This window comes from Prosopis cineraria, unplaced genomic scaffold (genome assembly GCF_029017545.1).
Source record: "Prosopis cineraria cultivar Desert tree isolate PC_DT_omini unplaced genomic scaffold, ASM2901754v1 PC12, whole genome shotgun sequence".
Taxonomy (NCBI): domain Eukaryota; kingdom Viridiplantae; phylum Streptophyta; class Magnoliopsida; order Fabales; family Fabaceae; genus Prosopis; species Prosopis cineraria.
In genome coordinates, this window is record NW_026555343.1 from 1283982 (window position 1) to 1344929 (window position 60948).

The 60948-nt window shown below is 30.4% G+C and overlaps 2 protein-coding genes and 1 pseudogene across 3 annotated transcripts; 1 reads left to right on the forward strand and 2 right to left on the reverse strand.

Moving 5' to 3' along the window:
* Window positions 1-4745: 4745 nt before the first annotated feature.
* Window positions 4746-6497, reverse strand: LOC129288783 (trihelix transcription factor GT-3b-like). 2 transcript variants are annotated; one of them, XM_054925522.1, is made up of 2 exons: window positions 6034-6497; window positions 4746-5495 (listed from the first exon to the last, which is right to left on the reverse strand). In XM_054925522.1, exons 1-2 carry the CDS (start codon window positions 6370-6372, stop codon window positions 4923-4925), a joined length of 912 nt encoding a protein of 303 aa, XP_054781497.1. In that variant the 5' UTR covers window positions 6373-6497; the 3' UTR covers window positions 4746-4922. The 2 variants fall into 2 exon arrangements, with proteins under 2 accessions (XP_054781497.1, XP_054781499.1); XM_054925524.1 differs by having other exon boundaries at window positions 6041-6359.
* A 35202-nt stretch (window positions 6498-41699) lies between these two features.
* Window positions 41700-48384, forward strand: LOC129288573 (calcium-dependent protein kinase 13-like). Its single transcript, XM_054925215.1, has 7 exons — window positions 41700-42561; window positions 44269-44412; window positions 44721-44873; window positions 45953-46068; window positions 46160-46327; window positions 47207-47437; window positions 47511-48384. Exons 1-7 carry the CDS (start codon window positions 41940-41942, stop codon window positions 47658-47660), a joined length of 1584 nt encoding a protein of 527 aa, XP_054781190.1. The 5' UTR covers window positions 41700-41939; the 3' UTR covers window positions 47661-48384.
* A 5517-nt stretch (window positions 48385-53901) lies between these two features.
* On the reverse strand, window positions 53902-59604 carry LOC129287671 (kinesin-like protein KIN-14C; annotated as a pseudogene).
* Between the last annotated feature and the right edge of the window lie 1344 nt (window positions 59605-60948).

Genomic DNA, 60948 nt, shown 5'->3' on the forward strand with positions numbered 1-60948 from the left:
TATATATATACATATATTAATAACATATTTTCTCTCTTTAATATTTAAAGAAAAACTTATGTTAAAAATTTAATGAAATGATTTATAAATGACATAAAAAAATATTATTTCTCTACCTTATAAATAAAATTACATAGAGTAATTGTTTTTGTTGACCGGGCCTATCCCTGGAACTAAAAAAATCAGACAGCTAAAATAAAAATAGTTTTCATTTTGTTTTACTAAGTAGTACTCAATTATTAATAATGAATTTTGTGATACTCCCTTCATCTCAAATTATAAAATATATTTAAATAAAATTTTATATACTAATAAATTTTATTAAATATGCCTAACAATCTTATATTTTCAAGATAAAAATATAAATTTTTAAAAATAATCATAATTTAATATATTAAAAAGGAAAAGGACGAAAATTAATTATAAAGAAAGAAAAGATAATATTAAAATTGACACATTTAATAAAATTTTAATTTATTTACAATATTTTATATTTTAAGACAAATTTTTTTTTAAAAAATGTCATATAATTTAATATGGGAAGAGCATTACATTGTGCTGGGGAAAATTTGTGGGTAATTGTGGATGAGCATTAACCTACGTTTTGACTTTTCCTAGAACACTGGCGGGTAACAGGACACTTGGGATCGTTTTGGAAATTGGGCCCATTGGTTAACTCATTATAATAAGCGGTTATTTCAGTATGGTAAACAAATCACCGAATTTACAGCGAAGAACGATGTGTGCGTGGGCTGTAAAGCAGTCCTAGATCTGAACATCGTTGAAAGATCATTCGAATTAAAAAAAGGTAAGAATGTTCGTGACACGACAGAGACAGTCGGTGATATAAATTTCATTTATATACTTGCGTACGTTGGTAAAAACTGGACCACCTGAGAAACGCGTTTGTGGAAATTAGTTGTCATGTCTGACCTTCTTTTTTTTTTTAACAAAAAAAAAATCACTTAATTAGAAAACACCTCGTCAAGGACCAAGTTTCCAAATAAATTTATATATATATATATATATATATAATTGAGTTACTATTATAAACATGAACTCCGATTTAAAGAAATAGGACTGATGAAATCCTTCATAGAATCAAAGGCATTATAATATATTTTGGTCATCAGACATGGTCTATTAAAACCTTGTTAATTATTTGTTCTCTCATATGAATAAAACACAGGTGCATTAAAAAAAAAAACACGAGCTGAAATAACATGAATACGTAACTTTTACCCACAAATATGAAAACATATAACAAGTAAATAAATAAATATGTTTATTTTCGGAAGGATAGCTTCATGTGAAGGTGCAGTTGTAAGTACAAACTCCTCTAATTTTATGTATATGGTAGAAATAGAAGTTTTTCTTTAATCTCATTTATAGGTGATCACCTCATTAAATTTTCAATACAAATTTTCTCTTTTTCTCCCTATTAAATATTAAAAGGAGAAAATATATTATTAAAATATGTATATTTAATAAGAACAAAATTAACATTTTATTAAATTTTAAGACATAGTAGTGATTTATAAATAAAATCAAATGAGTAGATTATTTTTGGATGTTAGCCGTGTTTATACAAATGAAGTTGATGAGCGCGCAGAGGGGGAGAGGAAGCAGGATCATGAAGAGATAAACACAGCAAAACGGGACGTCGTTTACAGATTGTCACAATATCACTGTTTTAGGCAATATCATAATGAATAGACAGTTTTGATATGAAATTATGAATTACTTAATTAATTGGACAGCACGTTGTTTCTGGGAAATCCGTGTTCTTCCTTCCACAATAATCTAAATTAACTTGTACTATTTTTACTGTTTCACCGGCAAAAATTAGATCATTAACACCTGATTTAGCATAGTTAGTAGGATTTGTTTTTGTTCTACTTTTGGTTTCAGAGGACCCATTAGCACAGTCCTAAGAAATCAGAATTGGAATTATTCTAAAAGTCTAATTCTAGAGATCTCAAAGTGTATTTTGACACCAGAATCTAATCCTTTTTGTCCATTCTTCTTAATTTCCTTTTGAACCACCAATAGATTAATAGTTTTTTTTTAAGAAGAATCTACACAAAGGAAAAGCATTAAAATTTTGGGAAATCCATTATGTTAATCAGTTACAAACTCTCTTAAAATATATAATTATATTGTGCCTAATTTTTTTTGTGACTATTTGATTGAATCTAATTTGAACATTGTCCCGTCCAGTTTAAAGTACTTCTATAAACATTTATATGGATTTGAACTCAAAAACTCGTAATTAAACGGTCACAATTCATTTTACTAGAACCAACGCCTATTGGTTAATTGTGTCTAAACTTTGCTGTGCAATGATCAGACATGGTAGTCACTACTTTGCCTAATCTTAATTGTGTTCATTCGCCTTAAAATTTATATTAACATGTACATTATTAGTACGATGCCATACATTATAAATTCTCGTTTTCCATAAATATGTACACAATATTTTGTGTTTGTGTTGAAAAATCCAGTTTGAAATAAAAAGTTATGTGCGTGTGTACGTGTCTGCGCTTTGTCAATCGCTCAAACCAAAACTCCAAGCTAATGTCGAATATAAATTTGAATACATCCAAAAGTGTGAATGAAGAGAAATTTTCAGGTAAAAAGAAAATGGAGAGAAATTTAACCAATGTAATAATCAGATTGTGGCAGTACTATATACAATAAGCATATGTATCAGGCACGTATAGATATAGTGCAGATACTAGATTAGCAGGTCTTAACATTATTGAAATAAACAGGTGATATATATAAAAAAAAACGATTTTAGCCAAAATGTTAGGGAATAATTAATTAATAAAAATCCCGTGCTTGAAATAATATTTTAAATTAATGTGCTACCATGAGAACACTTCATAGTTTATAGACCAAACTTATAAAACACACGATAAGTAAGCTCGCGAAATTTCATACGTGAATCTTCACCCAAAAAAGAAAATCAAATATGAATAATTTAGATTATACATAAATATACAATTATGCGCAAGTTAATTAGTTATAGTATATCACAAACTTAATTCAATTTTCTGATATACATTTTTTAATTAATACTATCAACGTATATATAACATGTACTGTTCATTAAAACGAATTAAACCATGAATAATATGGACTTGATGCAAAGAGCCTACCAGGCTTGTTTAGATTATTTTTGGCCAATAAATAAGTACATTCATTTAAGGTGATCAAATAAAGGAAAAATTGAATGGTGGCCATTTATTTCTTATTATCTTTTAAGAAATTATATTTGAAACTTTATATTTAAATACCATACCTAGTGAATCAATATATCGGTCAATGTATATAAATACATGACATAACAAGTCATATGCATATATTGCAAATTTTGGGTGTGTGTATGTTAAGGAATTGACTATATAAACAGCGCACTTACTTGTTCGAACTCCGCACAATGCACCGTGGATCTAATTTCTTTGATAAATGTTCTGTCAAAACACGAAAGAAATCAAGATTCAATACTATATATATAGACACACAACTTAATTATCATAATATCTTGCATTTCTCCCTCTCCTCTAAACAATATATATGAAAAGCTTGGAGAAAAAGAAACATGGCACAAGTTTCAATGAGAATATAATAAATAGATGGTCCATATGCATGTCATGATGAGAAGCCTCCATAGCCCAAACAAGATTAATTGAAAGTCATAAGTTCATACTATGATCAGCGGAGACAAGTCAATTTCAACATACATATCTCTTTTCATGCAAACACGCCATTTATAAACACATGGACACGCACGCACACACAATCAGCTAGCTGTCAAATATGCCTCTCATGCATCCTCCTCTTGAAAATTCCAAAAGCTTTGGCATCCCATCAATTGCTGCAAAAAGCTGATTTTCACCCCAAAGTGTTATAAATTAAATATAGTGCTTTTAACTTGCAACTTTTCAAATGAAGTTTAAGAATGTGCTTTTGATGATAGGATAGATTAAAAAGAAAAAAAAATGAAAACTGCAATGCTTTTATTCATTTGTGAAATGAGGCACAATGCAAATGCCCCATTTTTTATAACCACAAGCGACTGTGCATGTCAATGGAATGGGCATTATGATGATTTCTACCATTATCATTATATATGGACGCTATGTTTTGTGGATCTTAGCTATTCTTCTCCGCATCTCGTTAGGTAATGTCAATTTTCCTCTTTTATATGCTTACACCTACTACCAACTCAACACTGAATAAATCAGTCTCCTTGAACTTTGAAGCATTCTCTCTTCAATATGAATAACCCTCAATCAATTCCAAACACGAATAAGAATTCATATATATTACAACATATATTTTTTGTTGCCAACACAATAATTATATTAAAATGAACAAAAGGTTCGAAAAATACAAATAGAACCAAAACAAAATATAAAAACTAAAAGAAATAACAATCAGTCATAATCATGATCAAAGTCTCCGGCACGACCTGACTTCAACAATGATGGTAGAAGGATTGGAGGTCTCAGGACTCAATCAACTGGACACAATCCCTTCAATGAAACTCGAGACGTCTAGTCAGTTAGCAACCTGATTAGCTTTCTTGGAAATCCAAATAAATTGATAATTCCTTCCAAGATTACTCTTGAGTAGGATGTTTTCAATATATTCGAATCATTCTCCCTCAATTCACTTCTTGGCTATATATGAAAAGAAATTAAAAAAAAAGACCTAGCAGAGTGAACTGGGAAAAATAACACAGTGCAAAAACCTCGTTTTCTTCCATTGCTTTGGTTAAAGAAAGAGTCAGCGGGCAACACAGAACGATTAACATAGGGTCTATGAGAAAGCTGAGACCAGAAAGAGTTTCTCGGAACAAGCCTCTCATCGTTTTTGCTTGCCATAAAACAAAACATAGTACTACAACATAACTACAGGTCGTGATCTCTTGAGAGCTTGTTTAGAAGAGCCGTGACGAGAGCATCTCTTTTGTCAGCCCTAGCTTCTTCTACAAGCCTTCGTTGTTCTTCTCTCTCTCGCCATCTCTGGTCCATCTTTATCTTCTCATTCTCCAATGCCTCCATTGTTTGCCTCCATTCAAGCTCCTTCATCCTCCTCTCCTTCTCTCTCGCTTCATAAGCTTCCATCCACTGTGCCTCCATTTGCATTTGCTGCTTCATAAACCCCTGCAATATCTCCTTCATGTTCCTCAGACTATCACTTACGCTACTGATATTGCTACCCTTTAAACCCTTCTTCTTCATCTTCTTCTTCCTGCTGCTACTCGTACCTTTTTGATCTCCTTCACTGACTTCTTTGTTGTTATCATCTTCTTCTTCGTCTTCTTCTTCTGATGAGAGATTTTGTAGCGCCTTCTTCTTCGACCCGCCTCCTTCAGCTTCTGCCCACAGCATTCTCTGCATCCTACTCGCGAAAATCAACTGAAGCTCGTTGTAAAACGGGAAGTGCTGCCTCAGAGCTTCTGGCTCCATTGTTTCACACGCCTTCAACAAATCTCACAATTATATACAGATAAATATTCCATGTAAGATGCATCAACCTCGTAACCAGCCATGAATACTATAATCTATACATAGTACTCGGGGTCTCACCAGAAGCATCAAAACATAGATAGATAAGAGAGGTTGCACGATATGCAGATGGCAAAAACATGGGAAATTAAATATACTTTGTGAGATATCATATATTGAATATATAGTTTTGTTATTGGATAGGTAGGTAGCTAGTAGGTAGCTAACACTTTTCCTCAATAAAGATGTCAAATGGTTTACTTGGGATTATGATCATGAAAACCCAACTTTTATTTACAAGTAACTAGCTAAGGAATGAAAATGAGATGGTCATGAAGAAATTATATAGCATCGTCGGTGAATTCGATCCTAACAGTTAAATCAAGAATGACCCTTGAAATTATAGTTACACTTCTGTGTAAAGTTTACTTGTGATGGGAAAGGAAGAGGGTTTTGATGAAGAAAGAGGGTTTGATACTTTGATTGAAGTTTTAGTCAGTGGATTCGATACCTTGTACCTGGTGACGAGGTTTTTCCACTTGCACTTGCACTGCTCTGGGCTTCGAAAGTAACCCTTTTCCTTCATCCTGTTGGAGATAACTTCCCATAACTGCTTGTTCCTCTTCGTCTCCATAAAAGCCTGATCCAGCTCTGCCCTGATCATCAAGAACTCCTTCGTTTCCTGAATACTCCATTGAGGAAACCTGTCTCCGACATCAACGTTAACCGTAACACCACCACCACCCACAATACCATGTTGCTGCTGCTGATGTTGCTGTTGCTGCTGTTGTGATTGACGATGAAGATGAAGAGGATGATGGTGATGATGATGGAGATGATGCCCCTCCATTAATTTAAAACATCAAATCTTGAACTCTATGATAAAAGCATAGATTTATAAAGTAGAACTTGGAAAAGAAGAAACAGGAGAGGATTGGAATTAACTTCTGCGATGAGGAGAGAGAAAAGACGGAGAAAGGGTAAGAAAGATTATATATATATATATGGTGGTGTCAAGTGTGAACAGGTAGGTGTGAATCGTGTAAGAAGACGGGAAGAAAAAAGAGGAGGACGAGATTTGATTTCCTATCTGCTTAGGTGTTTCTATTAATATTGTTAATTATTATTCGTTCAGATTTGAGAAAACTTTTCCTCTCTCTCTCTCTTTTTCTTTCTCTTCGAGCCTTTATCTTTATATTTATTGATTTTTTTTTAACTTGTGAATGCTCACAGTCCCTTCGCGGTCTCATCTATCTGTCTACGCGGAAACTGTCTGGATAAAACTACACCTAAATACCCAGAATCTAAAAACTTACGGATGGATCTTGCTTGTCGTTATTGCTTGAAAAAAGTTAAGTTTACTTTAATGTTATAATCAAATTTCTATTTTATTTTTAAGAAATAATAATTTGAAAAATATTTTAAAAATTGATATCAAATTTAATTATTAAAAATAGTTACGCTTTTTAAAATGAATTTTTTAGAAGTTGGGTCTTTAATTGTGATTTTTCTAACTTGTGTTTCTCCCTCTATCTCTCGCTCCTCTCTCCATCTTTTACTAGCGTTCCCATTGCGTCTTCGTGCCGTCAGGCTGACGGGAAAGTCTCGCCGAGTGGTGGGACATTTATTCGCTAAGACCATGACCACAAAACGTAACTTGAAGTGCAAGCCTTTCTTTCTTTCTTTCTTTCATTACAATTATAAATTATAAACTAAATAATTATTATTGTTATTATTAACACAAAATAATTTTAATTGATCATTTTTTAGTGTTAATTTCTCCTTTTCTCTTTTGCTTTATGTAATTGAACTTTCTCTTCGTCCCGTGTAAGGAAAAGGCTTCGAGACTGTACGAGACGCCGTAACCCCTAGATTTGTCGAACCTGGACTCCCAAGTCTAGAAAGTAGAGTTATAAAGTTTCAAAACAACACTCCTGCAAAAGAAAAGTATTTTTCTTTATGGTAAATTTTTTTTAAAAAAAAAAAGTTAATGAGGGCTTCTTGGGAGTGGACCAGCCCTCCTGTGATCACATACGCGGCTTTCTGTCATTTCCCACTTGGAGAAGCCTACCATCTGCTTCCACGTGGCATTCATGGGGCCCACTAGAGAGGAACGTGGGACCCACGAGTCCACGGTCGCGCCGATGACCATCAGGGCCTCCGTATGCCTTCTCCTCTACCCAATAAACTGAGTTTCGAGTCTTTTGGCTCAAAGACCGAGAAAGGGCAAAAACATGGTGATGGCTGATGAGCATATTTATGGGCGAAAATGCAACTTAAAAGTTAAGAAATACTTATATTTTAAAATACAGATGAGGAGGGAGGATAACATGTAGTAAATGAAATATAAAACATAATTAATTTTATTATTTAAAATTTATTTATATTTTTATATTTTTATTTTGAATACTAAGTTTTAATTTATTTTTTGTTATCAATGGCAAAAAACATTATTTTTGTTCATACAAAAAATGTTATAATTTTAAAACATACTATCATTAAATATTAAATAATGTTTGTAGCGACTGAAATCTGTTATTTTTATTAAATTTTTGTAATATGATTAATTATTTTATTCATTTTAATCTATTTTATATATTAAAATATTTTTTTCTTAAGATTTAAACCGTACATAAAAATACAATTTAGATTTTAGTAATATAAACTACTATACGTATGTATTAAGGATATTAATATAGTACATACTAAATTCTAAAGCGAGTTTAAAATATTTCTCATAAACGAGAACATAGCGTGGTTGATAACTCGTATTTTTAAAAGTATAGTTTGAAATAATTTGGCAATAAAAATATTTCAGAAGCTATAAGCTGTCTAGAAAATATACCGTAAAATTTAATGAAAACCTACGAAATAATTATGATTTTAAAATATGCTGGAAATCTAAATTGTTATAAATGTTCGGTTATAAAAATTTGAGATTTAATGGCAAAGTAAAAAATAATTTATAAATGTTTGCTTGTAAAAATATTATTCCCTCCTTCTCTCATTATATGTGTGTTCTAAGATTATTGCATACCAGTATAAATTAAGAAATGCAATAAATATGTGAAAATATAGTATATTTTATCAAATTTCTCTTATTTAATATAAAACCTTTTATTTTTAGATATAAGTAAATCTTAATCAACTCATATCCTTTAGGAAAGATGGTTAATCTTAACAATTATATATAAAGTTGAAAAGTTTAGACTGAAAAAATCATTGTAATTAATCCATCCTTATGTTCCTCTAATTTAATGATATTATATTAGTAAAGGATAGTTAAAAAAAATATAAAAAACTGTTTGTTAAAAAATATTGTGATTCTTAAAAAAAAAAGGAAAAATCATTTAAAAGTTTTGCCTAAGAGAGATTACTCCCGATGCAGGCTGTAGTAGCTATTAAATTAAGAGTTGGAAAAAGTAAACAAAAGAAGAAATTGGACCCGTCAGTTACAGCCGGGCCAATGAAAATCCAGGAGTGGGGAGATGAGATCGGCGAGAACGTCAAATAGGCATTATATAATTCAACGAGGCAGGTGAACAGAAGAGAGCCTGGGTGACTGGGATGCGTCCACGTGGCTTGTACGGTGAGGGTGGTAGCTGGGAATCGAAGCCTTTTATTGACATATTAGGAAGAAACAAAGTTCAAACTCATTGACCGTCGCGCAGGGTAAGGAATTCTAGGAAAGGCGTTGCATTGATGACGACGGTAATTGGGTGACTGACCCTCTCCCTCCCTCCCGCTCTCTCTCTCTCTCTCTCTCTCTCTCACATAACCTCTCAATCTCCTTCCTCTTCTTAAGTTTATGTAAGTACTTCAGGAGTCAAGACATTCTTTTTGTTGTGTATATCTTCCACCTCCCGTTTTAGATTTGGTTTTAAGTAACCGAAATCAATGAAGCCATTGCTTTGATTTATAAAATGTGTGGTTCTAAACTACTCCCTCTCCTTTTTAAGATAGGAGAATCTATCTCATGTTTTATTATTTTCATATATAAGTAAAATTATACTCTGTCTATCTTAAATTATAAAAAAATTAAAAAATATTTCACATTTTAAAATATAAGATATTTTAATAAAATTAAGATTTTATTGAATTGACTTATTTTAATATTATCTCTCTTTCTATTTAATTTTTATTACTTTTTCTTTTCAATATATTCAATGAAATAAGAATATTTTAAAAGTTTATATTTTTATTTTTTAAAAAAATTGTTAAGTGTAGTTAATAAAATTTATAGATATATGAGATTTTATCCAATAGCATTTCATAATTTGAGATAAAATGAGTAAAATTTAAGCATTTATTAATTTTTTTTCAAATTGTCCCACATAAAATCAAAGTTTTTCGGTCACAAGACAAGCACGATTCCTTCACATATTAAAGATAAATTACAAGGATATTTTAGTCTAATTTATTAATTTCAAATATAATTACTAAACTAAAATGCTTTTTCAAATTGTGTGAGTTAATTAAAATTTGCTTATATTAGAAGAGGGAGAGGATATTTCTAAGGGCCCAAACAAATATTATGGGATAAGGAATTTCCATGTATGATAAGACTTGGTAGTTTAATTAATTAATGTCAAGGACTTAGCTTGTTATGCTTGTGACAATTATCTTGTGGCATAGAGTATGTATTATTGTATGGTATTAGTATTAAATGAAATTTAAATTTTAAATTATATCATTGTCAATTTGGAATTATAATTTCCATTTTAAGTTAAATAATCAATCATGATTGAACGTAGAAAAAGATACTGATAAATAATACAGTTTGATATTCACGTGCATTCTTTTGAACCTTGTTGATTAGAGTAAATCCACGAAAATTGAGGAGAGCAACCATTCGGTGGAAATTATAATGATTGAATGTATTTTTATGAGGCGCGCCCATATATATATATATTAAAAGTGATGGAGGCTCATTTTTTGTGTATGTACAATCTTCTTATTATTCTATCTAAAGCCACCTCATGAAATTTAAGTTCGTTATTAGACTTTTTTTAAATAAGAAATAATTTTTGTGAGTTGAGTCTTGAAATTCATCAAAGTCAGAACATACTTACAAACTTAAAAAAGCATTTACCAAAATACTTACAGAGTGCCTTCCAATAAGTTATTTACATTAGTGGCAATATTTAAACTCACGATCTCATAGATTATTACCCAAATCTGTTATTAAATATTTTATTAAGGGTTAATATGTAATTTAAACTTTAAACTATAAGTTTTGGAGCAATTTAAACTTTAAAATTTTAAGAAGTACCTTTTGAACTATAAATAATTAAAGTTGAGTTAATTTTTTTCCACCATTGAATTTTAATAAATGTCTGTTAGTTTTTTAAAATTAAAATTTAATGTGCGATTTTTACTAAATTTCACTCTTCATCTCTCTCTTACTCTCATTTGATAAAAATCGTACATAAAACCTCATTTTGAAAGACATTTGTTTAAATTTAATGATGGAAGCGAAATTACCTAAACGTTAATTGTTTAAGGTTCAAAATATAAATTTGATATTAAATTTATAATTTAAGATTTAAAATACATATTAGCTCTTTTTTATTATATAGCATATATCAAATTTGAAGTGAGCTTGTTATCGATTAGGATTTGTATAGTACTGTGATTGCACACTACTATATTTACAAGACATAATTATATATTGAAACCGATGTGGTTGGTTAGAGGTCATTTACAGGTGAGGGTGGAGGGTGTTCTTGACTTCTCGGCTTTTTGCTAGTTTGGTTTCCAACAGTGCCGGGCTTAATATTGGACCTGAGGTGAGATCTTTTTCATCGACCACGACCTTTGATATTTTTATGCAACCCAATGAGTTGTTGTTAACAGATATATGAATGTGTGATGTTTGTTGTGATTGAGCGTGATATCCATCAAGATGCATAAATATAAATATACATACATCTATGTATCATATAACAGTGCAGTCAATATACTCCTTTCGATTTTTATTATATGATATTTTCACTTGTTTTATATATATATTAAAAAAATTAGTTTTTCTCTTAATATCATAAAAAAGTAAGAGCTACTTTTAATTTTTATCCTTAATTTTAAATAATAATATAACTACATTAAATATTTTTACACTAATCAATAAGAGATAAAATTAAAAAAGTGGTTTAATTATTAGAAGGTGTCCTCTATTTTAAATCAAAAATTATTTTTTAAAAATGTCATATAAATAGAATTGGAGAAAGTATGTTGTTAGAAATAGAAAGCGACGATCCAAAATAATTAATAAAAAATAACAAATGGATAAGAGCAACATAACAACATCACATGGCCCTTCTTTTATTTTAATATTAATTAATTATTAAGTTTAATTTTATCCAACAAATTCACTCACACTTAGATAAACTAATATACACATATACAAAGTATCATCATTGAGTTGCTCTATATACGCTTTCTAAAGTGTTGAGCTACTCTATCGCATGTGATTGATACTAGTTAATAGCCTCAGCATCATATGTTGCTAACACAAAAATTTGATTGTTTGTGTAAATATGATTGAAACATTGGGTTAATTATTATTATCTCAGGCAAAGCCAAAATGTTACACGAATTAACTATAGCAAAATTAAATTTATCTGAGGTCAATATAGATTTTTTTTATGTTTCAGTGAAGATATTACTCAATATCAGCCTAATTAGCTGATGTTTTAACTTGTTGGTTCCATATAGGTTTGGTTTCTAGATTTAGGCCTTGCAATATACGAGATCCATCCTATTACCTTGTTAATTAATTAGGACAGTAGATTTGAGTGCTTATGTTCAATTGTGGTTATCATGCATAAAAAAAAAAAAAAAACAAAGATACATGGATGAAGATACGGTGGAAGTTGTGTAGGTTGGGGTGGTTGGTTTAGTATATTTGTTTCGTTCCTAGTTACTATGTGGGTACGTCGTCTTTGACTCTTTGATCTTGCTCATGTTTCTCATGCGTTGAAACATTGGAGATACTCTGCCTGTGAACTTAACTAATTTAATTTGATCTCAAAGTGGCCGATTAAAATGATTTTTTTTTCTTTTTACATAGATATAAAACAACACTAATATCTTGAAATTTATTTATAATTTAAGATATTTAATCGGTATTAATTTTATATTACGACCCTTAATATATTTTGATGTCCTTTTTGTTATTTTATAAGTCAACTACCATTCAAACTTGACCTTCTTAGAAAAAAATTGCATCCGTTTTTAAATATTGAAGAGGGAAATTTTCACCTAAAAAAAAAATTTATAAATACCAACACTCCTTTCTTAGAATTGAGAGGTAAAAATGTCATTCAACCCTAATTTTTATATAGCATTATAGTATAGTCATTAATTTCATCAATAAAAGGTAAAGATTGGAAAGTCACAAATTTTTCTACAAATTATTTTAAGATACCCATCCATTTTTATTATAAGAAAAACTGTCATATATCTCGTACTTTTTCTATAAGGAAAACTATAAATTTTAAGAAATATTTATCATATGTTTTTCAAATTGCACCTCACAAAGTTAATGTTTATTTTCACAAAACAAATTTGTTCCATTAATTATACAGATAATTTAGTCTAGATTTTTTTAATTTCAAATATAACTATTATATAATTAATTAACTTTTTTAAACTGTGTGAGTTGGTTATTTTTCTCATATATTCCATCTAGTCTTTATTATAAAACACATATAACTACCTCACTAGAATCAAGGAGAAGTGATGAAGTTATTATCTTTGTTTGAAAATAAATTAAAATTTTAATTTTACCTCTATTTAAATGATTTTTTTTAAAATTTGTATTACATGCTCTCTCATTATTAATACATTTAAATAGAGGCAATATTAAAAAATATAATTAATACGTCTTCAAGTCTCTTATATTAAGGACAAAAGAACCCTTCTAAAATGTATCTTATAGTAAAGACTGGATAAGTATTTGAAAATGAAGTAATCTCAATTGCTACTCCTTAAGTCTAAGAATTGGCATCCAAACTATAAGTCCAAAAATGTCTAGATTCTAAATTTGTTTTTGGTACAATATTATCTTTAACTTTTGAAAACAAGGCAACCTAGCCCTTACCATTAAAAAAAAGTTAACTTTTATCATTAATTAATGATAAAATTAAACGATAGAAAGAACATAAAAAATTTTTAAAAAAATGATCAGTAAAATTTTCTTAGTCATTTTTATAATTTTTTTGGTTATAGACTGTAATTTTTGAGTTATTTATTGTAATTTTTTTATCCTTTTCTGAATTTTTTAAAATTATTTTTTAATCAATTGACGGTTAAAGTTAATTTTATTAATAGTAAAGGTCAAATTATACTATTTTTAAAAGTTGAAGAGGAATATTATACTAAAAATTAGTTTAGGATCCCATACGCTTCTGTTCTTATAATTTAGGGACAATTTGTCATTTAACCCTAAATTTATCCTATAATTAGGTCCCAATGGAATAGTTTATAATTGAAGTGCATAATTGAAGGTAGTCAATGAGATTTGAATTGAATAAAGGAGGAATATATGGGAGTATGGACGGGAGCCTAATGTTATCCTCATGACCAATTGGCATCCCTTGCACGCATCAAACTCGAAATTATGCATTTATGTCTTTTTTGATAAAAACAGATCATGTAGTCTGCAGTCATTTCAGTGCATGAACCCCCAACAAGTGTACATGTTCTTGTGTGTGTTTTAAAATAAATAAATAAATTTAAATGATAAATATTTGAGAAATTGATAATCACTCTTGAATCCTCCACTCTCCCCCATTAGCGAGCCATTAGACTATTTACTTACGTGCTAGACAAGTGCGAGAGGGTTGGGTTTCTCTTCTTTACATTTTCTCCCACCATCTCTTTATTGCAATTCCAAACCTTTTAAATTAAATTAATATTTTTAAAAATTATCAAATCTAATTTAACAATCCAGATTTACAGTGATCCTTCTCTGGTCCTTTGTAGAGGAAAAAGTCCAACTCCAGTGTGATTATGTACTCCTTCCATTCAATATCATAAAGCATTTTTAATTAAATATTTAATTTTCAATGAAGTGATTGATTATATTTAAAACTACACATTATTTTTATGTTTCTCCTTATTAAATATGGTATCCCAATAAGAAACACCTTATTAATTACACTCCATAAATAAAGTAAGGGTGTTTCTGGAAAAAAAATCTCATTAGTTCCACCTTAAAAGAATGAGAATGGCTTATATTTTTTAACATCTCATATTAAAAAAAGTTTTTATATTTTTGAAAAATTAACAATTAAGGACCTCATAAGACTATTAATCATAATTATGGACATTGAATTATTAAAATTCCAATAATAAACTATGTTCCTTATTTAGAATCAAAAATATATATAAGTTTACAAAATTGTCTTGATTACTAAAATTACCATTATAGGTTGGGGATATTGTTAATTTCAGCTGAAAAAACAAGCCATATTGGAAAATGAGATTAACAATAATCCTAACCCATAATACTAATTTTAGTAGTATTAACCCATAATACTTGGGATTTTAATTTTTTCAATTGAGGCTAGCAATAGTTCCAACTCATGACAGTAATTTCAGTAGCGTCCTTTTTTTTTTCAAGTAATTTATCTAGACATTGACAAGCATAAAAATTTATAAGTGATTGATTTCATATTCAATTAAAAATTTATAGGTGATTGGTTTCATATTCAAAAGTGATTTTGATAAATTTTCAAGTGACTATCCTATATTCACAAGTTTCTTTCAAAAGTTTCATAAGTAAATTTTAATTTTATATTAGGAATTGAAATATCCAATTCCCAAGTATAGATCCTAGTTTTTCCAACTAAGATTACTCGTCATAATAATTTCAGTAGTATTTTTTCTACATTTGGTAAAGGGAAATTTTATAAACTTCTATATGTTTTTAATTCCAAGTGAAGATCATAATTTATTATTAGGATTTCAATAATTTAGAGTCACTAATTGTAATTAATAGTCTCATAGGGTCCTCTATTGTCTTTTTTCTTATCTTTTTTTAATGGAGGGAGTAATTAATATTGTGTTTATTTATTTGTAGGCTAAAATGTATGAACCCCTCTAACTTTAAGGTAGTTGCATATGACCTCCCTTATCATTCAACATTTAAAATTATCTCCCCAACCTTTCATTTTGTTTTTCAAAACCTCCTACTATTAATTAATTATTATTTTATTAATATAGTTATTGCCATATTATATTAACGCAATACATATGGCACGCAGTATGAAAAATATTTTTATTATTTTTTTAACACAATTTAAGGAGGGATAAAATTATAATTTTTATTTTTAACATACATGACGATGCTCTCATTTTTTTAGTTGTGCGATATTATTCTCATTGTTCACGAGTAATATAATTTAAGAGAAAATTATAATTTTATTATTTTTATCAATTAAAATAGCTTTTTATATTAAACAAACAAAAAGAAAAAGCTGCCATTGATAAGAATCATATAAATAAAAATGCATCCTTTAATACAAGAAAAATATGATATTTTGCAAGTTGTTTTTAACAAGATTGATACAAATCACCAATAGCAAAAAAATATTTTATTTTAAAGAACATACTTTTTGTTCGAACAAGTATTATAAACTTCATTTAAATGAGAAAATAGCAGCTAAAAATAAATAAGAGTTTGAAGAAAATAAACAAAACATGTACCAAAATTTATATGACTTTTATTAATGACTGCTTTTAGATATTTTTCTTTTCATTTGTTTAATATAAAAGACTGTTTTAATTAATAAAAGTAATAAAATTATAATTTTTCTCTTAAATTATATGATTTGTGAATAATGAAAATAATATTGCTCATTTAAAAAAAATGAGAAAATTGTCATGTGTGTCAAAAATAAAAATTATAATTGCCTCTCCTTAAATTGTGTTAAAAAATAATAAAAATATTTTTTTATGTCATGTGTTATGTGTATTGCATTAATATGACATGGCAATAACTATAATAATAAAATAATAGTTAATTAGTGATAGGGGGTTTGAAAAATAAAATGAAAAGTTACAGGGTTAATTTTAGACATTAAAAAACGAGGGGGTTTTTATGCAGTTATTTTAAAATTTAAGGATGTTTTATACATTTTAACCTTTTTGTATATATTATATGTTTTTTATTCTTATATATGGATGATTAAGTATTAATATGGATGTAAATGAAATGAATTTATAATATGAAAAAAATTAGATGTTGGGTTATTATTCGTTTTTTAATAACTGTTGAGTTATTATTCTCTGCATGATAATTTAAGATAAATTGCACTACTTATATATATATATATATATATATATGATCTCAAAATAACACGACTCTTATATATTTTTTTTATAAAAATTGATATTAATCAAATAAAATAATAATATATTATTATAGAAATAATTCCTATATATGTGGGAGAATTTTTGCCATCTATACGTGGAAGTACCTGTGATCTAATTATAATCTACTCTAAGTAAAATGTTTGAGGAAGAGTTTCATCAGACGCGATCAAATTAATTCCCAAATTGACGGATATCCTATTGGAAAAGCATGCGCTTCATTCAATAATTGAGGGTGTCTTTTTTTTTTTTAAAGTAATAAAACTGATATGCCTATTTAAAAACATTGTTGTATAGAACTCGTATATTGCATAGTTACTTTACTAATTAATATATAATGTGGGTGTCTTTTTCTTTCTTTTATTCTATCATGATTATTATTAATTTCTTTTTGATATTTGTCGGTCTAGTGTGAACAGACGGTAACCCTCCAGATAATGAATTATGATTCAACGAGCTAGCTAGTTGGGCTTCCATTATCTGTTGTGAGTTGTGACTCTCTGTGTGTGCCCATCATTCTCACATGTATACGCACACATCATCACTTCACAAGTTTCAGAAACAACGACTCAACGTTCACACTTCACACCATAAGACTGTATTTGATCACACCTCATCCCCAGCAAGCTGTAACGATGGTTTTGTACTTGCACAATATATAATATCGTGACAATAAACGCATACACACTTCCATTTCACATATATCGTTCGGTTTATATAGCCATATATAGTTTCATTTGCACTTTTTTAAAATTCACTATATATATATATATATATTTGGAAAAGCATAACTTTAAACTTCTATATTTTGTTCGCATTTTGCCATAGGTTTTTATATTTTTTTTCATATTCTAGATCTCTACATTTTTGTTTTTGGGTGTGTTGGGTTCCTCTAAAGTCCTTATATTTTGTTTATTTAGGGGTCCAAAATACAAAAAAATAAAACTGTAAAGCCTTAAAATATTAAAATAAATATAGGATTTTATAACAAAATGCAAGTAAATGCAGGGGCTTAAAAGTTATGTTTTTTCTATATGTATTTGGAAAAACAAAAGCCCTCACTGATATATAATGAGCAGGAAAAAAGATTTTAAAACTAATGAGTTGGCAAAATAGTTTACCTTCATATTAAATATAAAAATTATGACAAGTCATATTATTTGTCATTTATATGGATAATGCAATGTAACCCAGAAATGAGAGATCCACGTAGATCATAGTTCAATATATACAAGATGTAGGTTCTGAGAAGCTGATTAAAAGGAGAAGAATATTAACTACAAAAATAATGGAAATCTTTCATTAAACAACATAAAAAATGACAATGAAGATGATAAACTTTTATATAGTGATTTACAAAGAAACAACATTAATTTGCTTTAATTTCTTGAAGGATGATTAACCGACCACAAGGATTCTATTTTATGTTAACCTTTCTTTTTAGGTAGGATTCAACTTCCTTGCCTCTAATATAATGTGATATCCTATATAAATTGTAGGATATATCACCTAACTAAGTGATTAACACCTCTTTAATTCTAGGTTCTCAACCTGCCAACACAAAATATAAGGGAAGTGAAGTCAATTAAACTAATGACTAATGATAAGTAATCATTTTTCCTTATATTTATTATTAATTGGAGCAATGGAAAAAAGTATAAGAATTAATACCAAAACACATTAAAAGTGTTATAGCTTTGGATCAATAATTGTATTTTGCTTTTTATTTTTTATTAATTAATTTTGGAATCATGTGAAGTAGTTTATGTTGATAATATGATCGCAAGTACGTAAGCCAATAGATCAGAAAATATGCGTAATCATTCTGTAAATGACTTTTCCATTGATGCACGTTAAACCACGTCGTGACTTATTGATGTGATACAGAGACACACTGCGAAGCGCCGATGGATGAGCGCGGCTTTACTTCCGTGGGATGGGAATACAGATCTCCATTTTCCATCTTTCGTGCCTCACACTTGTATTTTCTTTTTTCTCATCTTGACATTGACTTATTTGCTCACATCTTTGACTTTACCATTTTTTGTTATCAGAATCACATACTATTTCTCTGTTGTTATTTATAAAATATTTCATATTTTATTAAAATAAAAAAATTTTAAAACTTATCAACTTTATTTAAAAATTTAATAATTTTTTAATTTCATTCCTATTAAATATATATATATTGATAATATTTTTTTTCTCTAACATTTAATGAAAATCAAATAAGAAAATTTATGATAAAAAGTTAATGAGATAACTTATAAATAAAATAAAAATTTTTTCTCTCTACCTTATAAATAGAACAAAAAAAATATATTACAAGAAGTTCTTGCAATTAATTATTTCTTGCAGTTCAATTATTTTACTGCTAAGCCTGGACAAAACATATACCATAACCATCCCTCCTCTCTTCCTAATTTCAACAAGAGGTCCCCCCCCGGGTTTTCTTATAAAACCCCGCTCATGTCAATTTTTTTTAAATGAAAATTCAACAACTGAAATTAAATAAGAAAAATTACAGTAGCATATTGTCCTATTAAGACACCAATATCCTTTTGCAAAGATTGCAAAAGCCATAATGCCTTACCATGTCTGGCTATAAACTTAACATATGAAGATTTATACAGATGTAATCTTATGATGAAACTGTAATAACTAAAAATATTATAATGTTCTTGTAAGAAAACCAGAGCCTTCTGAAGGTACTTCATTTGATTTGCAATTTTTCAATTCGAGCAGATGAGAAATTGAGCCCTTTCATTTCATGTTGCTTGTTATGTAGGTAGGAAGTGAAAATTAAACTTTTTGAGAAGTATCAAAATTTATCTTGCTTGAGTTAATAAAAATTAACTTTGCAAAAAGTTAAAGCCTACAATTCCCTGACCACTAGGAAAGAAACTTTATGAGCAATATCTAGATAAATTATATTTTCCTATTATTAATTTTATTTTTTTAATCTATATATATATATATATATATTAAAAAAATTACTGTAACTTCTGAAAAAATAAAAAAGTAACCAGGAAACTTGTATTAACTTCGCAGAAAATATACACTATTGGAAGTTATTTTCACTAGAAAGAAATGTAAATGAGCCAAGCAAGATCCTTAATTATTGTCTAGTGTATTTTTTTCCGACAAAAATGCCCTATTAATTGAGATGCTTCTACGTTATTTAATTAATTATGAAATAGAATGAGTGGATTCGACTGCATTAGAGAACATTTTTGGCAGGACCATATACTCCCTCATGTACTAATCATAAGACAGAGTTTAAAGTTTTATTTGATTTTAAATATATAAGATAAAGAGTTGTAATTGATTTTTTTAATATCTCTCCTCCCTAATGTGTAACACCCTCATTTTTTTAGAACATTTTTCTCAAAACATTAACATATAAACCTTTCAAGATTAAACATTGAAATCTTAAAGATACAAACAAATGGATCTAGGACATTCAAAATCCAAACTATCTTCATATAATAAATCAAAATGACATTACAAATTATCTGAAAAATATTTTGATATTATATTGTGGCTCAACCCACATTTCAACTACTATTTAATTTAAATCCTCAAGATGAAATCAATTTAAATATTCCTTTTAAAGCATAATTCAAATTTCTTAAAAGTTTTTTATATTCAATTAAATATTAATTTTTTTAAAATCATAAAAAAAATATCAACAGACAAATGGCATGCGCTAAGCTATCAAATGAAGCCCAAAGGCTCAATTCTCTAGCACCGTTTCTTTTATCCTACCAGTATCCTCACCTAAAAAATATAAGAGGTAACATGTGGGGACAAAATCTTAGGGTTGTTTGGATTTCAGTGGGTATAATAGATTATGAAAATAATTGATTAAGGGTAGATTTTATCATAATTGATTATGTTATAACATAATCTGTTTGGTATGTTTTTTTAAAATTGATTTTAACAGAATTGAAGATATTTGGATAATTTAATCAAAATTAATTTTTAAACTATCTAAATACTATATAATTTAATTTTTAAATATCAAATATTAATTTTTAACTATATAACGCTAAATTTTATTAAGGAAAAAAGAAAAAGAAGAGAGTTTAAATTTATTTTTATTAAATTATGTGCTTTCTTTGTAATTTTTTCCTAGGCCTGTTTTTTGTCATTTTCCCCAACATTTTTGAAAACTTTTGGCAGAAAGAGACGGAGGGAGCTTCTGGGAAAATGTGCGTTTTGGCCCATAATCGATTTTTGATCATTTTCGACTGTTGGATAAATTGATAGAAAAAATTAATTTGGGTCAAAACGCGCGTTTTTTTTTTATCCCAACCGGGCACTAGTAACATATGGAAATTATAAATATACTAATAAATCATTTCATGGAAATCTTATTTCACAATATTTGTTTACATACATAATATCTTTTGCATACTGTTTCACAAATAAGTTTACAAACCAAGGAATACTATTTTTACAAACCAAAAATATATCATAAAAAAATCATACAAAAAAAAGTAATGTTATCCTAGACCCTTCCTTGTGTCTTCCATCCACTTTATCCCATTAGTCAAAGCTTAGCTTCGAGGGTATATCCAGCCAAAAGTGCATTACTTGTAAAATTAAACTCTCTTCTTTAAAAAGAAAGCATTCAATGTCTCACAGTCCCAAATCAGGAAAAAGAAACCCTAACAATAAATGCCAACCCTGGAAATCCTTGATAGTGGTTTACCATGGCCAAAATAACAACAAAATCCCTAACACATCGACCACAATCATATCTCCCTTATATTTCCTACAATTTCATCAATTCCATAAGGTTTAACACACACAAGCATGCTAAAAAGAAGAAAATATATTTTCTTATAATATTTTAAATATTCACAAGCATGCTTGAAAGAATTTGAGTAATCATAACCAACCATTTTCACAATATAATTCATTAAATAGCATAAACCAGCATGCTTGAAAAAGAAAAAAAAAATATAAGTTCAAAGTACACCCAAGCATGCAAGATAGTTTCAAAAATATATTTTCAATCTAGGATAAATCAAACAAGCCTTCCGTGAGCACAACATTTCCAAAATTATTATATATATATATATATATATGATATAAAATAACAGTAAATAACAATGTTTCCTCTTTTTCATGCTAAAGCTATGCCTTCCAGAAGCACTAATACAAATGCTAGTCTACAAAAATTAATAATAATAAATACAATTATTTAATAAGTCTTATAATTTATTTTATCCAAAAGCTAACTCAAATAGTTCCTGACGTTCCCCATGAATTTATAAACTATGTTATCCTTCAAATTAAATTAATTTTATAAATTTTATCCATTTTTCAACTCTATAAAGTTAAATTGTACCTCTAAAGTTCATCCTCTAATTTATTCATTTCATATATTCAATTCTAATCCTTATATTTATCTTATTTATAGATAAATTTAACCTTATAGCCATTAGTTCATAAATAAATATTATTTGAGCAAAACCAATACATACTAATCTAACATTTTTAACTCTTTTAACAGCTTAATATTCAGTTGGAAACATCTAACAACTTAAAAATCTAACTCTAAATTCTTTTTTCATATCCCAAAAATATATGTAAAAAAAGAAGAAAAATTATATCACTTACCTAATTTTAGAAGCCCTAGAATACACGAACCAGATTTTTGCGGCTCAGCTGTGTCCAAGTAAAAGCTGCAACACTACTTTATTCTCCTAAATCGATCTGGCTCTCGATCTCAGTCTCCCGGCGCGCTCTGGAACGAAGAATGAAAGAAAAGGGAGTCCTCTTCACGTCACATTCCAATGGGGGTATAATAACACCCCAGCCAATTGTGGGCCGTGACCCACTATTGGTTTTATATATTTTATTTTTATTCTTTTTCTAATCTTTATATATATATATATATATATATATCATATAAATTACTTATTTAAATGCATATAGTAGAATTTTCCTAAGACTCTAACAATTTAAATTTGAATTAAATTTATGTATTTTGTTCAAATAGAATTTATTTTAATTAAATAATTATAGTATAATAAACCAAAACACTACTTTAAATGCTTTTATTTAATGCCACATAATTTTATAATTTTTCATTTGTTCTGAAAATTATGTTTTTAACTCCTTTTGAGTAAATTATATATTTTATGTACTCAACCAATTACTTGATAAATTCTAATTATCAAGAAAATTCATCACAATGTTATTTAAATTTTAAAAATAAAAATTGAGATGTTACAAATTGCACCAAATTATTAACAAATCTTTAATTCCTAGACACAATGTATTGTGAGTGAAATGTAAAATTGGAAAATCAACAAGTTTTTAGAATTAATATTAATATTAATATTAACAGCTATTGCTGATTAAAAAACTGTAAAATTAGTTAACTTTTTTCATAGTTAAAATTAAATGTAGTATAATACTACCCTATCATAATTTATAAAATATTTTTAAATAAAACTATGTATACAAATAAAACTCATAAAATATGCTTTATAATTTTATTTTTTAAAAAATAAAAATATAAACTTTTAAAAATATTGTTAATTTAATACTTTATTTATTAAAAAATATTAAAAAATAGAATATTATAGGAGGGGCAATATTAAAAAATATTATTAATTAAACTTTATTTTTATCAAAGTGTCTTATATTTTAAATCGTTAAATCTCTTAAAAAATATACTATATTTTGGAATAGAGAGAGTATTAACAAATTGATTAATTTTAACTAAGTTAACGACATTTTTTTTTTATCTTTTTCCTGCATAATTGCTTCGAAAACTCACATTCACGCTCACACGTAATGATTTGAGGAATAACACTAAAGGAAACGTTTAGTGGTGAATTGGCCGGTGAAATGTCACTTAGTTTGAATTGTAATTTTACGGATATTTCAAAGTTAACCAACTCTTCAAGGAAGCTATAAGGAAAATCAGAACCCTCACCATATGGAGCTAAGTCATAAATTTCAACTATATATTTAGAGAATCTAATAACTATACAGATTAGCTTACTCGTCAAGCTTTGAATGATAACATTGACATCTTAATCTTTAAAGATCTTCCACTTGAATCTTGTACTCTTATGTGTCTTAATCTGACCTAACTTTGCACGATTATCTATGGCCTTGTATTAAAAAAAAGTTAACCAACTATATTTTATTTTTCTTAGTACTCGCTACTCCCCAAATTATCACTGCAACAAAAAAAAAGTTTTTGCCATCACCAAAATATCAAAAATTGCTGCTAAAAGTTTTAGTGGTGAGATTGTCATTATAACAATCATCACTAAAAGTTTTTTACAGCAATAATAAAAGCATACTTTTAATAGCAACACTTTTTTTAAAATAATAATTTATTTTATGTCACGTCATTCCATTACGTGTGCATTCTTTTGACAGTGACACTTTTTTCAAAATAAATAATAATTTATTTTATGCTATGTGTGCATCTCGTGATGTCATGTATGTGATAGATGATGCCACGTCACCTGCCATTTTGTGCCACTTGTTTAACAGATGATGCCACATCATCTTGCCACCTCATGTCATATGACATGCCATGTATGCACCTCTTTAAGCAACCTCATGTGCCATACCATCATCTCGTGCAATGTCATCTATCATGTGTATGCCTTATCATGCTACATCACATATTTATTGCAAAATATGCCAAAGCCAACGTTTAAATCTTGACATCCTAACTCAAGCCTTGAATCTCCCTTCTTTGTTAGTTAAACTAAAAAGTACATATAATTATTATATGCAAAATTAAATATATATTATTTAATTGTATACACGTATATCAAATAATATATTATTAAAAAGATGTACATATATTATATTTTATTTTCAATTATTAACATGGCAAAATAATTTATATGAATATTTAAATTAAATTTTTATAAAATATTATTTTTATCAGTAAATATTATTTTTGTTAGAAAAATGAACTTAAAAAAATTTTAAATATTAAATAATATTCTTATATACATTATCACCAATTTTTAATTTTTATTTTTATTTTTTAAATGAAAATTATAAAGTATATAATTTATTTATAAACATGTATTATAATAGTTTATGTTAAATATTTTTTACTTTTTTCTTCTCCATTTTTTTTTCAAAATTGATAAACTAAACAATTAAATTTTTATCTTATCTCAAAATTGCTAAATGTTTTCCCCTCTTTTATTAAAAATACATTTTATCTACAATTTTTCAATATCTTAAAAAAGTATTTTAATAATAAATTAATTTCAACCACATAAATTTTGTTAATAGTCATTTTGAATAATTTTAATTTTTTAATAAATACTATTAAATTTTACAATACAAGATAATTATAAGGATATCATATGTGATCAATTTAGCTAACATCTAATTATTCTCTACCTCATAGCAAGGTGAATTTGAATAATTATTTATATTATTCTTAGTAATAATTAGTTATAAAAATATTATTAGTAACTTCTTTTTTTTATAACAATGGAAACTTAAATGCACTAGGTGGAATCATATGAGATCCTTATCCAAAAGCCATTAAAGTTCAGCAAAAGAAGTAGACATCATATACCAAGTTAAGCATCAAGTGCGTAGTGTACCAAATAATTTACAATATCATTTATATCTCACGACATTTATACAACCCTAATGTCTCTATTTTGCAAAAACAAAAGGGGGTATTGTGAGGATCGCCAAAGACGTGAGGTCTCAAAAGAATGAAAGAACTTAACTTCTAATCAAACGCGAGGAACCTAAGCTTTCTTACTACAGTTCATCCAAATGTAAGAATGTAAAGTAAAAAAATTAATATAGATGTAGGGAAGTAAAGATATATTAATTAAAGAAGGAGGTGGCAGGCTATGCCGGCCGTATAATAGAAATACAAAAATAAAAACTACATGATAAATAAAAAAAATAAAGTAGCAGATGTGGAGTATGAGAATTTAACTAGTAGTTTGTCGATGTTGATGATAATATTTATTGAAAGAGGGCTCCTCTATTTATAGACGATCCTCGCTTAGCGCTCAAGACCCATGATCGTCACTTTTTTTGAATTTAGGAAGCACCTCTTCCATCATGATCACTTGTCATGGGGCAGTGTGGAGATAATGGCTTAGACCTAGTCTTGACTTAGTGACTAAGGCTTCATAAATATTCTTTTTTAATTATTTTAAGGCTAATTAAATTAAGCTAAGCTCGAGCTTCTAAATTTATAATTTGGTTGCAGACAATCTCAATACCATTTATGTATTTGTATGTAAGTAATAATTTATGCACAACCTAACTTAATTATAATTGAAAGTTATAATCCATCAAGATATTAATTTATTATATTACAATACTAGCTTAATAACATAGTTCTTAAAAATATATGAGCTATATATGTCTAAAAAATATTATGAATAATACAAAATTAAAAGTAATTTAATAATTAAACTTAGCACATCTTCACTATTATTTAATAATCTAATACTTTTAGTGGAGACAAATGTTTTCACCAAAAGTAATTATATAAATTTTTTTAGTATTTTTGTCACTGCCAAAAGTTTAATTATATAAATTATTTTAAATTTTCAAATTATTTTTTATAAAAATACTTTTGATGGCAATATTTTATAATTATATAAATTATTTTTTATAAAAATACTTTTGATGGTGACATAGTATAATTATATAAATTATTTTTTATAAAAATACTTTTAGCAACGATATATATTTCCATCAAAAGTGAACTTTTAGCAGTGACATATTAAGGTGGCAGTGACATTTAATTATTGCAACCAAAAGTATATTTTTGGTGGTAACTTTTAGCGATGATAAAAAGTAAACTTTTGGCGGCAATTTTTTTTGTTGCTGGAAAAAGTTATTTTTTTTATAGTGTATGAAACAACTTTGAAAAAATTTTATGTCTAAAAATAAAAGATTTATTAATGATATCTTTTCAATATTACCTATAACATCTTGATTTTTAGTTTTAAATGAATCGTGGAAAATTGAGGTTTTATCATGAGATGATTAATTGAGGATTTATTCTTATGTATTTTCTAAGGTATTGTAAATTGGGTTGATCATACTTTGGGATAATCATGTGTTTTGGCTTCAAATTATAGTTTAAATTAGGCCTAGATTGAGATATTGAGGTTTAATAGGGGTCTGAATTAGGTAATAGGTTGTATTAGGCCCCAAATTATAGGACTAAATGAAGTATCTTATTTCTGTACAATGCGTCGTGGCTCATGGCACAAAATCTGCACTTAATAACTATTTAAAAATTTAGATAGAAGAGGAGAGAAATAGTTAAGGTTTAAGCAAAATTGAATGTTTTACTAGGGTTTAGTGGCTAGCATTGATTGTGCACAAATTTAAGGCTTTAATCACTCAAGGCAACTAATCAAATCTCACTTCTAACTTCACTACTAGAAAAATAGATCCCTTGCTAAATGCCATTTTTTCTAGTTAAATTGTATTTTAGCAAGGGATTTTGTCCCTCGCTAAATTCATACTTAAAAAAAAGATTGCTAAATTTAGTGAAGAATTGTATTTAACGAGGAATTTTGTTCCTCATTAAAATTAGCTAGTGATTGAATCTCTCGCTAATACTATTCAAAATTTGATAATTATTAGCAACGGTCCCTTGCTAATCCCTCACTAAACATGCTTATATTTAAAACAAATGATGTCACATTACTCGTCATGTGTGCATTAGTTTGCAATATGCCACCAACAACCTCATGCCTTATCAATTGCCATGTCACCTACCATCTTATGCCCCATCACCCATCACATGTGCGATAACTCATGACATATCATTGTCCATCTTACGCCATGTCACTTGCTCTTTATCATGTCATATATTTATTATATTTATATTAAAGCCAAGACTTGAACCCTTAACCTCATGCATTTCAAGCCTTATACTCTCCTTTTTTTGTCAGTTGAACTGAAAAGCACCTGTAGTTATTATATGAAAAATTAAATATATATTATTTAACTACATAAATATATCAAATAATATATTATAAGAATACACACATATATACATATTCAATTTTATTTTCAATTATTAATATGTTAAAATATTTATATTTTATTTAGATTATTCTTTATATTATATTTTTAATAAAATATTTTTTATTAATGAAAATTAACTTAAAATAAATAAAATATTAAATAATTTTATTATGAATATTTTAGTTAATTTTTAAATTTAATTTTTATTTTTAAATAAAAATAATTAAATATATAATTAAAAGTCATTGTTAAAAGTTAATTTTTTTGTAGTAATTAGCTAGAGACAGAATTCCTTGCTAATTATCTTATTTTAGAGAGAAATTGGCAATCCCTCACTATTTTCCTTGCTAATTCTCTTATTTTAGAAAGGAATTGATAGTCCCTCACTATTTTCCTTACTAATTTTAAATTAAGTTATGAAATTAAAATCCCTTATTAATTTCCTTGCTAATTTGGTATTTTAGAGAGGAATAGATGATTCCTCGCTAAATTTCCACATTAATTTGTATTTTTTTTAGTAGTGCTTTTACTCCTTTCATTTAGCCTATTTTCCATAGAGTCTGAGGCTAGGGTTGCATTTTTATGAGTACCTAACCCTACAGTTTGAATCTTGTAGGAGTTTTAAGGTTAAATAAGTATGATTTAACTTGTTTTGAGGTTGTTTATGGTATTAAATAGGTGGAACCCAAAACTCTAGATGTAGTTGGGTAATTCAATAATGTTTTGGGTTATGTAGAGATTACATAAGGGATTAGAAGGCATGATGAGGATGGTTATGAGTTTATTTAAGGTTTTAAAATGGTGGTAATAACTCTGGGTTAACTAGGTTAATTAACCTAAACCTAGAATTAAGATGTGATTAGTGTGCTAACATGTTAATTAGTGTTAATTAACACTTGATTAACTATATCTAGCCTCATAATGCAGGTATATTGTGGTAGAAACATGGAGGAAGGTAAATGTGCTCTTATGCAAGGAGCTTTAATTGTAAGAAAGCAAGGTAATTGATGTTAATGTGTGATTGTGTGTGTTTTATGATTTGTTATGTGTGTTTGTTTTGTTTGGAAGTAAATGTGTTGAGATAAGCATTTTTATCGTTTGAAAAATAACTTCCTAGTAGAATGATTGTTGCATATGTAAATCAATGTACTTTGTTTAGATATGGATATTGTTTGAAAATATACAAATTTGGCTATATTTTTATTCGATTACTTGTGAGCATGACATGTTGGGTATGTTTGAAAAATATGTGTTGTATGGGTATTTTGTCTGGAGTTGTTATCCTACCATATGGTAAGCTCTCATTAAATTCAAAGAGTGGCAATTAACTTGAACTAACCCACATTTGACCAAGTGATTTGGTTCTAATGGGAGGGATATAAGGTGTTGTTATACTAAGAAATAAATTATTTGGTTTTGTTTGAATATTCATTGTTTGGAAAGTATCTTATGTGCCTCACTTAAAAATCGCATGATAGATTGCATTGCATGCATAATTGCATATTAATTTTAGTTTCTGAGGCTTTTAAGTCTCACTCCCCGTAGTTAACATTTTTATAAGAAATAGTTCAACCAGAAAAGCACCAAAGGCATAGTTGGTGTAGGTAGACACTACTTGGCCATGTTGGTTCTTTTTGATTTAGATATATGTATTTGCTAACCCTAAGGCATGTATACATTGTTATAAGTATGTGACTCTCATGTTGTGCTTAACTTTGCAATTGGTTTCCATGAGTTTATTTTATTGACATCGTTTCTTTTGTGATTATGATTTGTGATTGCTAATTAGAATGAAAGATATTTTTATTTTGCTTACATTATCGCATTTCATATATATAATTATGTTGGATGATTGTAACCGAACTATGAGAACTTCACATGCATGTGTCAAGTTATGGTTGTAGAATTGTTGTTTGAAGGGCGTTTGAGATGGTTAAGGCCATAAGGGTCTAACATTATGGCCATGGCTTTAGTTATTTGATTAGCAGAGTGTTTTGGCATTTGAAAGGTGTATTTTCCCCCTTTAAAATGGGTTTTGTGGATAAAATTCTCATTTAGAGAACTTTTAATACGAAACTAAAGCCATTAACCAAATTTGGAATAAGTTCCGTGTGAATACTTAAAACACTCAAATCAAAGTTATGCATGTTTGCAGTTGAAAATTTTGACAACTTGTGTACTGTACTGGTAAGGCACTATGCACTGTGGTGCACATCACATTAACCATAGCATGATACAAAGAAGGAAAACCTTCTTTGTGTTATATGCTATGGTGCATGATAATTAAGTAAGTCACAGCGCATGACCCTTCTCGAGGGTAAGGCCCTTTGTGTCTTTTGCTATGGTGGATGCTTGTGCACTGCGGTAAAAGGGTCCTATTTTCCAATAATGCCCCTATTTTGAAAAATTTTTGGAATGATTCTTTTACAATTTTACCCCTTTTATAGTTATTTTAGACTCATTAGTCCCTTAAAAACCATACTTTGCCTTCAGATTCCATTTTCTTATTATTTTATTGATTTTTAAACTATTGATTTTCTATAGGATCTCATTAGGTACACTTTATTATATATGTATTTGCCATAGTAGATTTATTTTACATGTTTAATTTTTTTTTTACCATGGTGGATCCTTATTTACCATGGTAGTCCAAATTAAGAAATATTTTATATTAAAAAAATACTTTTTACCATGGTATACTTTTATAAAATGACTTGATCCTTAATTATCATGGTAACCTCTTTCTACCATGGTAGAGTTCAAAAATATTATTTAAGTTCTTCTTTACCAAGATAAGCCTTTTTTTACTATGATAGTATTTTGAAAAGCAAGGTTTATTCTTTATTATCATATTAAAATCTTTTCTACCATGATATGTATTCAATGGATAAAGTGAGTTATAAAATTTTATAATTTGCAAAAAGTCAGAGTAAAATTTTAGAGTTTTTTATTAATTTTCAGGTAGAGAGAAAATTAAAACGATATTATAATAGAATGATTATTTGAATGTTCATAGTTTTGTTTTGAAAAAGTAAATTTGTAAAATGTTATTATTGTATTTTATTGGTATGCATAATTTTTGTTTCAAATTATCTTATAATTTGAAATGAAGGGAATATAAGGTATTGACCGGAAAAACCTAAGGCCCTGTTTGGTTTACTAGAAGTACTTTGAAGGAAATAAAATTGGAAATGGAACTGGAAAAGGAAAATGAATTGAGTTTAAAAGCATAGTTTAGTACACTAGAAAATGTAAATGAAATCCTTGCACGCAAAAATGTTAAAATCCATTCTCTCTGACCTTCATTCTCATTGGCATCTTCGGCACACTAAACAACATTTGTTACCAATCTACAATCTTCATCTGTAGTTGCAAATAAAGGAAGCAGGGTCAACATGATCAACAAGGGAGAAGAGGAAAAACATCGAAGAGCAAGGGAGCAACGCTCCTTGCAGAGACTCTCTTCTTCTTCCAGCGCCAATTAGATTAACCCTAACTCTATTCTCGTTGCTCTTTTGGAGCTGTCCCGCACTAGACCTTGTGCAACAACCACCTGCATTTGGCAAGCAAGGGTCCTGCTAATAGGATTGTTGGTTTAGTCGAGATCGTTCGTCTCGACGATGTCATATATTTGTCCAACGGTATGATTCACGGAATTGAGCGGCTTTTGGTTCTGCAATTGGTGCAAGAGGATTTCAATCGCCTCTGACGGACAGTGATGGCCATTGGTGGACAGTGAAGGAAGACTCTTGAAGCTATCCTGGAATTTTGAAATGGAGGAGGAGGAGAGGAGTTAGTGACAAGGAGAACAATAGGAGTGGCGAAGGTCCATGGGCAATGGGAGGGAGTGGGAGAGGATGAATGACAGATGATAGATAGCGTCTGAATTTTAGGAGGTGAAGAGTGACAGATAATGGATGAAGAAAATGGATCTTATGGAGTCTTGACAGAAGGATAAGGAGGGAATGAAGATTATTTTCCATGGGTCTAGACAAAGAATTGATTTTCCACTCTCTTCCCTCAATTTTGATTCCTAATCTTCTAAATCCTAGCCAACCAAATGAAGGAATTTTCTCCTTCCTCTTCCTCTTCCACTTCCTTTTCTCAGAGCAAAAATCCAGTGAACCAAACGGGCCTAAAGTGTAACACAAACACACACGTGTCTGTGGGGTTGTGCGTGCGCGATACGAAGGAGATGGAACTTGACATTCTAAATCAGCTTTATTGACCCAATCTATGACAGAGAACGCCCCATGCCAATATCTTGATTTACATTTTGACAAAGCCGTACGATAAATTAGTCACCTTCTAAACGTATTAACTTATCGATGGAGGAAAAAGACATGTTTTATCAACTACCTATAAAATATATTTATAGGAATTTCATCTTATTTTTCATATAACTTAGAGTGATAAAATATATATTATATGTTTCTGGGAGAATATAGTTTTTGGTCCTTATAGTTGGGGCCAATTTTAATCAAAGTTCTTAATTATCATTACCAAACATTATGGTCACATGGTTGTACGTCTTATTTCCAAGGATTGTGACCAAAATTAATCATAATTCTAAGGATTGATTTTTTAATAAGAAAAATAATAAGAACTTTGACTTAAGTTGACCACAACTATGAAGATTATATTTTTTCTACATTTTAGAAGTAAATGGTATTTCCATAGGGTATCAAATTTTACAACTTAAATTATATTTTTTAAAAAAAAATGTACTAATAATTCACTAATTGTATTGTTACAAGTTATGTTTATTTATACTATCAGTCTATCATAGATTACATAGACATTTGTCAATTAAAAAGTCGACTAGTCTTATATTTAACCAGGCAAACAAATATAATTTATGACAACATCGTTTTTTTTATAGTCATTATAATATGTAGTTGGTAGTTAGTATTGATCGACTATTTTTTGTCCTTCTTTTTACCGATGAATCTGTAGTTTGATAACCAAATGTCAATGGCATCTATTTCTTTTTCCTATTTTTTAACAATAAAATTTGCATAATGTTTTGATATTGATTATTAGAACAGGCCAAGGGATTTTTTTTTCTTTTAATTGACGAGTGCATATATAGTTAACAAGTCAAGATAAACATATACAATGGTGATAACATTGCTAATTGATCATTGGTGTGGGTTGATAAATTTTTTAGACTAATGAACACTTAAATGAAAAAACATGCGACACTTTAAATATAATGCTATGTGTTTTAATTAAAAAAAAAAAAAAGCAAATACAACTACTTTGGGTCCATTTTAGTTGGATATAATTAATTATAAAAAAATTTAATTAATATAATATATTTTTGTTATAATTGATTGTGTTATTACATGATGATCTTTGGATGATATTTTTTAAAATTGATTTTGATAAAATAAAAATTTTTAAATGATTTTAATTAAAATTAATTTTAAATATACAAATTATAATAAAAGACACAAATTTAGGGTAAATATTGATAAAATTAAATGTAATATTATATGAGACAATTATTATTTAATTCTTTAATTTTAATTTGATTGTAATTTAATTTTAAACTTTAACTTATTATAATTAGGTTCTTATGATTTAATTATAATAAATAATTAATTTTTTTTCATATCATTAAATTTATTTTGATATACAAAAAGTAAGATAGTGGTATATTTAATATTTATTAAATTATTTAACACTTGCATATAATAAATGTTTGAAACTCTGACAAAATGAACGCATGGGGTTTATTTGAATGTCATGAAGACGTTTTGAAGCGACGCAATGTCAGAAATCAAGAGCCACAAAATGCCAAGGGTATATTGGGTACTGCGCATGCAAAATGCCAATGTCATAAATCATGAATGCATGCTAAATGCTGACAAATAATAAATGTTTCAGCTGACATAATCAAAATTGAAAGGTTGGGGAGATTAGCTTAAACAAAATGCAGTTTGAGGCAAGTTAATCGAATATATAAAAATATCAGTGTTTGAATAATTTTTATCAAAGCGTGATTTCTGTATATATAATCAAATTATAGCAGGTATATGCAAACAGACACTTTTACGTTATCGAGTTTTAGAATACTGGTTGCTTCTTATCAAATTAATGTGGAATAACAATCAACGCCAATGTTCATTAGTTTAGAAGTTATGATGATTTAAACCCTTGATGAATGATACAGGTTCCATGAATAATTTATGAGAGCCAAAACTACTTGTGAAATAGTTTTGAAAAAAAATATTAATGATTTTTTTGGGCCAATTAAAATGCATTAATCAAATCTAAACAACACAACTTCAACAATATCCACAAAAACGATAAAATAAAGACATATCTTTTCTTTATGAGTTGCTTTTCAATGTTAGCAGCAGAAAATGAATGTACTTTTCTGTCACTACGCACACAATATTTTTCTATTATTAACTAATGTCAGCAAATGAGTTAAACAACAGATTTGACACCTTATTTTCCTGTGATTAACTTTAATTACGCATCCAATTTTCCCCCCTATTTAGTTTGCTTCGGAGTAAAGAATCTAATTTGAAATATGTGGGCCTTTCTCCTTTTCTTTTTGATATAAGGCCTTTCTCCTTTTCAGTGACAAGAAATGTTGGAATTACCTAAGTACAACCGATGGGCTTATCAAATAAGACTGCGTTTTGGATATAAACTATTGGGTTTGAGAATAAATAATAATAATAATATATTGAATACTGTATAAACTATTTGTCTAATTTTTGCCATCTTCATTCACTCTTCATTTGTTGTAATCACACAAAATATAACATAGGATCGAGGACAACTCGAGAGAAAGAGGAAGAAATTCTTGAACCAAGTTATACTTCAATATTTTGTGGTTATCAATATCATGCATTACTGGTCAAAATATATATATATATATATATATATATATCATGCATTAAAATGGTGATGAGTGTGCGAGAGAGAGATCCACATGTGAAGATTCACAATTTGATTTGAAGATTTGGAGGGATATGTTGGGCCAAAAGGAGAAAATGGATTCCCACTATTAAATTCATGGATATTCCGTTTACCAAATTGAATTTTTCCCAGCTATAATCATGTGGATGGTCCCAATACTAACAACAAGAAGGAGGCAACAAACGTCACCTGTGTGTAATTTAGAATATTTATCACACTGCATAGACTATGTCAGGGACATTAGATGTGTTGAAGGGCGTGTTTTCCATTATTTTAAGAAAAATATTTTCTTTTTTGTTAAAAATTTTTTTGGTTAAAGTTTTCTTTACAATGAATTAGATTTTGGGGATTTATCATAATCAAAGCATGTTTTAAAGTTCAAAAGGCTTTTACACATATTTGAAATTGTTCACCAATAAGGTCCTCATGTTAATAGTGGAATTTAGTTTCATGATTTTGTTAGTTATAATTTATGAGTCAAATCCTCACCAATTAATTTAATTTTTGAGGGCAATGTGACTTTTTGGTTAAAATGTTGCTTGGATAAAATTTTGCCATAAAATATGAGAGAACGTGCTGGCCAAAAAAAATAACAGTGGGTATATTTTTAAGATGTCTCGAAATTAGTCTGGCATTATCTCATCATGGGAGCCTAGCCTGAGATAGTTAGACTAGAAAGATTGTTTTATTGAACAATAAAGGAAACCTATGGCCTATTTGGTTCAATGAATCATAGGGGATGAAATCTAATATTGATGAGAAGTTTGAAACTATAAGAAGAATGATGATGGTGCAAGGAAGAGGAGGAGACAAGTGCAAACAACAATGGATGCTCACATAGAAAGAGGGCGGTGCGAGGAGAAATCAAAAGCTCATACAATGCCATCCACTATGAAGAAATTGAATCAAAGGTATAAAAGGTGGTTGTAATGGAAATTACATAAGTTTATTGATGTAATCCTAAAATCCTCTTTACAACATATGATGCAATTTCCTTTACCTAATGCAATCTTTTTTACCTTGGTGAGGAGGTATGGTCCTTTTACCCTTAAAATTAACTAGAATTAACCTAAATGTAATATTTAGGCCAACCTTAGGTTTTCTCATAAAGAGGTGATTCAAACTAGTTAAGGAAATTAGATGAGTAGATCAGCAAAATGATTTTGTTACCTAATTAACCAGTGAATTTAAAATGCAAACTAAATCTAAATGTGATTAATGAACTCCTCAATTAAAGTAGGAACTCTAGGACATTGCTAATGGAAGAATCCTAGCTTGAAAATGAATGTAGCAACTCACTCAAATTTCTCCTTCTTGATTGAAAATGATAATTACTAAAGATAGTATCTTAAGCAGTCTAATTTCATTAATTCAATTCTCTAAGGCCTAATTACAAGCCCTTAGATTGTCTCATTAGCTTAGCTTAAAAATTAACCAAGTGTTAAATTAAATTTCATTCCCCAATCAGCCACGGTTTAAAGGTAACTCAAGCACAAAACTATGTAACTCAAGTATTTAATCAATTATTTACCAAACATAATTAATGTAAAGTTAATGTAAGACCAACGCTATTTCAAAATTACATTCACATGTAAAATAGGCATGGTGGCCGAAATTCTAATGACCAAAATGAGAAGAAATCATGTCAATAGTCATATTCCAATACAACCATTTATTACCAACTATGAAGCTAGAGTCAAGAGGAACTACAAATTAATCATAGCCATAGTCTACACATTAAATGAAACAAGATAAGAATTAGGTTGAGCTTAGTCAAAGATGATCTTTAATGCTACTCTTCTATTAACTCCTTCCTAGAATTTCATTGAGAATTTGGCTAAAAGACACCATCATCATCTTGCTCTCCAAGAAACTTGACTTAGCAAAGTTGATCTCCATGAAAATGGTGAAAACCAAGCTTCAATCTCTTTACAAATGGTTGGGGTTTAGTCAGCCAAGTGAGGGAATGAGAATGGTGAAGGAGTTTTATAGATTTAATGGCTAAAAGTGGTAGGATTAGGGCTGGACATGTAGAAGGAGATGAGAAAAAAATGAAGAACACTCAAGAACAAGTGAGAGAAAATGGAAGGAAATGAAATTTGTGTGTTGCTTTGAAAATCTGAGTAAATGGTGTGAATTAATTGTTCCTTTTAGCTGATCCTCTCAAAAGAAAACAAAATTAAAAAGCAATTGGGACCAAGTCACATGAAAAGAGCTCGCTAGATGGCACTCTTCTATTAACTTATAGATGATTCTAATGTATGTCAAGTTAATTTCATGCATCATCCACATTTTAAGTTTACCTATTCCACCCAATTAAGAGAGAAACATGCCCTACTCATCAGGTCTTGACCTCATGAAGCTTTGACCTCATTTGCCCAATTGATGTACAAGTCACATGTTACCTATGTTATAAAATACACATAATTTAATTTAATAATGTGTGAAATTATAAAATCTAATTAAAGTGCAGCTTTGTATTCATATTTAAAAGGAATAATTTATTAAAATATCCAATTTTTTAGGTGCACAAAATCATATAAAAATTTTTACACAAATGCAAACATAAAATTAGGTCAAACAAGCATATTTGAGAAAGTCAATGAAAAGTATTAATTTTTATTTAATCACTTCCAAACTAAGATGAATTTGTAAAATATAATTTTACCACTCTTCTTTTGCACATAAAATACATTTCATCAATTTTTTTCATATATTTTCTCAAAATTTTATTTTTGGACCAAAATACTTCCAGCGCACAAAACCTAAATACTTATACAAATTTTGAATTCTAATATAATGTGTGTATACTTGGAGATAATAAAACCTTATAAATTGTCCTAATTGGTATAGAAAAATGTATAATAAATATATTCTATCACTTACTTAGTGCCAACCAAATAGTTGCAATCTTGTGATGCATTAGGATTATAGGTCATCTCCTTCCATTGCATCAAACTAAAGGGCCATAAGGTAATGTTTGAGAGTTCTTTTTTAGATGAAATGAAATGGTTAGAAGCCCTATACCATTATTTGAGATTTTTTTTTTAAAGGTGGAATGGTTTGGGATGCTTTACAAGCCATCCCTTACCATCCCAATCTCATTTTTGTTGATATCCAATTTGAGAGATTAAGAATGGAATGGTACAATATAAATAATATTATTACAAAATTACATTCAATCTTCTCATCTCTTCTCATTCTTTCACTCCCCCCACTGTAAAATTAAAAAAAATAGTTATATCTAATTCAAATCTATTAATTTTATAATTATTCCTATGATTAAATAAAATTGTTTATTTCTTTAATAAAATTCCCAAGCAACACCACTTCACCCCATTTCATTTTATTAATACCAATTCCTTTACGTTCCATCATATAGTTATATCTAAGGCACCTTGGTATGATATGGAAAACAATTTTCATTATATATATATATATATATATATATAAATTATGCTTGTATTTTTGGTTGTTTCTGCTTCTATTATTTAGTGGCGTTTATCCCCTCATTATTTCAAGAAAGAATGACCAAAAGAATATATTCACGAAATATACAATTAATTACTGCAAAATATGATAATTATTATTTAATTCTTAAGGACTTTTTTGGTTTTCTTTTTATTTTTGATGAAATGTTATATGTACTCTCTGTGATTATTATAGGAAATGATTAATTTAATTGTTATTGATTAAAACAAAATAACAATAATTACTTTTTTTTTTGTAAATTTAGTTAACAATCAAGTATAAATATGATATCCTTTCTACAGATTCCAGGGTACCAACTAATAAATAATTAACACTAATCCAACAAGTTTACTTTGTTCAAGATGAGAATCAAATCTGAGAAAAGATTTGTCCCTGTTTTTATTATTTTTGTTTATCATGCAATGCGTCTCTATTCTCTGCTTCCAAAGAGGGGAAAGTCAATATTAAATATCATAGCATCCTTAGTCATCACTTAAAAACTTCATCAAAAAAGGAAAAAAAAAAAGTCCTACTTGTCAAAATGCTTATACATCAGAAATAATTAAATAACTATACATGATCGTCTACTACGTTACTTTCAAAAAATAATTCATGTTATTAATCTTATACTAATCTGTTAAAACTTTGATGTTCAAGGCAGATTGCTCAAAGGATAAATTGATCATACCAGGCCTTTTCCAGAGCAATAAGGACTTGTTGGCCAAAATGAAACTAGTAAGACTATTCTACCTCAACGAAGCATATATATAGCATCAACCATATCATACATCTAAGGAAGCAAATATTATACCAATGTAACATAAAGTTGTAAGTTGGTATATTCAACCAAACCATAGCATAAAACTTGCCAGTCTAAAACTTGTTAATGAGATCACCCAGTACAAATTGGAAGAGGCTTTTTCCGCACTCAAAAATCAAGGATCCCACCAACATCTAATCATAATATAGGCACTAATGACACAAGAGTTACAAGCAAAATGGAACCCAAACCCTTCTATTTTCAATTTAGGAAAACCTACATGTTATTAGATTACAAGGCTATTCACATAAAAAGCAAACATTGATCATCAAATTCCAAATTCATGATATCATCCCATCAACTTTGTAGTAAAACAGGGGAACAGTGTAATGCTTATAATGCTTTACATATTTTATATGAAGGAATTGCGAACACTGTTGTACTCACAATTATAGAATGCTTCAATTACACTCTTAATAGTATTCTGGCAATCAAATTTATTTGGATACTTAAAACAAAATTTTCAAGACATATAATTATAAAAAAAATTGTCACTTCTGTCAATTAAACTCAACTCTTTGATCAAATTGAAGCCACTCACTATTAAGATCCTGTGTGTTCTTTGCTCTATTGTTTTACGGAGATTTGGGAAACTTTAAAGAAAGCACTTGAAAAGGATATTGAATGATGTTGAGTTAATAAGCAAACAAACTTAGATAATGAGTCTTGTTAAACATTCAATAATGGACCCATCAATGTAATGAATTTCTTGTTCAAAAAGGCAAGTCTGACTCATAATTTTTGTGTCCCATAATATCAAAAGCGAATGATGAAATTAAGTTAGATATGTGGAGCTTCTAAAAGAAGCAGTCGTTGATGAGTGCTAGCATTGAGAAACGAGAGAAAAAAAAAAATAAGGTTGGTAGAGACAGACATGAGAGGCATTCATTAATAAGACTTCGGACACAAACAAACAGAGAGAGAAAAAAGACAGACAAGTAGGACCCTCCTTTGGTTTCATATCATTGGGTTCTGTATATTAAAGACACAGCACATGGCATCTTCTCTTCCCATTTCTCTCCTCTTGTTCCCCTCTTCTTTTCCACTTTTGCTCCCATGCCCCTCCACTTCTGCTTCATCACATTTCTGCCCCTTATCTTTGTCGTGGTGCTTTTCAATTTGATCACACTACTTAAACTTGTTACTTTTACATCGCATTTAAAATTGTTAGAGTTTTTAAATAAATGAATAATATTATTTGCTGTTTAGGAATAATATAATTTTTTTTAAGATTTGATATTTAATATTGATTAATTATATTGACCATGTGCAAATGTAATGAAGACTAATTAACACTTCCTTTTTAAATCACATTAACCACAACATTTTTAAATGTGACTTTAATAATTTTATAATTTTCTTTATTATATATCTTCATCTTTCACATCTTTTTAAATTACTTTTAATTCAAAAGAATAGCAAAACTATATAACAAAGTCTCAAATTTGTAGCGTTGGAGGAGATGTGGAGGAAGTACAAACAAATAACACTGAAAACGGTACAAAATTCAAATAGAGAGACAACTCTCATGGGTAGTTTATGTTTATATATTGAGAAAATATAATTTCTAATTCTTATAATTTTATCAAATGTTGTTTTTAATTTTTATAATTTTTATCAATATTTTCAATCTTTATAGGAATTGAAACATTGAAATTATAGGGATTTGAATAATAAATGTAACTAAATTTTGTTAAAACTATGAAGATTGAAAATATTAAAAAAATTACAGAAACTAAAAATAAAACTCAATAAAATTATAGAGATAAATGTTTATATTTTTTTCTTATATTTTTTATATTCTGTAATTATATACATCTATGATTACACACTGGGCCTATTTGGTCCCCTTTTCTCTTAATATTCAAGTTTTTAAATAATGATGGTGAAGTTAATTAATTTTTTTTCATAAATTATCAACACTATATTTCATTCTAAATCCTGAAATCTCATGCGAAGATGGGGAGTCATACCCTAATTTATCAAAAAGAAATATTTCATTATTTGGTGCTTATTATTTTGGACGCCATGTCTTATGAGTAATTTGTATTTATATTTTTTATATTCTATAATTGTGTGTGTGTGTATGATCACTACTTAATCATTATACTTATATTTTATTTCGATCTTATTCATTTTAATATAAATCATTCAATTATTATTATTTCATATTGTTACCAAATTAATTTTAATATGAAAACATGAAAATAATTCTCATTCAATTTTTTATTTTTATTGAATTATACCTAACATTAACATTTCTTTTCATGGGGTTTGCCGCAAAAAGCCAAAAACAGAATTAAATTAAATCCCAGCAAACTCCATGGCCGAAAGGGAAAACCCCACATTCCCCAGCAAAATCACCTCCGTTAGCCGACAAATTAAAATTTAAAAATATCTTAAATTTTGAAAAAAAAAACAAAAATTATTATCATCATATTCTGATATTCATCATCATTTTGTAACTGAAAAAAAAAAAAATCTAATAATTTTTTATTTACCGAAAAGACTAGCTCACAGATTGAAAAGCATCCGTCTCAGCCGTTGCATCCTAGCTGTAGGCTGTAGATGATTTCGCTGTCACAGTAGCTCCTCCGCCTTCCTCTTCCTCTCATAATCTCTCGGTATCTTCTTTTTTACTTTGTTTCTGAGAAGTCGAAGCTAGGAAGCCTCTTATGCTTGAGGTGAGGATTTCCACATTATCATGTGAAACCCTTACCTGGTGGTGGTAGCTAGGGAGGTTCCTGAAGATCAGTGACGGGATCAACCTCTTGCTGGTGGGAATGGGCAATTGTTGCAAATCTCCCGCTGCCGTTGCTAGGGAAGACGTGAAATCGAACTTCTCCGGCCACGATCACGGTAAGCGGGACTCCAACGCCGGCAAGAAGGCTCCGATCACTGTCTTGACCGGGGTGCCGAAGGAGAATATAGAGAATAAGTATTTGTTGGATCGAGAGCTTGGTCGTGGGGAGTTCGGGATAACTTATCTGTGTATTGATCGGGGAACTAGGGAGCTGCTGGCTTGCAAGAGCATTTCGAAGCGGAAGCTTAGGACGGCAGTGGATGTTGATGATGTGAGGCGTGAAGTGGCCATAATGAAGCACTTGCCTAAGAGTTCCAGCATTGTGAGCTTGAAGGAGGCTTTTGAAGACGACAATGCTGTGCATTTGGTCATGGAGTTGTGCGAGGGTGGTGAGCTGTTTGATCGGATAGTGGCACGTGGCCATTATACTGAGCGAGCTGCCGCCGCGGTTACGAGGACGATTGTCGAAGTCGTGCAACTTTGTCACAAGCATGGGGTTATTCATAGGGACTTGAAACCGGAGAACTTCTTATTTGCTAATAAGAAAGAGAATTCGCCTTTGAAGGCCATTGATTTTGGGCTGTCTATCTTCTTTAAACCAGGTAAAAAAAAAAAAAAAAGAATACTGACCTGAAATGTGGTTATTCTTGACTTTGGAAACCTCAATCTCATTTGTAGAAAGGCGGGAAAATTTAATTGCAAATAAGACTACTAGATGTTAATAATTGTCTAAATTGTAAATATCTATTCGCTTGGAATTCGGTTGAATGCGAAATGCTTATGTTACTGGGAATGAATGATTACCTATGGCTTGGTCTATGTTAATTATCGAGCCATTTACTTGATCGGTCAATAATTGGAACTGTTTTGGACATGTAATCCAATTGTTGTGCAGTTGTGCTATGATACATTTATTCTTTGAACTGCTCTGTTGGTGCTACTACTTTATGAGATGCTTACCTCCTCTATGTAGCATTCGGATTAGGAGTCAATATTTTTCTCTTTTCAGATGTCATTTCATTGATATCCCTACGGGCTGTATGCTTCTCCTAAGACTACCTTTATAATCCTCCAACGTATCTCGTTACGAGTTATCTTCAAGCAATTATTGTGGTTTCCCTCAAAGAGTTAGTGCTAGCCCTTGCACTTATATAGTACTAAGTTAGAATTTCTTAATATATCCAAGAAATTATTCCTTAATGAGATGAAATGTTGCCAATGTACCTTGATGAAACATGTTATTTCATACTTGCTCAAATTACGATATTCATGGTGGAAATAGAAAGAATATCAAGGTTATCTATACTCATACAGTTTAAAGAAAAGGTGGCAGAAAATGTTACCTCAAATATAGTCCATCTTCAAATCTGTTATGGAGGAATGCATTCTTTGGCAAAAGATATTTGGAAAAATTTGTTGCAAAATGTTTTGAAGTTAAATTTGTGTCATCTAAGAAGTAATGATAAATTTATGAAAGAAGAGTAGATGAAGTCCTGCTTCACTTATATGAGAAATATTGCTTATGTATACTATAGGAGGTAGTTAGGGATAGGGAGAAAATTGAAACTTTGAGTTGCAAACGCAATCTTTGACGTGAGGCACATTGAAATTAGGTTGAACACTTAAACTCACATGCACTCTTCCAATTCAAACTTTCAAGAGAATTCTGCCACAAATTATACTGATCTATTTGCGTTGGGCTGGCTATCAGGAATCACTCCTTATTAGAGAAGGACTATATGTTCTTTTGGCAGTTACCTCACTAATTTATGATACCATAAAACACTTTATTACTAAACAAAATAGGAAGCATGGTTACATGCTAGTTCTAAGTCTATGCTGACATGTGACAGTGAAAGAAAAGCATGCCTTATGCTTGGTAGTCGCATAACTACCATGCTAGTAGGGTTTGTTACAATTGCAATGGCAATATGCTGCTACAAATGACTAAAAGAGGCTATTTTAACACTAGCAGAAATGTAATCACCTTACCGTCTTTTTTGCATGCAGTCTGTCCAAAGATTTACAAATAATGGGATGACATTTTATTCGTTTTCTCATGAAGATAACATTGAAAAGCACTGAGTCAGAAACCATATGGCATCTTTGTTTCATATTCTGCATTCAACTGTTCATTCCTTTAACCACAAATGTGGCGTGGTGTTTTAAGATATTGCTTTCATAACTGTAAGCTAAGAACTAGGTCATGTTAAACATTATGTTTCCATTTTTTGGTCATTTCTTATGGTATCTGGCATTTGTTTTTCTAAATTCTAGAATCTTATTTTTTGGTATATGTGAATTATCAGGTGAGAGGTTCTCAGAAATTGTTGGAAGTCCATATTATATGGCTCCAGAGGTGCTCAAGCGGAACTATGGGCCAGAAATAGATATATGGAGCGCAGGAGTAATTCTTTATATCTTATTGTGTGGTGTTCCCCCATTTTGGGCTGGTAATTACCTTCCAAACCCCTAAAATATTTGCTTGACCCTTCTTCATGCTCTTCTCTCTGTGTACGGACATTCATTCCGGGCCTTGTGTATCAATGTTTGCATGCTTATGCCATAGTTCTAGTATGGCTCTGGATCTGTGTGCTACACTGCTACTGTGTGGCACTATATGGAAATGCATATTGTAATCAAAATGATTTGTATGTAAAAATAAGATATTATACCAGGTGATTCTGGCTTCTGTACTTGCATTATTCCCTCAGATTCCAATTAAACCATTTGCCTTAACTTGTAGTTAATTCTAATGCAGAATCTGAACAAGGTGTGGCGCAGGCCATTCTTCGTGGGCTAATAGATTTTAAACGGGAGCCTTGGCCCAGTGTTTCTGAGAGTGCTAAAAGTCTTGTTAGGCAAATGTTAGAACCGGACCCTAAGCTTCGACTAACTGCTAGGCAGGTGCTTGGTATGTTTCATCTCTCTTGCTAATTATATCTTAATCTAAAATTAACACCAAATTTTAGCTGTAGGACTTAGACTGTGCTGCATTTTGTGCTGCTGCGCAGTTATGAGGTACAAACTGCTATGTCTATGGATGCTTTGCCTTAAGTTTACTGCTTAGTTACCTTAGTTTTCTCATCTAGGAATAGAGTTTCCATTTATGTCCATTAGTCAATCATGTGTGTTTTTTAAAAGTTTATATCATAATTGAATTGATAAGGTCAGTACAAGTAATGACAGTACAAGCCTAGAGAAACATTTGTGTTTTTTAACCATTAAAATATTTGGTTCCTTTGCTTGGATTTCAATCATGCGGATTTTCTATGATTTAATATTTTGGGAAAACATAACTTTTGTTCTAGGTCCAAGGGAGGGACTTAGAACACTAGAAAATGAAAGTGTAAGGACCCAGGACACTGACATCTAGGGACCTATAACAAAACATGAGCAAAGTGCAGAGGCCAAAAATTATGTTTTTGCTAATATTTTTCATATTCTTAACAAGCTTAAACTTTTTTCTGTATTTTTTTTTGGGGGGGTCAAATTTAATGTTTGAAGGAGACATGATGAATGACTAGAGATGTTTTTCGAATAAGAAATTATTTGTGACACATCGGAAAAGAAGTTTCTGGACCTACAATAGTATGACATGAACAGTCTAGGATGCTAAGCTAATTCATATAACTGGAATAAACTAGGAGCTTTGTCCATGAAGCCTGAAAACTGTGATGCGATGACATCAAAGATAATATTCTGCAGGTTTCATTTCACCAGCGACTGTTTTGTGGTCTATCAGAATTAGCTCAACAGTTACTAGGAGAATCATATTAATCACAATGTGATGACTCTTGACTCTTGCATTGATGTTCCCTGAGATACAAGATTTGTACTTGGCATGTAAATTTGTAACTGTTGGCTGTCTCTTAAACTCTAAAAAATGATGTTTAATCAAATTACTTTTATGTTAAGTTCTATATCAAGCCTTGCCTGTTGCTCCCAAAGAATGCATGATGTTAGTTGTGTTTTTCTTTTCCATGTTTTCAGAGCATCCTTGGCTCCAAAATGCTAAGAAGGCTCCTAATGTTCCTCTGGGAGATGTTGTGAAGTCAAGGTTGAAGCAGTTTTCAATAATGAACAGATTCAAACGAAAAGCGCTAAGGGTTAGTTATCTGCATCTGCTGATATATTTAGCCTGTGGTTTTAATGTAATATCCCCTGCAAGTTGGATCTGAACGTCTATATCTTAAGCAGGTCATTGCTGATTTCTTATCCACTGAAGAAGTTGAAGACATCAAGGAAATGTTCAAAAAGATGGACAGTGATAATGATGGCATTGTTTCCATTGAAGAACTAAAGGCTGGATTTTGCAACGTTGGATCCCAACTTGCTGAGCCTGAAGTTCAGATGCTTATTGAAGCTGTATGGTCAACTTTCTCTTTTTACACCAATGCTTGCATGAATTATGATAAAGTTTCCACATGTAACATCAATTTGACATCTTATTGACTTAGGAAGTAGGAACTTTAAGAATTGTTAACACTATGCTAAACATGGAACTGAGAGCCGAACTGCATGGGATACCATATATGATTATATAGTATTTTGTTCATGATATTTTCTAAAAATCACATCGATCTGGGAACTCATTGTTCAGGGATATATATTTATTAAATGAGGCCTTCTTTTGTATTCTCTCTGGGACAAACATTTTTATGTAATTTCATATTTGAGTTTATTATTAGCCATTGCTGGACTACAAAGTTCTTCTGTGTTGTTGATGCTTGATAGTTGTCTTGCTACATAAACTGATGGGGTTTTCTAACACCTTTTAGAAACTAAATTGTTTGGGGATTAATCTATAATTTTTTAGATTATTTGTGATGTTTTATTTTCCTCAATCCCTTATCTCAACTGGCAAGGGGGCAAAAAGCTTAGTTTTCTCGCCTCATCTCTGCATTTCTTTAATCTATATCTTTACCTTTGGTCTGTTTATTTTGATTGCATTATTTTATGCCAATGGAGAGCTTTTGTTCTGGCAGAAATGACATCTCACTCACAAGATACAATTTGGACATTTTAGGACTCAAGTGCCTGGGAGAAGATATGATGACGAGACTATAATTTTAATATGAAGTGTTTACTTTCCCTATATTGGCTAGTTGTTGTTTCTTACATGGTAGATTTTGCATTTCATAAGGCAAGTTAAATGTTTCAGGGATACTAAGATATGATTGTATGAATGTGCAAGAGGTAAACCATTGTTGTTTAGCCTGTTATAGTAATGTTGATTGACAACAGGTAGATACTAATGGGAAGGGAAGGCTGGACTGCGGAGAATTTGTTGCTGTTTCCCTCCATTTGAAACGGATGGCTAATGATGAGCATCTTCGCAAGGCCTTCTCCTATTTTGACAAGAATGGGAATGGCTATATCGAACCAGATGAGCTCAGGGATGCTTTGATGGAAGATGGCGAAAATGATTGTACAGATGTAGCAAATGATATTTTCCAGGAAGTAGACATAGACAAGGTGGAAATTTGGTAGTTTTTCCTTTTTAACCATTCTAATACAATCCCGCCCTGACATTCCTGTTCAATCACAGGATGGACGTATCAGTTATGATGAATTTCTGGCCATGATGAAAACTGGAACAGATTGGAGAAAAGCATCTCGGCATTACTCACGAGGGAGATTCAACAGCCTGAGCTTGAAATTGATGAAGGATGGTTCTCTAAACCTAGGGACTGAATAGTAATCTAAGTGGCCGTTTTCAATCTGTCATTGAAAATAGTGTAGTGTTTCTTCTACATTCCGGACTTGCCTTTGTGATGATCATTCGGATCCGTTGACAGATGGGGGCTTTTCTACTTGGTCACACGGGAGTCGCACTAAGCAACTTCGTTACTTGTGTAAAACCGGTGCCTTGGAGCCAGCCATTGGTATGACATGTATGCCTCCACACATTTTAACCACTCCCATGATGTCAAATCAGACTGTTTAAAACCAGTCAGAGTATGAAAAAATTCCAATGTCTTGTAGTTTTGCATTTGGGCAAACACCCTCCTGGCTAGGACGTAGTTGTTTCCTCCAAGGCACCCGAAAGCTGCTTATGTTGGGGAGTACTTTGACAAAATTTGGTGTCGATTTGTATCACGAGCCTGTAAGATACATCTTTGTAACCAGGACCAACCCTGCTTGCCAATTGTCAATATATGGCGTGTCATGTGGTGTTGGATTTTCACGATTGATCTTTCAGAGCTACTAGCAAAGGTAGAGCCGGTCCACTTGTATCTATCTTCTCTCTACCTACTTCCTACTGTGTTTTTCTATTTCACCTCTTTCCTTTTCTTTCTGTTTTTCCCCCTTTTTCCTTTTTTCTTTTGAGGTTCAAAACTCTTGCAGCTCTATTTCATCGGAGGCATTCAATAGATCATTTTTGTAATCCTCATTATGCAGATGTTTAGCAGCATTTATGATTTTATGCGTACATACAGTGGTAGCTTTGTTAGCCAATGATATATGGTACATATATTCGTTTTAATTACAAAGACAGCCAAATTAAAAAGAGCCATCAACATTCATCTTATAGAAGCCCACTTCTTGTCTCTTCTCCTTGCTAGCTTGCGCCTTTGATACCTAGGCTTGGGTCTTGATCAGTTTAACAGGCCGCAGCCCCAATGTTTTCACCACGTTCTTGTCTTCTCTAGCACCCAATCCGAAGTACGAGACCTTGAGGTACACATTTTCGTCCGACAAAGAGGTTACCAAGCTTGAGTCGCCGTTTCTGAAGCCTGTAGCCGACTCATCATCCAAGCTGACGTTCTCACATTTTTCTGAAACTGGCGTGATGGACTTTGTGGAAGGCCGAGGCAGAGACATCAGAGAGCACCGTTAACGCAATCCAAGCGACACATTATTGCGGTCGCTCTTGTGGGAACTGACATGCAAGTTACATCGAACAAAGAAGCTCTCTGTGAGCAAAGGCTTCAACCATGGCGGCCACCTATTGTACCCGTCGTCAGGACCTCCGGCAGCACCCTTTTCAAGATCAACCATCGAAACAGGAAATCATGATTAGAATCACACCCAGAAACTAGAAACTTCAAAACAGAGCACCAATAAGAGCACAGACCCAACAAGAGAAACAAAGAAATCAAAATGAGAAATACTCGCAAGTGTTAACTAATTCCATGATTCTCCTGTCCTTGGGCTTAATTTCCTTCACAAATGTGTCCTAAACTTCGTGCACAATCACATCGAGTGACAGAACCTTCATTCAACGCCAGGATTTCACACTTTGACGTTACCCAGCCGGGTGGTGAGATCGATGTTCATGTGTATCATATAAACTGATCTTATATTATTAATATATGGATCTTTTGATGTTATTTATAAATGTTTTGTTATAAATTAGTTAATTATAGCTTTCAATGAATTAGATTATTAGGAGGATGGCTTTTACATCTCATTGTGCAATAACATTTATTGGAGCTTCAGCTTCTAATCTTTTGATAGTCAGAGATTGGATAATGTGTTGTGAAAATATGAACATTATCTTGTTAATATTAGATATTTAGTTGTATATTATCCAGATATGATGCATTTGTTTTTTGAAAATTGAAAGAAAACATATTGCTAATATATAAGGATCTCGTGCAGATTTTCAAGTTTGCTGCCCATTATGGTCTGTGTAACTTGTACATTTTAAATTAACTTACAGATCAACTAGATATGCATGAACATTATATTAAGAATTCATGAACATCATATTGCGCATCTATGGACATTGAGTAGTACATAATCTACTTAACTTGTGCATTTTAATTAACCTATAAATCATTTAGACACGTTTGGACATTGTGTTGAGAATCTATGAACATCACATTTTGTACCCATGGGCATTGTGTTGTACATACCCTATGTAACTTATACATTTTAAATTAATGTACAAATCAACTGGACACACATGGATATCGTGTTAAGAATTTATGAATATTGTGCTGTGCACTTATGAATATTGTGTAGTATATACTTTGCGTAATTTGTATATTTTGATTAACCTAGAGATCATCTGGACACACGTGAACATTGTGTTGACAATTCATAAATATGTACATCCATAGACATTCTGTTGTGTATGCAATGACATCGTCATCAAATACTTAAACACAATAATTTCATTTCATTTTTACTAAAATATATACATAATTCCAACTACAAACTAAAAACCAATTCCAAATTTTAAAAAAAAAAGCATCTTAAAATATATACATTATCCAACTAAAAAAACCTAATTCCATATTTCTATGATTTTCTTCTCCTTTGCTTGTTCCTGTAAGTGCAAGTAGGCATTCACCCATGATATTATTGGGATGCTTTACTAGCCAGTACAAAATATCACACCTAATGCCTGATAGCTCTTAGGCTGTATATTTAGGCATGGTAAATGAAGGGTAGTCAACATTCATGATACTGTCTTAGAATTTAAGCCATGTCATGAGATGAACTCCACAATCATCACTGCACAGATCGTGTAATAAAGTGAAATATGGATCAAAGTTTATTCTTTTAAAAAGATTAATATGTTATACCAACATAGCTTACTTATTCTCTTGCTTGAATACACATGGATAAATTATGTCATTTTTGCACTCCACCTTAGATAATTATGGCTTTACCTTGAGTAATATTAATATGAAATGCCCCCTCTATAAAGGAAATAGGCAGGTAACATACATGAAAAGGTTCACAAATACACAAGTAAAATTTTACTAATTCACAAGTCAATGTTCATAATTGACAGGTTAATACATTAGAGTCCAAAGTATTTCCACCCATCAATGTTTAGATTTGCTTTCAAGTCCTTGTTGTCATTCAAATCCACCCTTCTACCATTAGGTAGCCCCATAATTTGCTAAATGTCTCCTATTCTTACTAGTACTTTTCCCTCTTATAGTCATTTTCTTTGTCAGAGGATCATAAGATCACATTATCTCTTGGCATAACTCTCTTAAGATTTTCACACCTTCGACATCTAGCAATTTAAAAGACCCAGCTATCTCAACCTTCTCTTTTAAATGCTCCTTCTCTTTTATAAAGTTTGCAATTTCTTTAAACTTTGCTAGAGAACATTGAGTGTTGAAAGGAATTCAATTTTTTTTTTTCTGTATTCTCCTCTCTCTATATTCAATGGCCTTAATTCTATAAGGCTTCCTCTCCTCTTAGCTCATTTTTTTCCACATTTCAGTTGAAGCTTAATTTTTGTATTTTTCTTTATTACTCTCCAAGAATTCTCTTTTAAACTCATGCCATCTTGTAATTAGGAATGGCTTTTTTTGGTTTGTTTAGAGCCATTTTATGCTATGCACCTGCACAAATTAGTAATCCAAAAGTTCAGAGTTGACAAGTTCAAGAATTGGTAGAATTAAAAATTTTACAACTTAAACTTTGAATATTTACAACTTCACGTTCATCCTTTCACAAGTAAAATTCCAAAATTTTCGACTTCACATTTTCAAAACTAAGGTTTATTAATAGCAAGTAAAGCTTTCATTTTTTACAACTACAAGTTCACAATTTCTCAAGTATAGTTTCATAGATTAACAAATAAGAGTCTAGAATTTGTAACTGTGGAGAATCAAAAATAACATTTCAATCAGAGCAAGTATAACTTTTGAATTTTACAACTACAAGTTTATAGTTTCACAACATGATTTTTAGATATTAACAAGTAAATGTCTATTGATAATGAAATTCTTATTTAAAGTTGACAAGTTGTTGGCCAACTTTAGAAATTTATAACTTTAAGTTCACTTATTCACAACTATATATTATTAGATTTACAACTAAAGGTCCAAAATTTCTAACTTCAAATAATAAGCAAAAATGTTCAATGACAAAAAGTTTGGCATTTTACAACTAGAAGGATGCTGAGGCTTCATTTAGGGCCTTTTGAGTTTACTTAGTAGACAAAAGGGGTAGCTAGGCCCCAACAAAAATTTGCGACTACTTTTCCTTAAGAAAGATTTAAAATTCTAGGACTTTTTTAGTTCCATTTGCTTGCAATTGCTTAGTCCAAACAGAATGAGAAACATGGTCTAAGGCATTTAGATACTAAAAGCTCCTATACAGTGTTAACCAAATAATTTTTTTGGTAATAACCCAGGTAAAATCCTTTCGAATGTCAATGGCTACCAGTCAAACAAAGTAAAGGAATAGTGCAAACAAGATATGAGAAACTAGAGCCAAACAAATCAATCACAACCCAAAGGCAAAAGTACACATGAGAAGAGTGAAGGAGAGAGAAATTACCTAAAATAGGTCCGATATGAAATAGAGCTTTAGAATGGCAGAATCATTGAGTTGAGGATATATGAGGAAGGTATCTGATGTGATAAATCTAAAATCAACTGCTAAACTTGATATGCTAAGAAGAAATTGTGATTGTCGATTGAAGAAAGAAGAAAGAAGAGATAGAGAAGAGGCTGGCAAGTTGTGAATTTAGGTGCGGGATTAGTGAGAGCCTTGGATAGAGCAGAAAGTACATGAAAATATTGGAATCCTAATAAGAACATAGTGTATAATTTTTTGGGAGAAATGACTGTTACTTCGTGGATAAGGGTTTCGTGCACCTTTTATGTTTTAAAATCACATGAGTGCAAAATGATACTTTTGCTCTCAACAAAAATTGTGATAAGGGCTCTTAAGCCTGCAATGCATTATCAAAGGCCCATACTATAATTTTCTGTGTTTTAAAGGGCCCTTAGTGCGATTCTCCCTTCCCCCCTTAAATTAATATTAGGGTGCCATGTATATCATATACAGGGCCTACATTTTTAAGATAGCAATCGTTTGCTTTAATTTAATGGCAAGTACAAAAATAATGTGATCTTGAACATTTAGGAGTAGGAATGAATCAAAGTTAAGTTTAATATACAAGATACTCTTGAATATATAATTTAAGGGTAAAAATAAATTTTAATTGTTTTTTATACAAAAAGTTTAGGTGAGTTGATTGAAAATATTAACGCAAAACATGTCTTTAAATTTAAAGAATGTATGCACACGTGTGACCTATTAATAAGATTATGAGATTTGAATTTATAATCTTATAAAAAAATTAATATTCAACTTCATATTAACCTCATCTTTTTTTTATTGCTTATAGGTATTCCTCTATTAAAGGCATTATTATTAGATACATGAATAAATACTAAATGTGAGTATTTCTTTTAATGAAGGTTCAAATTTTGGTTTGTCATACAATGGAAGACTAATCCCCTCTATTTGGATTTGCTTTTAAAATCAATTAATTGTACAAAAATCATGTTTTGGAAAAAAATTACAAAAACACCTATATTACATGTTAAAATTAATTATGAATCCAAAATTATATTGTCTTAAAAATATTCAAATACCCATTATGCATGTTAAAATTAATTATAAATCCAAAACCATAGTTTTCTTATTATGTCAAAATCAATTATGAACTAAAAAATATGATTTGTAAAATAACTTGTATGAGTATTGGATAAATTTTTAGAAATATAAAATTGAAAAACTGAATTAAAAAGTAATAGTAATTTATGAGATAACCAGAATTTTGAGTTCGTAATTAATTGGCGTGTATGGGAGTATTTGAATATTTTCAAGAAAATCATAATTTTGATTTTATAATTGATTTTGACATGTATGAAGGATATTTGTATAATTTTTAAAAAATACAGTTTTGAATTCATAATTAATTTTAACATGTAACATGGGTGTTCAAGTATATTTTTACAAAACCATAATTTTACTTTATTTTTAAATTTTGCTTTCCAATTTTAATTAAAATAATCTTATTAATTAATTTTATAAATCAATTATATACCATATAATATAATCATTTATATTCCAAATCAATCATATTAATCAATTTTTTTATAATCAATTATATCTAACTAAAATTCAAACACTTTCAATCTTTCAAACCCCTTAGAAAGAGAGAGAGATTTAATCATCAAATACAAATATATTAAAAGTAACACGCTGCTGAGATGAGTTGACTAATATCAATGCTAAATGATACAGATCATTATTAGAAGCTATAGCCAAGCCTTTCCAATCAATCACAACAATTTTTTAAATTATGTGCGTTCATGGTTAACGGTTTCACAGCAATGAATACTTGGATCTCCCTTCCTCCATTAGTTCAATTATCAAATTGAGGTTAAACTTGTTAATTTCCCTTTACAACATAAACAACACCTTGTGCTGATATAATTGCTTCACCCGTCGCTCATCCGAGAATCGAAAGACTTGGAGGATGTCTGATGCCTTGGAATACCAATTTCACACGCAATGACTTTGGAAGCAAAACGAAGAGAACAAAGGGACTCCCCTGCCGAAGAAGGATCAGGCGAGACATTGACAAACATCAACGTTTTGGAATCTCCACCAAGGCATGGCTGCCATGAACACAACAGACAAAGTTCATTACAAGGGTCGAGAGCATCATCACTAAAAGAAATAAGAAATTTAGGCGACATCTTGTGGGACATGATATGATATAGATCAGCTCATCCTACTGTCACTAAATCTCTACCAACTAAACTTCCATACGAATACTGAGTTTCAGGCCCCAAAGAGAGAGAGAATGCCAAGTTGTAGACTTGAGACAAAGATCTAAACAATGAGCAATATGAACAGATAATGTGCAATATTATCGTCAAACATACCTAGAGAAGATAAGTCAATTTAGAATTCCTAAAAGGAACATGCTCGTCTTTCTCGGCCAAAGCAAACATGACGTCACTTAAAGACGATAAACTTTTGTTGATAGCCTAGAAAAAGGCCAAAAATATCGTTACCAATTCATTTGTTTATGAATATTGTGTTGTTCGTGATGAACTGAAGTTCATGTCATGCAAACCAACACACCTGAGTTTCCTTAAGTCGGTCCCCAGTTGCCCCACTCTTTAATAGTCTTTTGCTTCCAGCTAGATCAATCAGGTTCAAGACGTCTTGCACTTGTTGTTCAGTATTCTATATAGCAAAGTACATTGGTGCATCCGGCATTTAAATAACAAATAGACTCTATGAACAATATTGTTTAAATCAATGTACAGAGTATACACAACAGTACATACCTCATTAACCCTAGTTATATGCAAAGTAAAAACAAAATGGCTTCTTGATGACTGTTCATTCATCTGCGTTCTTCCTACCGACCTAATACAGCAGAGAGAATCTTGTTTCATTAGTACAGAGACCAAGAATAAATTAAACATGAAAGGTTAAGTTTAACTAAGTCAAATTAACTAATTTGTTGAAAATGAAACTTTTTCTATCAAGAAACTTCATAGTTCAATCTCGACTAGTACAATACATAATTATTTTCATCCAAACTCCATGTGGAAAAGAACACGTAACTCTTGAGGTCATCATCCAGAAAGTTTATCCAAACACAACTTCACTATGCAATATAGAAAGCAATTGGCGGATCTAGGCATCCTACATTTTAAACCAGTACCTGCAATTTGTAGCCTGTTGTAGGAGAGAGGAAATCTCATTTACACTACAAACGTCCACGACCGTGAGGTCAGAAACTTCTGTGTTTCCATTTGCGTCATGTTTAATAGTGTACTGCTTCGCAGGAACACCATTTTCCATTCGAGTTAGATCAGCTCCACTTGGCCGATTCGAGGACAACAAATCTCGAATTGCCTCATTATATATTTCTAGTATTGAAGCCTGGGAAAGGTTAGCAAACTATGAATTCTAGTTTAGGGATGTAAGTGTAACGCCATGAAAATCAAAATAAAAATATTTTAACCTACATTTTGCATGTCCAACCCTGGTCCTTAAGGGCTTGACTAGTCTGGAAGATCTGTTCCAGAGAACACGGGATCAATCCTTTCAGACCTGGAGAATTAAGCCTACCCATCATTGTATATGTTTTGCCTGAACCTGTCTGACCATAAGCAAATATGCATACCTGACATGACAAGCCAAAGTACCTCTGTCAAAGCACATCTGGTGTACATAAAGACGTAATAATAATAAAATGCAAGATAAAGAAATGCCCCAATGTAAAGGAAAGCAAGAAATAGCATCTAATGGCGAAATCCTTCCCCTTTCTGTTCAGCGTCAAAAAGTTTTGATAAAGAAATGCCTAATGAAATTCCGAAAAGGTAAGCAAGCAATAGCATCTAATGGCGCAATTCCTTCCCTTTATGCGCAGCTTGGAAAAGTTTCTTAGGCCAAACACGAAGAATATAAATATATATAACTTTTGAATGAGCAATCCATGCGAGTAGAACACCAAGACAGAGTCGGAGTGACGGGTCAGATCTTATTCAGAAAATGGGGCTATGAGATTAAAAGTATAATTTTATTCAAAACAAATGAAACTAAATTCTAGAGAATATTTAAGATAAAGACTTCAATTGAAAGGAAATAGCAACCAAAGAAATATATACACAATGTCTGAAAACCCAAAAGTCGCATGACATTGACTCCATCCTAGCATTAACTACTAAAAATGCAGCTTTCTAGATACATTTGTCTTCACATATCTTTGCATCTAATAGTGAGCACTTTTCAATCCCTAATTTTACAATTTATTTTTCTAATACATTATACGCTTTCTAATATATTAAGTTCTAGATAGAAAATAATGAACAATAGACAATCTAAAATTACTGAAATCACCTTGTACCCATCAAGCGCACTTTGTACCAACTGTGATATCTCAGTGAAAACATCTTGCTGAGAAGCCTCATGATTGAAGACCTTATCAAACATAAAAGGGTACTTTTGTCCTGGTGAAGGAATTATGCTTAACTTCCCATGACGTATTTCAGAAAACATATAAAACTCATGAAACTCGCAAGAGAAAACAGTAAAAGAAAAGGCTTATAAACGTATGCACTTGTAACGTTTTGGACCAATTCAATGCCCCGGCCAAGAGCTTCTGTTGATGTAGGGTAGGAAACAACCGTATTTGTTCTGACACCATCTTCTGGTAGCAAAGGTCGAACTCGACAAAACACACGAATATTCCCTTTTAGCTCCTAATAACAAATAGGTGGGAGCTCCTCAATTATTATTTATAGTTTAGAAAGAAAAGAACTTTCTGCATTACTGAGTAACGGAGTATTACAAGGATAGTGTTGTGCAACTTTTTCCTTAATTTCTCTCCTTCAATTATTTGGAATTTTTTATCAGTCAGATGATCCCGTAATTCACAGATAATCATTTTTTGCTCTTCAAAACTTGTTCTTGTTTCTAAAGCCGATAAGTCAGCCATCTAATAGAAAGAAAATAAGTGTTAGTGTCAATCAAGTTATCACATCATGCAAAAAATGAACATTACAAGCATGAAATAAATTTCCCATTTATTTCCTGGGAAGTTCTCCTAAAATTGAGCGACTGTTTTAGCAATTTTAAAAAAGGAAAAAAAAAAAACTAATTTCCTTACCTTCAATTTCTCTTTTTCAGCAGTCAATTGATACTGTAGTCTATTTATTTAGTCTCTCTGAAAAGAACATGTGTCCTGTAAAAGAGAACCTATGTTAAAAACCTAACCAATACAGGAGTCTCACAATATATATATATATATTGAACAAAAACTATAACAACAATATACAATGAGGAGAAAGACAAAACAAACCTCAAGATCTTTTATTTTACTTGTCAAGCTATCCAATCGTGCACATGAATTCCTAGTATATTCTTTGTAGTATGCTACTTCTCTGGTTATAGCCTGTATTTGTGCTTGTTGCCGATCACGATCATCTCTGATTTGTTTTAATTCTTCACGTAGACAATTGAGCTCTTTTGCTGCTGCATCCCTTTGTTTTGTAGCCTCTTCACGTGAAGCCTGAGGAAAAAACACAAGATGAAGAAACTATTAAGATAGTTATAGTGACAATAGGGGTTTATGCTAATAACATTTAGGTTGCATGAAGAATGAGTCAGCATATCCGTTGTCCCATGTCCAAGGCAATGAACAGCGTAAGTTCCAACATGTTCACAGCACATATCACTTGACTTAAAACACTCTAAACAAGAAATGGAAAATTTCAAAATGAGAACGCTTAAATGACAAAGCATTATACAAAGAAAATGCTTGACAGCATACGAAAGCATATATCAAAATAAAATGACTTACCTTAACAGAAGCCAGCTGATCCTGCAATGTCTTATTGTGACCTCTCACATCACTAAGATTTTGAACAATGGCTATTTTCTCCTTTTCCAGTTCTTTAAGTGACTCATTCGTTGATTGAAGATCTGACTGGAGTCGACTATTGTAGCGCTGCAGGTTCGTATTATACTCTTTTGAACAATTGTACAAAAGCTCATTCGATTCGGCCTGAATGCCAATGTGATAGTAACATGATCACCTTAAAGTCTAGCGCAGAATATACCAGAGGGCAATATTTTTATATTTGTGTAAGTTGATTTAAGATTCAATGTTCAACTGATAAAATTTTCCTTCTAGATTGTAATTTAGAATTTGACAGCACCTTTTGCAAAGCCTCTAATTTCTCTTGCTTAACTTTCTCAAGCTCAGTTAAAAGAGAAACCTGCATCTTCTCAGTACCAGTTCTGGCTTCCTTTTCTTCTCTATGACGTTCAATTGCTTCCTAATTGTTAAACAGTAAGAAATTATCAGAAAACATGAAACTTCAAGGGGCATTCAAACAGAATGCTACATGGCCTGCAACTTTACCAACTTCAAGGATTCTTCCTTCGAAATTCTCTCTTCTAAAGAAAAAATTGTCTTCTTCAAATCTGATATTGAGTTGTTCATCTCCTCAATCTTATTTTTCAGTTCAGTCTCTGAGAAAGAGCAAATAATCTTTTTTTAAACCACGCTTTCAATTGCCCCGGCAACTGCCTTAATTTTAGACAACTTGTCATTGAAAATTACTAACTCAGAAGAGAAACTTACCAGTATCACTGCACTTCTTCTCTGTAGATTCAAGGGTAAATTGAAGCTTTTCCTTTTCTCCGATGTAGCTTTCTTCAAGTTTTTGAAGCCATTTTACACAAAGTTTAAGACGCCTAATGAGATCCCCTATTTGGTCCATTTTTTTCTGCAAAATAAGTGAAATAATAAAGAAATACTCATGAAGGACCCAAAATGTATGAAAAATTGAAATCATTAGAATGAAAAAAGATGATCTAGATTAAGATCGTGTAACATAAAAGAGACCTTATTATCATAGGAATTTCCCTTTTTGATCTTCTCATTTAACAATGCCTCCATGTCCTCTTTGGTGAACTCAACAATGCTGCATTATGAGCCCTCGGTACTGACAACATCATTTCCTGTATTGACTTCTGGCCCTTTGTTCACTGAGGCAAACGGCTGCTTGCCCTGGCGTGTGGTTCCCTGCCGAGCCATCCTTTCTGCTCCAACTCTCCGATGCTTTTCCAAGGGGACTGTAGTAGAGGGACTACGTGGAGGTCTGTTCTAGTTTCTAAAAGCTATATCTGGCTTGAATCGTGCCTGATATGGATCTGAAGTAGTGAAATTGAGGGTTTCGATTTGGATTTGACTTGAATCGCTAAGTATTATAGGGTATACGGTGCGTTAGAACTCAAAAATTAGAAGTAAGAGAGAAGGTTAGGAGGAGCTGTGAAGAGGACGACAGTGGAGAACGATGGCAGAGGGCGGAGCAAGTAGCCGTGGAGACGATTGTGGAGAAAGGCGCGTTAATTTTGAATATGCATCTAACGCTCCTTGGTGCTCCGATATAATACGGGTTGACCCGTTTTCTGATGTTTTTTAAACTTTTTGCGGGTTCTTTCCTTATAATAAAGTCTCAAAACACGAATTAATTTCAGTTAAGTTTTCAATGAAAAATTTTTATAAAATAATTTAAAAATATTAGTTTAAACAGTTATAGATAAAAATTTAAATTGTAAACTAAATGTTATATTCAGAATTTAAATATCATTTTTGTAATTAAATTTTTTAAATTTAAAACTATATGAATTGATATTTATAATTAATTTAAATTCACAATTTAGTACATACATAACTTATGGCCCAAAATACACAATTTGATTTAACAATCTCATAGTGCAACTAAACCAAAAATCATGTACTCTCCCAGTTGATAATATCATGCGAATTATACACATAATATTCAAAATAAGAATGAGGACTACATATAAGATGGATATCCTATGCCTCAAATTATTTCCCTCAAACTTGATCAGATGAGCTAGCTTTTGTAATACTGAAAAGAGAGAAGTAAATACAATCATTCAATAACCAAAATATATCTAACTTATACTAATGCATGTCAATTAATTTAGATGCTAGTGAAAATCTATTATTATACTCATATAAATTCAACATGTTCAAAACATGTATTTGCATTTTTCATCATCAAAGATATAAATTCATGAAATGACAATACAATAGCCAATTTTCACATTAATACAAAGCTAGTTACATGATTTCATCACAAAGATCACAATACAAATAATCATGTGCCCTTTTATTATAGTATATGTATTATCACACCTCTTTTATATCTTTGTTATGCCTCCGACATGAAATCATGGGCTTTTTCATAATGGGCTCATCCTTATGCTAAGGCTATCCTATCCATTCATGTACAAGAAATTACTTGACCAATATTGCTTAACTTACTTGTGGGTCACAATTTCTCCCAAATCTCACACTATAAGGAGTCGTTCTTCACAAACTAGCTTCCTCGTCTAACAAGTAAAAACTAGAGTAGGTTCAAGCCCTTTATTATACAATGGAATAGTCCATCATTGAACAAGTGGGACAATAAGTATAACATATCCAAGGAAATCATTGAGCTCAAATGGTAGCCCTATCACGTGAATTTTTAACTCACTGCTCCTTTTCTTAGGCAAACTTCCACCTCATATGATCATATGATGCATAAATGTGATTTCACTCAGCATGCAAAATACTTAATATACTGGCATGCTTAATATCACATTGTCACATCATATATTATCATTACATAAACACAATAATCACACAAATCATTATACTCCAC

Excerpts from the sequence above, each read along its gene's own strand:
- LOC129288783 (XM_054925522.1), bottom strand. The coding sequence starts at position 6,372 with ATGGAGGGGCATCATCTCCATCATCATCACCATCATCCTCTTCATCTT. Across the intron at positions 5,496-6,033 it reads ACCTCGTCACCAGGTACAAG|GCGTGTGAAACAATGGAGCC; the intron begins GTATCGAATCCA and ends GATTTGTTGAAG.
- LOC129288573 (XM_054925215.1), top strand. The coding sequence starts at position 41,940 with ATGGGCAATTGTTGCAAATCTCCCGCTGCCGTTGCTAGGGAAGACGTG. Across the intron at positions 44,874-45,952 it reads AACTGCTAGGCAGGTGCTTG|AGCATCCTTGGCTCCAAAAT; the intron begins GTATGTTTCATC and ends CCATGTTTTCAG. Across the intron at positions 46,328-47,206 it reads TTCAGATGCTTATTGAAGCT|GTAGATACTAATGGGAAGGG; the intron begins GTATGGTCAACT and ends GATTGACAACAG.